General features: G+C 43.1%; 1 protein-coding gene and 1 pseudogene across 1 annotated transcript; both read right to left on the reverse strand.

Moving 5' to 3' along the window:
- Window positions 1–226: 226 nt before the first annotated feature.
- LOC106572643 (natural resistance-associated macrophage protein 2-like) lies at window positions 227–15,260 on the reverse strand (annotated as a pseudogene).
- A 6,182-nt stretch (window positions 15,261–21,442) lies between these two features.
- Window positions 21,443–40,940, reverse strand: LOC106572593 (E3 ubiquitin-protein ligase MARCHF9). The gene is made up of 4 exons (XM_014146915.2): window positions 39,080–40,940; window positions 24,057–24,212; window positions 23,361–23,553; window positions 21,443–22,879 (listed from the first exon to the last, which is right to left on the reverse strand). Exons 1-4 carry the CDS (start codon window positions 39,401–39,403, stop codon window positions 22,551–22,553), a joined length of 1,002 nt encoding a protein of 333 aa, XP_014002390.1. The 5' UTR covers window positions 39,404–40,940; the 3' UTR covers window positions 21,443–22,550.
- Between the last annotated feature and the right edge of the window lie 31,149 nt (window positions 40,941–72,089).

A 72,089-nucleotide genomic window follows, 5' to 3' on the forward strand; every position in this document is an offset into this window, starting at 1 on the left:
TAGATTACAAATTAACCATTATGGTGTCACACTTATACTGAAACTAATGTACAAGTAGCCTACATGATATTGCAGTACAGCAGCAATTGATTTTCCAAATAATCACTGAAAGATAATTGAGTTGAGCATTTTATGTTATAAAATTGTGTTTTAAACATGATGAGAAGTTTCAAGCAAAGCTTTTTTTAAATAAATAATTAGGCAAAGTAATTTCAAATGTCCTATCTTATTCTTTAGTTCCAATCTTAGTTATCTGAAAAGAGCAAGGTCAGAGAATCCAGATCCATCAATCTTTGTACAAAACAATACAAATGTGCAGATAATTATCTATTCACCATCAAACTTCATCTTATTAAATTATGTTTTTTTTAATTTATTTATATAACACAATAATAACAAAATATTAATTTGAGAATACACTGTTTAAATTAAACATTAACCTAAAAATGTAATTAACCATATTACATTCAGTTGAAGTCGGAAGTTTACATACACTTAAGTTGGAGTCATTAAAACACGTTTTTCAACCACCACAAATTTCTTGTTAACAAACTATAGTTTTGGCAAGTCAGTTAGGACATCTACGTTGCACATGACACAAGTAATATTTCCAACAATTGTTTACAGACAGATGGTTTAACTTATAATTCACTGTATCACAATTCCAGTGGGTCAGAAGTGTACATACACTAAGTTGACTGTGCTTTTAAACTGCTTGGAAAATTCCAGAAAATGATGTTATGGCTTTAGAAGCTTCTGATAGGCTAATTGACATCATTTGAGTCAATTGGAGGTGTACCTGTGGATGTATTTCAAGGCCTACCCTCAAACTCAGTGCTTCTTTGCTTGACATCATGGGAAAATCAAAAGAAATCAGCCAAGACCTCAGAAAAAAAATTGTAGACCTCCACAAGTCTGGTTCATCCTTGGGAGCAATTTCCAAATGCCTGAAGGCACCACGATCATCTGTACAAACAATAGTACGCAAGTATAAACACCATGGGACCACGCAGCCGTTTTACCGTTCAGGAAGGAGACACGTTCTGTCTCCTAGAGATTAACGTATTTTGGTGCAAAAGGTGCAAATCAATCCCAGAACAACAGCAAAGGACCTTGTGAAGACGCTGGAGGAAACAGGTACAAAAGTATCTATATCCACAGTAAAACGAGTCCTATATCAACATAACCTGAAAGGCCGCTCAGCAAGGAAGAAGCCACTGCTTCAAAACCGCCATAAAAAAGCCAGACTACGGTTTGCAACTGCACATGGGGACAAAGATCGTACTTTTTGGAGAAATGTGCTCTGGTTTGATGAAACAAAAATAGAACTGTTTGGCCATAATAACCATTGTTATGTTTGGAGGAGAAAGGGGGAGGCTTGCAAGCCGAAGAACACCATCCCAACCGTGAAGCACAGGGGTGGCAGCATCATGTTGTGGGGGTGGTTTGCTGCAGGAGGGACTGGTGCAATTCACAAAATAGATGGCATCATGAGGGAGGAAAATTATGTGGATATATTGAAGCAACATCTCAAGACATCAGTCAGAAAGTTAAAGCTTGGTCGCAAATGTGTCTTCCAAATGGACAATGACCCCAAGCATACTTCCAAAGTTGTGGCAAAATGGCTTAAGGACAACAAAGTCAAGGTATTGGAGTGGCCATCACAAAGCCCTGACCTCAATCCTATGGAAAATCTGTGGGCAGAACTGAAAAAGCGTGTGCTAGCAAGGAGGCATACAAACCTGACTCAGTTACACCAGATCTGTCAGGAGGAATGGGCCAAGATTCACCCAACTTATTGTGGGAAGCTTGTAGAAGGCTACCCGAAACGTTTGACCCAAGTTAAACAATTTAAAGGCAATGCTACCAAATATTAATTGAGTGTATGTAAACTTCTGACCCAGCGGGAATGTGATGATAGAAATAAAAGCTTTAATAAATCATACTCTCTACTATTATTCTGACATTTTACATTCTTAAAATAAAGTGGTGATCCTAACTGTCCTAAGACAGATAATTTTTACTAGGATTAAATGTCAGAAATTGTGAAAAACTGAGTTTAAATGTATTTGGCTAAGGTGTATGTAAACTTCTGACTTCAACTGTATCTCCAATCAGACTCTGTAAATCTAGCATACATGTTCAATGTCTGCCCCCTCCATTCTTGGCTATGGCGACTATGGAGATCACATCTGAGCTTTATGTAGGACTTGGACTTTAGGTCTAGGATCATGTGATTTGCTGGAAGCTCACCTCCCCTCCCCTCCCTCCTCCCTCCCCTGCCCCTTAGTGGCCTCTGCTGGGCTATGTTTCCAGGAAAGGGGCCTGCTGGACAGGCTGTGAGAGAGGCCTATGCAGGGAAAGATTGGCTCATACAGAAAAACAAAAACTCCCTCCTCCTTACATAAGGCTGCTGCCTCAATGACAGGAAAACGTTCCCAGCCACCACAATGCAAAGAAAACCTGTTTGGCGCTCTATTTCACAGTCACAGCACGGCACTTGAGGACTGAAATATGCTAAACTCTTATAACAATGTAGTCTTCTACAGGAAATGTAATGGCATAATTGTGCATACCAGCATAAGAATTCCAATCAACAACATTAGCTATACATGGTAGCAATTGCACCCAGAAGCAATCAAGACTTATATTTGAGGTGAAATAAGATGAACATGGTGGATCTACAAATAAAAAATAAAGTGATACACTTTCACAATATGTCAAAACTCATGGCATTGAATGTTTGTTGTTCAGACTACAGTACTGGTAGTCTGGTACTTTTAAACATTACAATGAGTTGTAGTCAACAGTGCCTCCCTCTGGCAGAGTGGAGTAGGCTTCTGTCAAGCACCTGCGTTATGAAACCTGTGCTGTGAGGCTATGCAGTGAGCCTTGAAGGTGATATTTGGAAAGGGAGATATCTTGTCACTTGTACAACTGAATGCATTCAACTGAAATATGTCTTCTGCATTTAACGCAACACCTCTGAATTAGAGAGGTGCGGGGGGCTGCCTTAATCGACAACCACGTCATCGGTGCCCGGGGAACAGTGGGTTAACTGCCTTGCTCAGGGGCAGAACAACAGATTGTCAGCTCTGGGATTCGTTCCAGCAACCTTTCGGTTACTGGCCCAACGCTCCTACCAGGCTAACTGAAGGTGCTCCTGTACAGACTGTACGATACAAAAATGTAATCAAGGTTTTTCATTTGATATTTTTAAGATTTTTAGATCTCATTGACCACCACAGACAAAAAAATAAGAGAATCTATTTGAGTTAACCATTTCAAGATGTAATTCAGTCACTAAGTGAATAAATAATATATTGACATTTACATTAACGTTTCACAATCATTTTCTAGATTCATCACAAAGCAAGTCCTATTACCATTAATATGTCAGTTAACTTAAAAATATCCCAAGGATCCACGCATAGCCACGCATAGCCACACACACACACACACACACACACACACACATGGTGTCGTTCCTGACCCTGCCGGTGACATCCAGACAGGACACCCCTAATGCTATCAGACTAAACGACACCTAGAGAGATGGAGAGAGGGACGGAGAGACAGAGGGGAGAAAGGGGTGTGAGAGATTCAGTACAATGTATAATCATTCTACTGCCAGGTGGGCATTCCTACACCAGGAGGGCCTTCCTACACATATAACTGTCCTCATGCAAAGTTTGTCAAATGGTTAATAACTGACTCAGTGGTTGAAGATTAAAGTGGTCCTCTATATTACCATTTTAGTTTGGTATGCTTCGCACGACATAGAAATCAAAGAGTGAAAAACCTTTAAAAATGACCACACAAAGCTATCAGTAATAAATAAAACAGCCTAAACTAAAATAAATACTTACCAGGTAACCTACAAATCCCAAATATCCTATGCAAAGAAAAGCAGCCAGCATGTATAGCCACACGCTGTCCAAAACGGTCACATAGATGACCACAAATTACATGTTGATGCAACACACCAGCAGGACCACAACTCCTCCCCCAATCTTCCAAAATCTGAAAAAATGGCGACAGCAACAGAAATCATCAGTATCAAACAAATTGTACGTTAAATCTTCTCATATTATCATATGATGTTCTTTAAAATATACCATTTAATGTAGCTAACATTTTATCGTTTTCAGCATATTCACAGTATACTTACAATCCATTGGCAAATTCAGTCATGAGGGATGACAAACTGGTGAAAGTGAGGATGGGAATCAAAGTAAATGGCAGCTGAGTGACAGAAACAGAAAGCATTAACCAACTACTCTGTTGGAATGGCAGCTGAGTGACAGAAACAGAAAGCATTAACCAACTACTCTGTTGGAATGGCAGCTGAGTGACAGAAACAGAAAGCATTAACCAACTACTCTGTTGGAATGGCAGCTGAGTGACAGAAACAGAAAGCATTAACCAACTACTCTGTTGGAATGGCAGCTGAGTGACAGAAACAGAAAGCATTAACCAACTACTCTGTTGGAATGGCAGCTGAGTGACAGAAACAGAAAGCATTAACCAACTACTCTGTTGGAATGGCAGCTGAGTGAGAGAAACAGAAAGCATTAACCAACTACTCTGTTGGAATGGCAGCTGAGTGAGAGAAACAGAAAGCATTAACCAACTACTCTGTTGGAATGGCAGCTGAGTGACAGAAACAGAAAGCATTAACCAACTACTCTGTTGGAATGGCAGCTGAGTGAGAGAAACAGAAAGCAGCCATGAGAAATGGTTCTACTTACCAATCATCAACCAACTACTCTGTTGGAATGCAACAGCTTGCCTGGGGTTAGGGTTAGGGTTGAGCCGGGGTGTGGAGCTGAAGCTAGAGCTAGGTTTGTGGTTGAGACAGGGGTTAGGGTTGGACCGGGTTGTGGACATGAAGCTAGGGTTAGGGTTAGGGTAAAGGCTAGGGTTGAACCAGGTTGTGGAGATAAAACTAGGGTTAGGGTTATGGTTAGGGTTGAGGCTAGAGTTATAGGGTGGAACCGGGTTGTGGACATGAAGGTAGGGTTAGGGTTGAGGCTAGGGTTAGGATTGAGCTTGGGTGTGGTCTAGGGTGACCACGCTTAAAATACCCAAAATGCGGGACAATAGGAGGATTTTGCAAGATATTGTAGCCTACACGGGCTCTCGAGTGGCGCAGAGGTCTAAGGCACTGCATCTCAGTGCTAGTAGGCGTCACTACAGACTCCCTTGTCGAATCCAGGCTGTATCACAACCGGCTGTGATTGGGAGTTCCATAGGGTGGCGCACATCGTCCAGGTTTGGCCGCTGTGGGCCGTCATTGTAAATAAGAATTTGTTCTTAACTGACTTGGCTAATTAAATAAAGGTTACATTTAAAAATGTAAAACATGAACAAAAATAGTCAGCACCAATGTTCCTGAGCGCAAACTTCAAAGTTGAGAAAATTCTGTAAACACTGAGGATGAACCCACTTTAAAGTACAGTTTCAACCATGGCCAAGTGGGCTACTGTGGCTATTTGATCATAATGTAGGTGTCCCATAAAGAAATTATGGAGAAAATGCATCCCATAACATTTTAACATGGAAATAGCTGTTACATTAGCAGCCAATGTGTGGTGTTCAATGTAGGCCTACAGTCGTGGCCAGAATTTTTGAGAATGACACAAATATTAATTTCCACAAAGTTTGCTGTTTCAGTGTCTTTAGATATTTTTGTCAGATGTTACTATGGAATACTGAAGTATAATTACAAGCATTTCATAAGTGTTAAAGGCTTTTATTGACAATTACATGAAGTTGATACAAAGAGTCAATATTTGCCGTGTTGACCCTTCTTTTTCAAGGCATCTGCAATCCGCCCTGGCATGCTGTCAATTAACTTCTGGGCCACATCCTGACTGATGGCAGCCCATTCTTGCATAATCAATGCTTGGAGTTTGTCAGAATTTGTGGGTTTTTGTTTGTCCACCCGCCTCTTGAGGATTGACCACAAGTTCTCAATGGGATTAAGGTCTGGGGAGTTTCCTGGCCATGGACCCAGAATATCGATGTTTTGTTCCCCAAGCCACTTAGTTATCACTTTTGCCTTATGGCAAGGTGCTCCAACATGCTGGAAAAGGTATTGCTCGTCACCAAACTGTTCCTGGATGGTTGGGAGAGGTTGCTCTCGGAGGATGTGTTGGTACCATTCTTTATTCATGGTTGTGTTCTTTGGCAAAATTGTGAGTGAGCCCACTCCCTTGGCTGAGAAGCAACCCCACACATGAATGGTCTCAGGATGCTTTACTGTTGGCATGACACAGGACTGATGGTAGCGCTCACCTTGTCTTCTCCGGACAAGCTTTTTTCCGGATGCCCCAAACAATCGGAAAGGGGATTCATCAGAGAAAATGACTTTACCCCAGTCCTCAGCAGTCCAATCCCTGTACCTTTTGCAGAATATCAGTCTGTCCCTGTTGTTTTTCCTGGAGAGAAGTGGGTTCTTTGCTGCCCTTCTTGACACCAGGCCATCCTCCAAAAGTCTTCGCCTCACTGTACGTGCAGATGCACTCACACCTGCCTGCTGCCATTCCTGAGCAAGCTCTGTACTGGTGGTGCCCCGATCCCACAGCTGAATCAACTTTAGGAGACGGTCCTGGCGCTTGCTGGACTTTCTTGGGCGCCCTGAAGCCTTCTTCACAACAATTGAACCCCTCTCCTTGAAGTTATTAATGATCCGATAAACGGTTGATTTAGGTGCAATCTTACTGGCAGCAATATCCTTGCCTGTGAAGCCCTTTTTGTTCAAAGCAATGATGACTGCACGTATTTCCTTGCAGGTAACCATGATTGACAGAGGAAGAACAATGATTCCAAGCACCACCCTCCTTTTGAAGCTTCCAGTCTGTTATTCGAACTCAATCAGCATGACAGAGTGATCTCCAGCCTTGTCCTCGTCAACACTCAAACCTGTGTTAACGAGAGAATTACTGACATGATGTCAGCTGGTCCTTTTGTGGCAGGGCTGAAATGCAGTGGAAATAATTTTGGGGGATTCAGTTCATTTGTATGGCAAAGAGGGACTTTGCAATTAATTGCAATTCATCTGATCACTCTTCATAACATTCTGGAGTATATGCAAATTGCCATCATACAAACTGAGGCAGCAGACTTTGTGAAAATTAATATTTGTGTCATTCTCAAAACTTTTGGCCACGACTGTACATTCCATGAGACTTTTGAAAAAAACCTACATGGCTTGACATTAACTTGTTTATCCTACAGACAAGGTGGTGACTGAAAATGTTTTTGTGTTGTGTAATGCAAGAAATCACTTTACAAAATAAAATGCATTATTATTTCCATATCATTATTACATAGAATCCGACAAATGATGCTACCCTCTTCCTATTGGCTACTTAGCTTATTCAAGTCTGTCTCAAAATACAACACTGCCCCTTTAAGACAAAAAAAGCTCTCTCTACTTGACTCACTTTTCAAAGATGTCTAGAAATGTACGTACACGTTTTGTGCTCTTGTAGGAAGCAATCATTGCCCTATTACTGACTACAAATGATCTATAACTGGGCTAATAACTCACTAACTAGCAAAGGATATGAAGAAAATGTGGACGTGGCTACATGCAGCTCTTGCTTTGATTTCAAAACAAGCACATCTACTCAGGACCACAGCTGTAAACATAGTCCAGTTCAAAGTAAATGGCAAAGCTCTATACAGTGGGGGGAAAAAGTATTTGATCCCCTGCTGGTTTTGTACGTTTGCCCACTTACAAAGAAATTATCAGTCTATAATTTTAATGGTAGGTTTATATGAACAGTGAGAGACAGAATAACAACAAAAAAATCCAGAAAAACGCATGTCAAAAATGTTATACAATTATTTCCATTTTAATGAGGGAAATAAGTATTTGACCTCTCTGCAAAACATGACTTAGTACTTGGTGGCAAAACCCTTGTTGGCAATCACAGAGGTCAGACGTTTCTTGTAGTTGGCCACCAGGTTTGCACACATCTCAGGAGGGATTTTGTCTCACTCCTCTTTGCAGATCTTCTCCAAGTCATTAAGGTTTCAAAGCTGACGTTTGGCAACTCGAACCTTCAGCTCCCTCCACAGATTTTCTATGGGATTAAGGTCTGGAGACTGGCTAGGCCACTCCAGGACCTTAATGTGCTTCTTCTTGAGCTAATCCTTTGTTGCTTTGGCCGTGTGTTTTGGGTCATTGTCATGCTGGAATACCCATCCACGACCCATTTTCAATGCCCTGGCTGAGTGAAGGAGGTTCTCATCCAAGATTTGACAGTACATGGCCCCGTCAAATGATGTGGTGAAGTTGTCCTGTCCCCTTAGCAGAAAAACACCCCCAAAGCATAATGTTTCCACCTCCATGTTTGACGGTGGAGATGTTTTTTCTTGGGGTCATAGGCAGCATTCCTCCTCCTCCAAACACAGCGAGTTGAGTTGATGCCAAAGAGCTCCATTTTGGTCTCATCTAACCACAACACTTTCACCAGTTGTCCTCTGAATCATTTAGATGTTCATTGGCAAACTTCAGACGGGCATGTATATGTATTCTTGAGCAGGGGGACCTTGCGGGCGCTGCAGGATTTCAGTCCTTCACGGCGGAGTGTGTTACCAATTGTTTTCTTGGTGACAATGGTCCCAGCTGCCTTGAGATCATTGACAAGATCCTCCCGTGTAGTTCTGGGCTGATTCCTCACCGTTCTCATGATCATTGCAACCCCACGAGGTGAGATCTTGCATGGAGCCCCAGGCCGAGGGATATTGACAGTTCTTTTGTGTTTCTTCCATTTGCGATTAATCACACCAATTGTTGTCACCTTCTCACCAAGCTGCTTGGCGATGGTCTTGTAGCCCATTCCAGCCTTGTGTAGGTCTACAATCTTGTCCCTGACATCCTTGGAGAGCTCTTTGGTCTTGGCCATGGTGGAAAGTTTGGAATCTGATTGATTGATTGCTTCTGTGGACATGTCTTTTTTACAGGTAACAAGCTGCAGTTAGAAGCACTCCCTTAAAGAGTGTGCTCCTAATCTCAGCTCGTTACCTGTATAAAAGACACCTGGGAGCCAGAAATCTTTCTGATTGAGAGGGGGTCAAATACTTATTTCCCTCATTAAAATGCAAATCAAATTATAACATTTTTGACATGCGTTTTTCTGGATATTTTTGTTGTTATTCTGTCTTTCACTGTTCAAATAAACCAACCATTAAAATTATAGACTGATCCTTTCTTTATCAGTGGGCAAACGTACAAAATCAGCAGGGGATCAAATACTTTTTTCCCCCACTGTATATGGCAATGACCTATTTGCATATAGGCCTAGTGCAGCTCTGATTGGTTATGCTGCACAGGTCTATGTAGAGTATGGGCGCAATAGAATCCTACTCAGACACGTTCTGCCTACAGTAAAATCTCTTGCATATTTCATTTTGGTATGAAAGTGGCCAGTATTAGTTGATTCGATCACAACTGTCACAGTAAAGGAAAACATTGATAGTGTTAATGAACAGGGAAAACTCAGCAGTCAAGGAGGAGCTGCGTGGCATAGAGGCAACATTGCTCAGAACCCCCCCCCCCACACACACACACACACACACACACACACACACACACACACACACACACACACACACACACACACACACACACACACACACACACACACACACACACACACACACACACACGATAAAATGTAAATTATGTCATCATTTCTCAAAGTTTGTACTGACAGATGTAGCCTATTGACATTTTAGTCATTTAGCAGACGCTCTTATCCAGAGCAACTTACAGTAGTGAATGCATACATTTCATGCATTTTTGTACTGGCCCCCCATGGGAATCAAACCCACAACCCTGGCGTTGCACACACCATGCTCTACCAACTGAGCCACAGGAACATTATAAAATGCATCCTTCAATAGCAATGTCTGCCTATGCCCATACATATCGTCTCAAGAAAATGTTCGATTTTTAACACCCTCAAACACCAAGTTAGGCATATCTAATTTCAAAATAGGCCATCACTGTAAATTGTCACAATTATTCACATTTACCGGTGAAGCGTCCAAACTGCAACTGCATGCCAATCATTTGATCTCAATCAGTTTCATGGGAATATGCATTTAGCTCTTCTTGAATTACTGTTTCGTGAGGAAATTAGAGCAGATGGTGTTAACTAACTGTAGTCTTCCTGTATTTTGTTTCAATCAAAGCACATTCTGCGTAGTGGCGCGCGCTTCTGCATTTTTGCTACATGAGATTTTTTTCTGACTATTCAGCTAACCATCCTAAAGTGTCAAAAGAAATGAGGTGGTGTTTCTTGTGTAACAGTAACGTTATACTATGCTATTATACTTGGATATGTTATGTCGAACACTAATGAATCATTATGTGATCTTCCAAGACATTGATTCAGCTTTGATCTAACTTCACTAAAAGAGCACCATTGTGAGAAGTGGCGGAGCTCTGGTGTGAGAAGTGGCTGAGCTCTGGTGTGAGAAGTAGCTGAGCTCCGGTCTGAGAAGTGGCTGAGCTCCGGTGTGTGAAGTGGTGGAACTCCAGTGTGAGAAGTAGCTGAGCTCCGGTCTGAGAAGTGGCGGAGCTCTGGTGTGAGAAGTGGCTGAGCTCCAGTGTGAGAAGTAGCTGAGCTCCGGTCTGAGAAGTGGCGGAGCTCCAGTGTGAGAAGTAGCTGAGCTCCGGTCTGAGAAGTGGTTGAGCTCCGGTGTGAATGGTGGTGGAACTCCAGTGTGCTCCAGCAGCACCTACACCTCTGATCCTGCACTTAGTCTACTCTTTTGCCTTGCACAAAATTTGTTGATGCAGAAACGAGAGGCCACATGTGTGGCTGTTTTATGAAAATCTGGGAAGATTTGGCAAAGGAAACATTTCTGGTTGGTCTCAGAGAATGTTAAACAGCAGGAAGGGTACGGGATACTTTTAAAAGGGGATTGAGTGTAGCAGCAGCCAATATGTTGAATGAGTAACTAATGAGCATGGAGACTGGAGAGCCTCACAAATTTGACTAAATCACCTATCTTTCAGTCTAATCCTACTATTTACTTACTTTTCTAGCTCCTCGTCAGAAGCATGTTTTTTTAGTAGTTATGCATAACTGTCCTCTCCAAGTTTAGCTGGAATTTATCCCGAAAGGATTTGAGAAACGTGATTGGTTGATGATAGGTCTATGACATTGGCCGCCTATAACTCGTCTTGCGCTGCGAAGAATGTCAGATCTCAACAATGATTGGAGAAGTGTTTAACATCACCAGTACCACATCCTTATGATATATATCCTTTCATAAAGCCAAACATGACTGCAAGAGACTGGTTGGAATGTCTGACTGAAATACGGGACAAATCAACCTTTTTTTCTAAATTAGTGGTGTTTGAATTTGTTGATCACGCAGCTCCTCCTTGACTGCTGATATGATTGTTTGGTTGCAGGACACAAGACAAAGGGACAAAATGCAGGACTTCCCCACACAATCCGGGACATGTGGTCACCCTAGTGTGGGCATGAAGCTAGGGTTAGGATTAGGGTTAGGGTTGAGGGTTAGGGTTGAGGATAGAGTAAGGGTTGAGCTGGGGTGTGGACATGAAACTAGATAAAGGGGATGTGCTGTCAGACCTGACTCATCTGGTTAAAGATGTGTATTTATTTTTACACAAAAAAAACAGCATGCTCTGCAACACGTTGAGGAAGTCGTTCATGGGTGTCGTCCTTGAAGATGGCTACCAGAAGGGTGGGTGTGATGGCGATGGAGCGGGTCAGCAACACCCGAGAGAAACAGGACAAGTGTAGGTTCAGAAAGCTCTGTAGGGACGAGACTGGGTTCAAGATCTGTAACTCTGATTTTAATTTAGCTACTGTAAGGTTTTATATGATGTTAGTGGTGAGAGAGCTGAGCCACTGTCATTTTATCTTCTTACCATCACAAACGCACCACCGCCTGATACCTGGTATCATTTAGTCATCGACAGACAGTTAAAGCAATTAACAGATCAATACATCTAATTGATCCAGGGTTTGACTTGTAAATAGGGCAGAGTTATAGGTGAGTCTAAGAGGATCTCATCTCTCAATTCAATTGACCTTGAATTAATAAATGAATGAGTTATTGCACAAACCTTCCTGACAAACTGTCCTGAGTAGGTCCCGGTCATGGTTGAACTCTGACCTGCTTCCAGGATTCCCACGGCCCAGACGTAGAGTGCTGCAGGGCCGAAAAAACAGACCAGAACCACTCCCTGTAATGATAGGGCTAACATTCACTGTCGGGTCAGGAAAACACCTAGCTTGGTCCCAAAACTGTGTGTGCTGTCCTGTCAACTCTTGCCTCAATCCCAGGCTTTCTGCATGTTCGTTCTCAACAGCCAAGTGATTAACGAGACTTGGGAGTATGGTAATGCATGACTATGCCAACTCCAATGGCCATTGTCATGCTAAACATGTTAAAGCACTAACAGATCTGGGCCCAGGCAAGAACACACCTAGCCTACACCCATTGTCTTACATCAGATCGTGTCACTCCTACGCGACGCTCATCCCTCAAACGATCAGTGCAGGTGGAATCAACACACACTCTGACTTAAGACAATGTGCCTACACCAGAAAAAACTTGAATGTTGGCATTCAGCCTGAGGGTGAAAGGGCAGCCTTAACCCTTTGTAGATGTTCACCTGCAGTGTCTAATTGTTCAACAGGAACAGATCTAGATGAGGACTGTGTGTTGCATTACAGACGTCATGCTGAAATAAAGAACCACAAGACATGTTAGTAACGACAACAACAACGTCTAGAGGCAACACATCATTGAAATAAAATAAACTCAGCAAAAAAAGAAACGTCCTCTCACTGTCAAATGCGTTTATTTTCAGCAAACTTAACATGTGTAAATATTTATATGAACATAACAAGATTCAACAACTGAGACGTAAACTGAACAAGTTCCACAGACATGTGACTAAACAGAAATGGAATAATGTGTCCCTGAACAAAGGGGGGGCACTACAATTTGTCCCTGAACAAACAGAGGGCACTACAATGTTTATCCATGTCACGCCCTGACCTGAGAGAGATGGTTTATTTCTCTATGTGGTTAGGTCAGGGTGTGGGGTGGGCATTCTATGGTGTCTATTTCTTTGTGTTGAGCCGAGTATGGTTCCTAATCAGAGGCAGCTGTCTATCGTTGTCTCTGATTAGGAATCATACTTAGGCAGCCTTTCCCCACCTGTAGTTGTGGGATGTTATTTTTGTACTGCTTGTTAAGCCTGCAAGACGTGACGGTCGTTATCATTGTTTCTTATTTTGTGTTTAGTGTTCTGATTTAAAATAAATACAAGGATGAACACTTACCACGCTGCACCTTGGTCTACTCCTTTTGACGATTGTGACAATCCACTCAGAGAGCACATATAGACTCAGCAAAAAAAGAAACATCCCTTTTTCAGGACCCTGTCTTTCAAAAATAATTCATAAAAATCAAAATAACTTCACAGATCTTCATTGTAAAGGGTTTAAAGACTGTTTCCCATGCTTGTTCAATTAACCATAAACAATTAATGAACATGCACCTTTGGAACGGTTGTTAAGACACAAATAGCTTACAGACGGTAGGCAATTAAAGTCACAGTTATGAAAACTTGGACACTAAAGAGGCCTATCTACTTACTCTAAAAAACACCAAAAGAAAGATGCCCAGGGTCCCTGTGTGAACGTGCCTTAGGCATGCTGCAAGGAGGCATGAGGACTGCAGATGTGGCCAGGGCAATAAATTGCAATGTCCGTACTGTGAGACGCCTAAGACAGCGCTGCAGGGAGACAGGACGGACAGGTGACCATCCTTGCAGTGGCAGACCACGTGTAACAACACCTGCACAGGATCGGTACATCCGAACATCACACCTGCGGGACAGGTACAGGATGGCAACAACAACTGCCCGAGTAATACCAGGAATGCACAATCCCTCCATCAGTGCTCAGACTGTCCACAATAGGCTGAGAGAGGCTGGACTGAGGGCTTGATGGCCTGTTGTAAGGCAGGTCCTCACCAGACATCACCGGCAACAATGTTGCCTATGGGCACAAACCCACCGTCGCTGGACCAGACAGGACTAGCAAAAAGTGCTCTTCACTGACAAGTCACGGTTTTGTCTCACCAAGGGTGATGGTCCGAGGCCTGTACTCTGGAACGGGATCGATTTGGAGGTGGAGGGTCCGTCATGGTCTGGGGCAGTGTGTCACAGCATCATCGGACTGAGCATGTTGTCATTGTAGGCAATCTCAACGCTGTGCGTTACAGGGAATACATCCTCCTATCTCATGTGGTGCCCTTCCTGCAGGCTCATCCTGACATGACCCTCCAGCATGACAATGCCACCAGCCATACTGCTCATTCTGTGCGTGATTTCCTGCAAGACAGGAATGTCAGTGTTCTACCATGGCCAGCGAAGACCCGGGATCTCAATCCCATTGAGCACGTCTGGGACCTGTTGGATCGGAGGGTGAGGGCTGGTGTGGGAGCAACAATCCGCCGTCTGCATCAGTCTGGAGGTATTTGTGGCGGAGGTGAGAAGTTTGAGGCTCTGGGGTCCGGGAGAGAGGCTGCCCAGAAGTTACTCCAGCTTCGGCAGGGCTTCCTCAATGTGGCAGACTATGCGGTGGAGCTGGCAGCGGAGGGTACCTGGAACCCAGAAGCGCTGTTCGACACGTTCCTGCACGGATTATCAGCAGGGGTAAAGGACGAGCTTGCAGCCCGGGAACTACAGATGGATCTCAACTCACTCATCCCCTTAACCTTCCGGATCGATGGAGGTTACGGGAATGTAGGAGGGAGAAGAGGTCTGATCACGGTCCCCAATCGCTCACTCAAGGATCCCACCTTGCATCTGATAAACACCTGAATTCCCCGAGAGGATTCGAGCTCCGACTCCGAAGACCGCCGAGTTGCCTCTTCCTGATGCAGCTCGGCAGGGCTAGGCTGCCTCTAGCCGAATGCGTATGCAGACTGAACACCCAGAGTTGTCTGCATTGCGGTACTGTCAGTCATTATGTGTCTACCTGTCCCTTCAAGAGACCCAGCTCATTCATTGGAGTGAGTGCTCTGGTGGGTCTTAAAGATAATTATTCTTCTCCCCTTAATCGCCCAGCTCTCCATGCCACCCTGCTGTGGGGCGACCATTCCAAGTCTCTCCAGGTACTCATCGACTCGGGGGCCGATGTGAGTCTCATGGACGTTACCCTGGTGTCCGAGCTGGGCATCCCTACTCAACCCCTCTCCATTCCCATGGGTGTTAGAGCGCTGGATGGGCGCTCTATAGGCCGGGTCACCCACCAGACCACCCCCGTAAACCTACGAGTGTCAGGGAACCACAGCGAGATGATCCAATTCCTGCTGGTTGAGTCTCCGCAGGTTCCCATGGTATTGGGATTCTCTTGGCTCCAGCGACACAATCCCTCCATTGACTGGGCTACTGGTGCCCACATGGGCTGAAGCCTGTCCTGCCACTCTCATTGCCTGAAGTCAGCTCTTCCTGCCCCAGGACATCTTCCTGGGGGATGGAAATGGCCCCGGGAGGGGTTCAGTAAGGCCCGGGCCACTTCTCTTCCGCAGCGCCGACCGGTATCCAAGAAAGTCAAGCCTGAGGCGCTGGCACGCTGCTATAGTCCCGCGGCTACTACCCCAGAAGCCGAGACCTTTTCCCCCTGCTCCAAGATCACTAGCCCCTCTGCTGTTCGTCCTCTGTTGCCCCGTAGCCTCCGTATTCTTCCTACCTTTTCTGTGTCTAGAGTTAAAACCATATCTGACTGCCCCTTGTCTCCTGTTTCCACGCCCACCCCTCTCCCTCATCTCATCAACGGCTGACCGGCGTACATGGTGAGACGCCTCCTGAAGGTTTGACCTCTGGGCAGGGGATTCCAGTACCTGGTTGACTGGGAGGGTTATGGCCCGGAGGACAGGTGTTGGGTCTGCACTAGGGACATCCTGAACCCAGGCTTCATCTATGAGTCCCAGCGCTGGCACCCCGCTCAACCTGGTATGCGCCCAGGTAGGACACCAGGTGGCGTCCCTGGGGGGGGGGGGATACTGTCACACCCTGATCTGTTTCATCTGTCCTTGTGCTAGTCACCACCCCTCTCCAGGTGTTGCCCATCTTCCCCATTATCCCCTGTGTATTTATACCTGTGTTTTCTGTCTGTTGCCAGTTCATCTTGTCTGTTCATGCCTACCAGCATTTTGTGGGCAGTCTCTCTTTTTCTCATCCTCCTGTTGTTTTTACCTGTCCTGACCCTGTACCCGCCCGCCTGACCACTGCCTGTCTCTGAGCCTGCCTGCCGTCCTGTACCTTTGCTCCATCTCTAGATTACCGACCTCTGCCTTACCCTGACCCTGCCTGCCGTCCTGTACCTTGGCCTCTGTTCTGGATTATCGACACCTGCCTGCCTTGACCTGTCATTTGCCTGCCCCTGTGGTTACAATAAACATTGTTACTTCACACAGTCTGCACTTGGGTCTTACCTTGATTCCTGATAACTGGTTTGGTTTCTGAGATGTGTTTGTCATGCAAACCCTGACTTCTGTGTTGTCTTTTGGACTACTGTTGAAACAACCAGCCAACGTAACTGAACCTGCACCTACCATAGTACACTTTAATGTTCTATTTCTAGTGCTCCATTACCTTCTCCATGCGTTGGCCCCTGGCCTGTGGGAAGACTGGGAGATAGAGAGGAGATGTGGATGTTCTCAGGCTGGGGGTTTCTCTCTGTCACATCCTGACCAGCAGAGGGAGCAATTGGATTAGTTTTGGTCAGGATGTGGCAGGGTTTTTGTGTGTGTGAATGGTTGTGTTGGTGATTAGGACTCCCAATTGAAGGCAGGTGTGTTGAGTTGCCTTTGATTGGGAGTCCTATATAGGAGTGTGTGTTTTTCTTTGGGGTTGTGGGTAATTGTTTCTTGTTTAGTGTGGTTGCACCTGACAGGACTGTTGGCTGTCAGTTTCCTTGTTTTTGTTCTTGTATAGTGTTCGTTCTAATTAAATTGAAGGATGAATACTAACTCTGCTGCATTTTGGTCCATTTCTGAAGACAGCTGTGACACTCTCTGCAAACACAAAGTGTTATAATTTAGGGTAGGTTGTGGTGTGGTAGGCTACACAAAAGATACCATAGCTTACTGTATACACAAAACTAATCCAACCCATGTAAAGAGAACTGGGACTTTCCACAAACTGTACATTACAGGGTCTTGCTGAAAAAGGCCACACACAAGCAATTGGACTGACTGAGTCAAATAATAAGCATACACATTTTAGCTGTCAACAATTCCTTGAATTATGGTGCCAGTTTATACATATTGCCCTCAAACATGGTGACAATGGAAATATGTTTTATACTTCATGCACGTAATATGGAAATAGCATGATAATGCATTGAACACAACCTGTACAGTACACATGTTTTAATTGTCAATGTAACAAATCAAATGGTGTCGCTACAGAGGTCTGATTGGTAGTGTCACCCTCGCAGGTGTGAGTGCATTTTCCTGTAAAGCACTCAATACTACAGCCCTACTGGCACATTACCTGTCAGAAAAGAGAACATGTTTTAACTGAAGCGCTTCATCCTTGTCTTCAAAGCGAAAGGCAACCTGTCCATTTATAAGTCCTCATCGACGATCAGGTATTCAGGAAAACAGTTTGCCTTACTGTATTGAAATAGCCAACTTTGTGAATTTACACCTCGTTAATAATTCAAATCAAAGTTGCACCTTGTTGCAACTTATCTAGTCCACTCATATCTGAGCCATTGAGGGTGAGAGAGGGGGCCAGTAAGGGTGCGTTTACAAAGGCATGCACATTTTGATATTTTTTCCACTAATTGGTCTTTTGACCAATCACATCACATCTTTTTACATCAGCTCTTTTTCAGAGCTGATCTGATTGGTCATAATATCAATTAGTGAAAAAAGATCAAAAGAGAGAGGTCAAAGTCACATTTGGCAATGTTTGATATGAATGTGCAGTATTTATATCACGTGGCCGGCCTACCTGGCTGGCTTTGTCCGAGCCTTAGGACTAAGTCATGTCTAGTATGATTACAGCTTTTGTCAAATTTGAAGTCAAAAGTTTATTTATTTTAGCGTTTTAGCTAACCTTAACCCTAAGTCTTTCCTAACCTAAACCTAATTCTCCTAACTTGCTATGTTCATTCTCCTAACCTGCTGCTTAAGTTATCCTAAACCTGCTACGAAAAGTCAATTTTGACAAAAGCTGTATCCCTTCTAGACCAAACCCTAGGATGAGAGCTGTTGAGGTAGTCAACAATGAATGTATGGCATTGGGGTGCCATCTATCAGAATGATTAGGCCATACACCTGAATTAGACTACATTATGAAGAGAGAATTAGGTGGTTAGGTCTCTAGGTGGCGACAAATAGCTAAAACATAACGTCCTTTCCACAGTATGCAGAGATCATACTACAGTTTATTACATTGTAATAATGGGCCTATGACAGAGATTCTAACGTAATAATAGGCCTATGACAGAACTTCAATGTAATAATGGACTTTTGACAGACCTTCTAATGTAATAATGGGCCTTTGTCAGAACTTCTAATGTGATAATGGGCTTTTGACAGAACTTCTAATGTAATAATGGCCCTATGACAGAACTTCTAATGTCCTTAAATTACCTACCTACACTACCGTTCAAAGGTTTGGGGTCACTTCGAAATGTCTTTGTTTTTGAAAGAAAAGCATTTTTTTTTGTCGATTAAAATAACATCAAATTGATCAGAAATACAGTGTAGACATTGTTCATTTTGTAAATTAATTTTGGAGCTGGAAACGGCTGATTTTTTTAATGGAATATCTACATAGGCGTACAGAGGCCCATTATCAGCAACCATCACTCCTGTGTTCCAATGGCATGTTGTGTTAGCTAATCCAAGTTTATCATTTTTAAAGGTTAATTGATCATTTGAAAACCCTTTTGTAATTATGTTAGTACAGCTGAAAACTGTTGTTCTGATTAAAGAAGCAATAAAACTGGCCTTCTTTAGACTAGTTGAGTATCTGGAGCATCAGCATTTGTGGGTTCGATTACAGGCTCAAAATGGCCAGAAACAAAGTACTTTCTTCTGAAACTCGTCAGTCTATTCTTGTTCTGAGAAAGGAAGGCTATTCCATGCGAGAAATTGCCAAGAAACTGAAGCTCTTTTACAACGCTGTGTACTACTCCCTTCACAGAACAGCGCAAACTGGATCTAACCAGAATAGAAAGAGGAGTGTGAGGCCTCAGTGCACAACTGAGCAAGAGGACAAGTACCTTAGAGTGTCTAGTTTAGAAACAGATGCCTCACAAGTCCTCATCTGGCACCTTCATTAAATAGTACCCGCAAAACACCAGTCTCAACGTCAACAGTGAAGAGGCGACTCCGGGATGCTGGCCTTCTTGGCAGAGTTCCTCTGTCCAGTGTCTGTGTTCTTTTGCCCATCTTAATCTTTTCTTTTTATTGGCCAGTCTGAGATAGCATCCCGGAATCGCCTCTTCACAGTTGACAATGAGATTGGTGTTTTGCGGGTACTATTTAATGAAGCTGCCAGATGAGGACTTGTGATGCATCTGTTTCTCAAACTAGACAGTCTAATGTACTTGTCCTCTTGCTCAGTTGTACACCGGGGCCTCCCTCCCCTCTTTTTATTCTGGTTAGAGCCAGTTTGCGCTGTTCTGTGAAAGGAGTAGTACACAACGTTGTACGAGATCTTCAGTTTCTTGGCAATTTCTTGTTCCTTTCTCAGAACAAGAATAGACTGACGAGTTTCAGAAGAAAGATCTCTGTTTCTGGCCAATTTGAGCCTGTAATCGAACCCACAAATGCTGACGCTCGAGATACTCAACAAGTCTAAAGAAGGCCAGTTTTATTGCTTCTTTAATCAGAACAACAGTTTTCAGCTGTGCTAACATAATTGCAAAAGCGTTTTCTAATGATCAATTAGCCTTTTAAAATTATAAACTTGGATTAGCTAACACAACGTGCCATTGGAACACAGGAGTGATGGTTGCTGATAATGGGCCTCTGTACGCCTATGTACATATTCCATAAAAACAATCTGCCATTTCCAACTACAATCGTCATTTACAACATTAACAATGTCTACACTGTATTTCTGATCCATTTCATGTTATTTTAACTTAGGGCTAGGCCCCTTTTTTCTCCACTTCCTGTCTGAATGATGTGCCCAAAGTAAACTGCCTGTAGCTCAGGCCCTGAAGCCAGGATATGCATTTAATTGATACCATTGGAAAGAAAACACTTTGAAGTTTGTAGAAATGTTAAAATAATGTAGGATAATATAACACAATAGATATGGTAGGAGAAAATCCAAAGGGAAACCAACCGGACATTTTTTTGTTTGAGAGACCATCCTTTTAGAAATGCAAGAGTAAGGTCATATTGAAAATTTGCTCCCTGGATGCAATTCCTATGACGTCCACAGGGTGTCAGCAGTCTATGTTCAAGGTTTCAGGCTTGTAACTTCAAAAACAAACAAGAAATATCAGTTTTAGTAGTGGGACACAGTCTTGTTTGGCGCGCCATAAAGAAATTACTCACCTGCTAAAATCAGTTTCCTATTGAACATACTTCTTTCCAAAATAAATATTATAGTTTGATTACATTTTAGGGTATCTGAGGAGTAAATAGAAACTTTTTTTGACTTGTTGAAACAAAGTTTAGGGGTAGATTTTCGGATTCCTTTCTCTGCATGTTGAATGAGTGGATTACTCAAATCAATGGCGCCAACTAAACTGACTTTTTGGGATATAAAGAAGGATTTTATCTAACAAAACGACACTACATGTTATAGCTGGGACCCTTTGGATGACAAATCAGAGGAAGATTTTCAAAAAGTAAGTGAATATTTAATCGTTATTTGTGAATGTATGAAACCTGTGCCCGTGGAAAAATATTTGGATGTGGGGCTCCGTCCTCAAACAATCGCATGGCACGTTTTCGCTGTAATAGCTACTGTAAATCGGACAGTGCTGTTAGATTAACAAGAATTTAAACTTTCAGCCAATATAAGACACTTATATGTAAATACATTTTTAAAATCCATAATATTTCTGATTATTTATTTGAATTGAGCGCCCTCCAGTTTCACCGGAGGTCCAGCTACAACAGTCATTTACAACATTAACAATGTCTACACTGTATTTCTGATCCATGTCATGTTATTTTAATGGACAAAAAATGTGTTTTTCTTTCAAAAACAAAGACATTTCTAAGTGACCCCAAATTTTTGAACGGTAGTGTATATGTAATTGTATTTACCCCATGAAGTAAGATACAACTTGCAAGAGGGCAGTTTTAATAAGAAGAAGAATGAGCCACTCATTTGTAACTGTGTAAGTAGATATAAAGAAAAACAATGACACAGGAGTGAGATAGTGAATAGCAAGAGATTTCATAGATCTCCATCTTTAATCCAAATCTGAATCATCAGCACACAGCAGCGAGTCAGTCATCTTTGTTTTAGCTGAAATAACACACTGCTATTTGACACATTCAAAAAACAGTTTGGTGCAATGAAACCAGATGAATAAAAAGCTTTTCTGAAAAGCACCATTCCGAATGAGCAAATTTGTAGAAGTGCTTAAATGTTATGTGATGATGATGCTGCATAAAAAAATGGTATACCCATGCAAAATTCACCGTGAAATGTACAGATATTTTATTGCAGAGAAGATAGGACTAGGAGTCATTTTAATGTTAATAAATGTATTATCTTCATTTTGTAGTTTATCCATTGATCCCTGTATTTATTGTTTGCAGTAAAAACTGCTGTTTTCATATGATGTCTTAGATATGATGTATTTGTTGTTCTCTGGTCTGTAGCCTAATCATCATTAGCTACAGCAATATTTCAGAACTGCAAAACTCTTAAAATAATTATTATTCAGAGTTGTTTGATAATGTTTGGTGTGGCATAAGGAGTTTCAGGTATCTCTTTAAATCATACTGCCACAAAAAAATACATAGAAATGAGTAAAATAGAAATCATACCAAAAAAATGCCGGAGAAAATACATTAAAGATAAAATAATCTTTGTGCATCCTGAAATCGGACCGAAAAATATCTGTTGTCACCTTGGATTACATTGTTATAAAGCCTTGCATGTTTTATGTAGTTCATAATATCAGTTCTTCAATTATTACAAATGTGCATCTCTAAACAAACTCCCGGAAAGATCTTCATAGTTCAGCATGTTCTGTCTGTTGTTGTTTCAGGGCGAACCACTGCTCCAGTAGGATGAACCCACTTGGGAGGAATCATGATGAGCCTAGCAGGGCAATGGTCGTCACAATATCACAGTAGCTTGACTGCAGTGACAGACATGGTCTTGTCTGTACATGTCCTTCCCTGGGCTGGGTATCGAAATCCAGTTCCTCAATGGTGTTGACAGAATCACTTGAAAGAACTGGCCAGATTAAAAAAGAAAACACGATACCCAGCTTTAGTCTTTTCTTCCATCCCTTCCACGTTTAGTCTCATACCGTTGTCACCCTCATCACCACCTCCCGGTTGGCCGTGGAGCCAAAGCGTGGGTTGTGGGGCCGTAGCTGGCTGAGGATGTGCAGGATTGTGTAGCCACAGTGATGGTCCAGAATAGTCCTGAACCTCCGGTTCCGTCTCCCACTGCCGCCACTACCCAGGCCATGGGAGTTACTCCGTGAGCCCCGACCCCCACCCTTACTACTACTCAGCGGGTCCCCCAAGTCATTGGCTTTTATATAGTTCAATACTTTCCACTGCTGATTGACAGCCTGCCAGCGTTTGAATATTCGGTACACTGATGAGCCCTCGTGGATTATAAGGCCTGGGAAGAGAGAGAGGTATTTTTTACAGATATGGGAAAAGGCAAGATATCCAAAGATTTTAAAGGCTTTTGCATGAAATACTTCCAGCAACTAATACGTAAGAATCAGCCAAATACTATAGCACTAGTATATATAACTGGCATTTGGCATAACCACACAGTGCAGATACAAAGCTAGTACCATCTGTTTTCAGGTTGGCAATGCACCATTTCACACAAAACAAATCTATCTACAAAGATTTATGTGTGTGTGCGTGTGTGTGCGTGTGTGTGCATGCATGCCTGCCTGCCTGCCTGCCTGCGTGCATGTGTGTGCATGCCTGCCTGCCTGCCTGCATGCCTGCCTGCCTGCCTGTCTGCGTGCATGTTTGTGCATGCCTACCTGCCTGCCTGCGATCATGTGTGTGTGTTCATGGGCCTGTGTATGAGAATTTGTGTGACTGTGCCAACGGTCCAGTTTCACATGATTCATCCCCCTCACCAATGCACACGATGTCCATGAAGCCGTACATGCCGTAGCAGATCTGGAAGAGCAGGTCCTGGCGCTGCCACTTGGCCGAGGGGCTGAGGGACGACCAGATGAGCCAGGAGATGCTGGCGATGAGGAACAGGGAGCCCAGGATGATGGCAGCGATCTGGACCTTCTCGATCACCGTCAGGGAGATGGCCTGCCACTGAACAGAACAGCCACAAGGGCCAAGACAGGGACAGTAAGAAAGGGACAATATGGTGAAGTCCAGTCCTCACAACTTCATCATTGTGAGTGCCCAAGATTTGTTCTAGCAAAGTGAGTAACTGTAATGCCTAGATTGGTGCACCTGAGCAGAGCACTGCATACTCCTGATTGCGGTATTGTGCATTGTTTACAATCGATGCATTAGCAGAAAACTGTGAGATAAGATCTGTGGCTACTATAAAAATATTCATTCATTTGAGATGAGAGTAGACCTAGCGCACAATGAAAATACGACTGGAGTGGATGAGACAGACCTCTAGCCCCTAGACACTTGTGTAGATCTGAAAGGATAGGTGTGAGCAATATGGCGAATATCATGCAGTTGGCAAGGTGTAGCTACTACCGTATTGTACCGCATGAAGTACCTAGGAGCTAGGGTCTGATTCTGATCAGAGCTTAAGTCCCAGAGAATGAGGGGTTGGACAGACTGAGGAGAGGTACCTGCAATGGGTTCTTGGTGCTGATGGCCAGAACATGGTACTTGAAGTAGCACAGCTCACAGCTCCAGGAGCCTCTCTCGCTGATCCAGCGGATGAGGCAGGGCTGGTGGGTGCAGCGCACAGAGCCCTTACAGCGACACGGGCTCAGCAGCTCTCCCTGCAGGAGACAGAGGGGTAGAAACACAATTACTAGAACAGATATTCCTATTCAAGTCAATGTTCTGACGTGGCAGAACATACCATAAGTTATTTCGGAATTGAAAATATTTTGAAAAGACAAACAATATTGGATTATGGATAGCCCTCAATGTCTCTCCGAAGCTGCTGGTTTGGTGCATGTCTGTCTGGCACACTCAGGAAGAGGACGATGGGTGGGTCCACACAGGTTGTGGGACCTTAACTCATCACAATCCTCCCACTTAATGTAGACATTGAAACTGTCGGAAAGCAACTATGAATGACATATTCATTATTAAATAGAGTATCTTCCTCCTCTTCCACGATTTCCACCTTAGTAAATGTTGGCTAACTTCCTTCTTAAAGTAAGTGCTGAAAACGTCAGTACTGTAGCTAAATGCCGAGGTTGGTTCGTTTGTCACGCCCTGACCTGAGAGAGACGTTTTGTTTCTCTATTTTGGTGAGGTCAGGGTGTGATTTGGGTGGGCATTCGAGATTTGTAGTTCTTTGTTGTATTCTGTTTTCTATTTCTATGTTAGGTTCTAGTTTTGTATTTCTATGTTGGAGTTTGTTTGGGATGATCTCCAATTAGAGGCAGCTGGTCCTCGTTGTCTCTAATTGGAGATCATACTTAAGTAAGGGTTTTTCCACCTGAGTTTGTGGGAGATTGTTTTTGAGTAGTGTATATTTCACCTCTGCGTCACGGTTTGTTGTTTTTTGTTAGTTCAGTTTATTGTTTATGTATTGCATAGTTTCACAGTGTTAATAAAATGTGGAACGACACACACGCTGCACTTTGGTCCGCTTCTCCTTACAACAGCTGTGACAGAATCTCCCACCACCAAAGGACCAAGCAGCGTGGTATGGGCCAGTGGACTATTGAGGAGATAAGGAGGAGTATATCCAGGGCTTTGGAGGATTTAGGGGCAGGAGAAAAGCGCCTCCCATGTGAACAGGTGGAGGCAGCGAGAGCACGGCAACAAGGGAAGCACGAGAGGCAGCCTCCCAATTTTTTTTTTTTGGGGGGGGCAAACGTGGAGATTGGCAGAGTCAGGTTGGAGACCTGAGCCAACTCCTCGTGCTTACTGTCACCAGTCTGGCACCACATGTGCCAGCCCCACGCATCAGGTTTCTAGTGCGCCTGCCCAGTCCGGTGTGTCTTGTTCCTGCTTCTCGCACTCACTCTGAGGTGCGTGTTACCAGTCTGGTGCCACCTGTGCCAGCCCCACGCATCAGGCCTCCAGTGTGTCTTCCCAGTCCAGAGCTTCCGGCGACAGTTCCCAGTCCAGAGCTTCCGGCGACGTCCCCCAGTCCGGAGCCTCCAGCGACGTTCCCCAGTCCGGTGAGACCTGTTCCGGCTCCACGTAAGCAGCCTCCAGTGATGATCCATGGTCCGAAGCCTCCAGTGATGATCCATGGCATGAAGCCTGTGGGGATGATCCATGGCCCGGAGCCTGTAGGGATAATCCATGGCAAGAAGCCTGTGGGGATGATCCATGGCCCGGAGCCTGTAGGGATAATCCATGGCAAGAAGCCTGTAGGGATGATCCATGGCCCGGAGCCTGTAGGGATGATCCATGGCACAAAGCCTCCAGTGGTGCTCCATGGCATGGAGCCTGCAGTGATGATCCATGGCATGGAGCCTGCAGCGACGGTCCCCAGTCCGGAACCTCCTGAGACGGTCCCCAGTCCGGAACCTCCTGAGACGGTCCCCAGTCCGGAACCTCCTGAGACGGTCCCCAGTCCGGAACCTCCTGAGACGGTCTCCAGTCCGACCCTCCGGCGACGGTCCCCAGACCGGACCCTCTGGCGGTGGCCCGCAGCCCGGAGCCTCTGGCAATGATCTACGGCCCGGTTCATCCAGCAACGATCCATTGTTCAGAGCTTCCGGCGATGATCCACGGTCTGGTTCCTCCGGCGATACAAAAGCAGAGGGATTAGCGGGTGGAGCGGGGGCTATGCCCCGAAACAGAGCCGCCACCATAGGTAGATGCCCACCCGGACCCTCCCCTATAGGTTCAGAATTGCGGCCGGGAGTCCGCACCTTTGAGGGGGGGTACTATCACGCCCTGACCTGAGAGAGACGTTTTGTTTCTCTATTTTGGTTAGGTCAGGGTGTGATTTGGGTGGGCATTCAAGATTTGTAGTTCTTTGTTGTATTCTATGTTTTCTATTTCTGTGTAACGCCCTGGCCATAGAGAGGGGTTTTTGTTCTTTATTTTGGTTAGGCCAGGGTGTTACATTGGGTGGGCGTTCTATGTTCCTTTCTCTATGTTTTTGTATTTCTTTGTTTTGGGCCGTGTGTGGGAGTCACACATAAGGAGCATGTTTTTCCTTTGGGTTTTGTGGGTAATTGTTTCTGTTAGTGTTTTGCACCTGACAGGACTGTTTGGCTGTCGGTTTTCTTGTTTTGTTTGTATAGTGTTCTTTCTTTATTAAATATTTAATGATGAACACTAACTCCGCTGCACCTTGGTCTACTCTCTCTCACGACAGCCCTTACAGAATTACCCACCAAAAATGGACCAAGCAGCGGAGGAAGGAGAGGCACCAGGAGAAGGACTCATGGACTTTGGAGAAAATGGAGAGGATCGTTCAGGATTCCTGGAGATGGGAGGAATTACTGGACGAAGGTGGACCATGGGCTCAAGCTGGGGATTATCGCCGCCCGCAGTGGGAGATCGAGGCGGCGAGAGCTGAGAGGCGCTGGTATGAGGAAAGGGAGCGCAACAGACATGAGAGGCAGCCCCCCCAAACATTTTGGGGGGGCACATGGGGAGATTGGCGGAGTCAGGCGGTATACCTGAGCCAACTCCCCGTGCTTACCGGAAGCAGCGTGGTACTGGTAAGACACCGTGTTATGCTGTGGAGCGCACGGTGTCCCCAGTGCGCGTTCAAAGCCCGGTGCGCTACATACCAGCCCCCCGCAAGTGCCATGCAAGTGCAGGCATCGAGCCAGGGCAGATGGTGCCAGCTCAGCGCGTCTGGTCTCCAGTGCGCCTCCTCGGTCCAGGTTATCCTGCGCCGGAGTTGCGCACTATGTCTACAGAGCGCTGGGAGGGTCCAGTTCGCTCAATGCCTGCTCTCCGCCCGTGCCGGGCCAAAGTGGGCATTCAGCCTGGTGTGTGGGTAAAGAGCGTCCGTACCAGAACTCCAGTGCTCCCCCACAGCCCGGTTTATCCTGTGCCTCCTCCTCGGACCAGGCCTCCAGTGGGTCTCCCCATCCTGGTCAGTCCTGTGCCTGCTCCACGGACCAGGTCTCCAGTGGGTCTCCCCATCCTGGTCCGTCCTGTGCCACCTCCCAGGACTAGGCCTCCAGTGGGTCTCGCCAGTCCGGAGCCGCCAGAGCTGCCCGCCAGTCCAGAGCCGCCAGAGCTGCCCGCCAGTCCGGAGCTGCCAGAGCTGCCCGCCAGTCAGGAGCCGCCAGAGCCGCCTGCCTGTCCAGAGCAGTCAGAGCCGCCCGCCAGCCCGGTGAGTCCTGTGCCACGCCTAGGGCCAGGCCTCCTTCATGTCTCCCCAGCCTGGTGAATCCTGGGCCAGAGCCGCGGATTCGCCGCGGACACCCGCCAGCCGGGCGCAGCCAGGGACGCCCGCCAGCCGGGCGCAGCCATCGCCGCCCGCCAGCTGGGCGCAGCCATCACCACCCGCCAGCCGGGCGCAACCATCGCCGCCCGCCAGCCGGGCGCAGTCAGGGTCGCCCACCAGACCTTCGGCGTGGCCAGGTGCACCACCTAAGAGGGCGACGCCAAGGGTGGAACAGAGGCCACGTCCCGCACCTGAGCCGCCGCCGTAAGAAGGCCCACCCGGACCCTCCCCTTCAGTGTCAGGTTTTGCGGCCGGAGTCCGCACCTTGGGGGGGGTACTGTAACGCCCTGGCCATAGAGAGGGGTTTTTGTTCTTTATTTTGGTTAGGCCAGGGTGTTACATTGGGTGGGCGTTCTATGTTCCTTTCTCTATGTTTTTGTATTTCTTTGTTTTGGGCCGTGTGGCTCCCAATCAGGCACAGCTGAAGCTCGTTTTTGCTGATTGGGAGTCACACATAAGGAGCATGTTTTTCCTTTGGGTTTTGTGGGTAATTGTTTCTGTTAGTGTTTTGCACCTGACAGGACTGTTTGGCTGTCGGTTTTCTTGTTTTGTTTGTATAGTGTTCTTTCTTTATTAAATATTTAATGATGAACACTAACTCCGCTGCACCTTGGTCTACTCTCTCTCACGACAGCCCTTACATTCTGTTAGGTTCTAGTTTTGTATTTCTATGTTGGGGTTTGTTTGGGATGATCTCCAATTAGAGGCAGCTGGTTCTCGTTGACTCTAATTGGAGATCATACTTAAGTAGGGTTTTTTTCCACCTGGGTTTGTGGGAGATTGGGGGTTTGTTGTTTTTGTTAGTTCAGTTTATTGTTTATGTATTGCATAGTTTCAGTGTTAATAAAATGTGGAATGACACACACGCTGAACTTTGGACCACTTCTCCTTACGACAGCCGTGACATCGTTACTCCTCATCAATGCTAAAATGATTAATGTCTAGGAATCATGAGTGCTAAAATGATTGATGTCTAGGAATCCTTAGTGCTAAAATTATGCATGTCTAGGAATCATTAGTGCTGAAATTAGAAATGTCTAGGAATCATTAGTGCTAAAATTATTAGAGGTAAAATGATTAATGTCTAGGAATCATTCGTGCTAAAATTATTAATATCTAGGAATCATTAGTGCACAAATGATTCATGTCTAGGAATCATGAGTGCTAAAATGATTAATGTCTAGGAATCGTTAGTGCTAAAATTATGAATGTCTAGGAATCATTAGAGGTCAAATGATTCATGTCTAGGAATCATTAGTGCTAAAATGAGTCATGTCTTGGAATCGTTTGTGCTCAAATGATTCATGTCTAGGAATCATTATTGATAAATGATTAATGTCTAGGAATCATTAGTGCTAAAATGATTAATATCTAGGAATCATTACTAGATCAATGCATGCACCCATCCTGATCGTGGCCTGTTGGCCAGAACGAGCCTATTAGGACCCAGCAACATTGGCAGGGGTGCACAGAGATATGAAGTGCAGGCAGGTGAATGGGAGGTGAGCCATTCAAACCCTACTGTTCACATAGAACGTGTCTCAAATTGGCGGTCTATTCCCTTTATAGTGCACAACTTTTGACTAGGACAGATAGGACTCAAAAGTATTGCACTTGGTAGGGAATAGTTTGCTGTTTGGGATGCAGAGACAGACTCTCAGTGAACTCAATCAATACAGGCCCTACTGCAGCACCTACGGCAAACATTGCCCTTTCAACAGACTGACTCTTGAGGAATAGGGAGAATGTTGAGCATTGTAGAAATATTTAAACAGTTATGTATGTGCCTATTTACACACATCTGAAAGGGCTGAAGGCAAAGGCCCAGTGCAGCCAAAATTCTGTTTTCCTTGTTTTTCCTGTTTTATATTATATTGTACAACAGCTGCTAAAACTAACACTGTAAAAGTGTGAACAAATTTGATCAGTGTTGTTTCATGATAGTTGAAAATACAATCTACACAGGACCTTGTAATCAGCAGGTTTACAGGACCAATAACAAAAAGAGTTCAAACCTAGCCAATAACAGCTAGTTTTCAGTTTCACCCTCCACACTCAAGACCACTCAGTCCTAGCCAATTTTTAGCTTGAGAAATATTTTTGAGTTGCTAAAATGTTTTGCTCATTTTAATGGAAATCTATTACAGTAAGATAGTTCATTGTTACCCAGAAATGATTTGATATTGATATCAAATGCCTGGATTGGGCCTTAAAAGAGTAGCCTAGTCACTCCTCTGAATGCAGTTTCCTATTAATTGCTAGCAGCATCTACAGCAAACATCCCATCTGGTGAGATGGGAAGGAAGTCAGGCTGCACCCCGAAGCTTCTCCCACTTTGCACACTCCCCATCATGGATTTATCATGGATTTATCATGGATTTATCATGGATTTATCATGGATTTATCATGGATTTATCATGGATTTATCATGGATTAATCATGGATTTATCATGGCTTAATCATGGATTTATCATGGCTTTATCATGGCTTTATCATGGATTTATCATGGATTAATCATGGATTTATCATGGCTTTATCATGGATTAATCATGGATTTAAAATCATTACAATAGTGCAATATTAGAAACTACCCTCACTAATTAAGTTGGTTGTCTTGCATTTTTACATTTTAGTCATATAGCAGACACTCTTATCCAGAGCGACGTAAGTGCATAAATGTTCATTTGTACTGGTCCCCCGTGGGAATCAAACCCACAACCCTGGCATTTCAAATGGCATGCTCTACCAACTAAGCCACACTGGACCCACAACTTGCACAACAAACTTTAATTTGTTTTTATTACTTTACACATTTATTTTGGGATCCACCCCTGTAAACGTAATTTGCCTGATGATGTGTGAGTGCTTACTAGTTTATTTAGATCCCCATTAGCTTTTGCAGAGGCAGCAGCTATTCTTCTTGGATAAGGCGTGGAAAATGTCTAATTTCATACGAGCACATTTTTGTCCACTTTCCCTCTCCTCAACACCTACCTTTGACATATTTCAAAAGGAGACGAGAGAGGACGGTAGGAGTTTATCAAATCCAATTGAGAAAAGGCCATAGTCCCTGATGACTCATGAAAAGTATATTTAATAGTGCAATATTACAAACTACACTCACTGCAGAAATAATTAGATCCCAAATCCTTTTCTTTATTTCCAATCACAAATGGAGCACAGTGGCTCATTTAACCCATGTTTATTCCTCCCTAAGTAACCAGGAACCCTGTTTCTTGACAGGGGGACTACAATTAGACAAAACAATATTTTCCAGTTTTTAAATGCCCAGTGCAGTCAAAAATGTGATTTCCCTGTGTGATGTATATATGTCCACACTAGGAGGTTGGAATAATACTGTAAAATTGTGAAAATGATGATAATGTCATTTTAGTGTAAGAGCTGTTTGAAAAGACCGCCTGAAATTTCAGTACATGTGGAATGGTATCAATTACATCAAACACATGGTTTCTATGTGTTTGATGCCATTCCATTTGCACCGTTCCAGCCATTATTATGTGCCATCCTCTCCTCAGTAGCCCCCACTGTCCCAGACAGTCCTAGCTACATTTTTGACAATTTTAATGGAAAGAAATACAGTAAGGTACTTCATTGTTACCCAGAAATAATTTGATATTGAGATAAAAACAGCTGTATTGTACCTTTAACATTGATTTCCCCATCTCGCTTGTTAAAAACGTGTTATTATAAGATACTTTCATTGACTAACCACATACCGATTTGAGTGGGGGAGAGGAGCTACTTGCCCATTAGTCATAAACGTTATATTAACTGAGCTGAAATGATAAAGACGTTATAACTGGGCTGACATTATAAAGACGTTATAACTGGGCTGACATAATAAAGATGTTATAATAACTGGGCTGACATTATAAAGACGTTATAATAACTGGGCTGACATTATAAAGACGTTATAATAACTGGGCTGACATTATAAAGACGTTATAATAACTGGGCTGACATTATACAGACGTTATAATAACTGGGCTGACATTATAAAGACGTTATAATAACTGGGCTGACATTATGAAGACGTTATAATAACTGGGCGGACATTATAAAGACGTTATAATAACTGGGCTGACATTATAAAGACGTTATAATAACTGGGCGGACATTATAAAGACGTTATAATAACTGGGCTGACATTATAAAGACGTTATAATAACTGGGCTGACATTATAAAGACGTTATAATAACTGGGCTGACATTATAAAGACGTTATAATAACTGGGCTGACATTTTAAAGAAGTTATAATAACTGGGCTGACATTATAAAGATGTTATAATAACTGGGCTGACATTATAAAGAAGTTATAATAACTGAGCTGACATTGTAAAGACGTTATAATAACAGGGCTGACATTTTAAAGAAGTTATGATAACTGGGCTGACATTATAAAGATGTTATAATACCTGGGCAGACATTATAAAGACATTATAATAACAGGGCTGACATTTTAAAGAAGTTATAATAACTGGGCTGACATTTTAAAGAAGTTATAATAACTGGGCTGACATTTTAAAGAAGTTATAATAACTGGGCTGACATTTTAAAGAAGTTATAATAAGTGGGCTGACATTGTAAAGAAGTTATAATAACTGAGCTGACATTGTAAAGATGTTATAATAACTGGGCGGACATTATAAAGACATTATAATAACAGGGCTGACATTTTAAAGAAGTTATAATAACTGGGCTGACATTGTAAAGACGTTATAATAACTGTGCTGAACTTATAAAGACGTTATAATAACTGGGCTGAACTTATAAAGAAGTTATAATAACTGGGCTGAACTTATAAAGACATTATAAGAACTGGGCTGACATTATAAAGACGTTATAGAGAAGGTCAGCAGAATATGAGGAACTGAATAAAACTTAAACAAACATTTGCTGTACAGTAAAATGTCAAGCCAGGTAAAAGTAATCCAGTATGTCGAACCACCCATCCATCCATCCATCCATCGGCCCACCCACACACCCAACCCATCCATCCAGGCACCGATCCAGTCTGAAGCAAATGCTGCCAGGCATTGCCCAGAGCCTTACATTTGGCTTGTATTCAAAATATAAGGCTCTGACACAGCCAATACTGAAGCTAGCTGTGTACACCAGTGAGTCAAGTGGAATGGTTGGTGATGGTGCACACATAAAAAATAGAATTACTAGAACGGGCATAGCCCCTCAGACCACAGAACTAGATTATATTTCTATGCCTCATACCCCTTCACCCATCACCCATATTGACTTGAATGGGAATTTCTATGTGAGAATGCTATTCATTGACTACAGCTCAGCGTTCAACACCATAATGCCCTCAAAGTTCATTACTAAGCTAAGGACCCTGGGACTAAACACCTCCCTTTGCAACTGGATCCATTGGCGGGGCTGTAGCGGAGCAGGTTGAGAGCTTCAAGTTCCTTGGTGTCCACATCACCAACAAACTAACATGATCCAAACACACCAAGAGAGTCGTGAAGAGGGCACGACAAAACCTATTCCCCCTCAGGAGACTGAAAAGATTTGGCATGGGTCCTCAGATCCTCAAAAGGTTCTACAGCTGCACCATCGAGAGCATCCTGACTGGTTGCATCACTGCCTGGTATGGCAACTGCTTGGCCTCCAACCACAAGGCACTACAGAGGGTAGTGCGTACGGCCCAGTATATCACTGGGGCCAAGCTTCCTGCTATCCAGGACCTCTATACCAGGCGGTTTCAGAGGAAGGCCCTAAAAAATTGTCAAAGACTCCAGCCTCCCAATCATAGACTGTTCTCTCTGCTACCATACAGCAAGCGGTACCGGAGCGCCATGTCTAGTTCTAAACAGCTTCTAACCCCAAGCCATAAGACTCCTGAACACCTAATCAAACGGCTACCCAGACTATCTGACAGGGACATGACTCTGTTGTCATAAAAATAGTTGTACTCATCCTTAAAAATGTCGTACTGGAGAGAAGAGGACCAAAACGCAGCAGGTATGTGCAGGCTCATCTTGACTTTTATTAACTATCAAAATGAATGCCAAAATAACAAACCATGAGAATGAACGAACAACTACAAACAGTCTGGCTAGCATAGGCTCAACACAGAACAATTCCCCACAAACCCCAGTGACAAACAACTCCTACATATGTGACTCCCAATCAGGAACAACGATTCCCAGCTGTTCCTGATCAGGAGTCACAAGACACACACCAGACTGCCACGTCCTGACCCCCAAACTACTACACCAGCTCCATCTGCTGGTCAGGACGTGACATCTGTCCCCTGTTGTGACGCACTTAAATAATGAAATAACAATTAAATGACGAAGTGGCTGGATCTAAGATAATAGGTCATCACTGTAAAAAATGATCTAGTTGTTTCAACTAATTATTATTAAGTAACTGGTTCCACAGCCTTTTTTTTGTTTACTCAACTTTTCGGTTACCTGAACAACCAAAAAAATTGTTGGCCCAATCTCCAACTTGAGAAAACGTAGGCAAATATTCAGTTAACTTAAAATTAGGTGTTTGCTCAACTTGTCTCATTCACCTAGAAATTATTATTTGGGCATCTTACCTAAAAAACGCAGTGGAACACACAGTGCTTACACACAGTGCTTTGAACATACTTCTTCCTAATATGGAGTTTGCTCTCAGAAAAGCCTCAATTCGTCTGGGCATGGACTTTCCAGTGATCCTCCAAGTAATCATTAAATCTAAGTGGTGGAAAGCGGTTCTGAAAGAGAGGTTCATATCATGTCAATCTAAAGAATGATGCTACTTTTAAATCACTTTTAAATGTTTTCTGAATATGTTTGTTTGCCTGTGCTTCACAGTCTATTCACTGAAGGCCCGATCGACTAGCCTGAGAACCAGACAATGTCATACAACTGGCCAGAGCCAGGTAACAGATAAATGTGTCTTAAAGATGTTTTTTCTCAATATCAAATCATTTTTGGGTAACAATATAGTACTTACTGTGATTGTTTTCAATTAAAATGGTGAAAAATAAACAAAAATAGCTTCTTAGCAAAGAGCAATTTCTCAAGCAAGAATTTTGCTATGGGGCTCTTTGGGAGGGGTCTGAGTGGGGAGGGAAAAACAGAAAATGTGCTGTTATTGGCAGAGAGGTTTGGAACTTTGTTTCTTATTGGTCCATTAAGTAATTCATTGACTGGTAATGTCAACAGGCAGGCCCAAATTTCATCCCACCAAAACAGACTGAAATTCCAAGCGGTCTTTTCAAACAGCTCTTACACTAAAAGAGCATGATCATAAGTGTGGAAATAAACTGAGTGTATAAAACATTAGGAACATCTTCCTAATATTGAATTGCACCCCCACCCCGGTCCCCCCAGGGTATGGACTCTACAAGGTGTTGAAAGCGTTCCACAGGGATGCTGGCCCATGTTGACTCCAATGCTTCCCATGTCATAAACTTCGTCGTCTGAAGAGGAGAAATCATCGGACCAATATGCAGCGGTTAGAATGCTCATCTTCTTTTTATTAGAAGGGAAAAAATACTCATACAAAACAAACGACAGTTCTGTAAGGTGCTCAGACTATACAAGGAAACAACCACCCACAAACACAAGTGAAAATTAACCCACTTAAATATGGCCTCCAATTAGAGGCAACGACAACCAACTTCCTCTAATTGGAGGTCGTTCCAAAACCCCAACATAGAAATAGAAAAACTAGATAAACACATAGAAATAGAACAACATAGAACAAAACCCAAAAACCCGAAACACACAAAACAAACACCCCCTGCCACGCCCTGACCAAACTACCATAACAAATAACCCCTTTTACTGGTCAGGACGTGACAGTACCCCCCCCCCAAAGGTGCAGACCCTGGATGCACCGAAACACAAAAACCCAACAAAAATAAACCCAAACTTAAAGGGAGGGAAGGGAGGGTGGCCACCGTGCTACACCCCCCCCCCTCCCTAATCCTCCAACTACGGAGGTGGCTCAGGCTCCGGCCTTAGTCCCCCTTCTAACCTGCCCACCCCCGTTGAAGGCTCATGGCTGTAGATCACTGCTGAAGGCTTTGGGCTAAGGTGCGTCGCTGGAGACCTCGGGCTGAGGTGCATCTCTGGAGACCTCGGGCTGAGGAGCGCCTCTGGAGACTCAGGGCTGAGGAACGTCTCTGGAGACTCAGAGCTGAGGAACGTCTCTGGAGACTCAGGGCTGAGGAACGTCTCTGGAGACTCAGGGCTGAGGAACGTCTCTGGAGACTCAGGGCTGAGGAACGTCTCTGGAGACTCAGGGCTGAGGAACGTCTCTGGAGACTCAGGGCTGAGGAACGTCTCTGGAGACTCAGGGCTGAGGAACGTCTCTGGAGGCTCAGGGCTGTGGGCCGTCTCTGGCGGCTCAGGGCTGTGGGCCGTCTCTGGAGGCTCAGGGCTGTGGGCCGTCTCTGGAGGCTCAGGGCTGTGGGCCGTCTTTGGAGGCTCAGGACTGTGGGCCATCGCTGCAGGTTCCAGACTGTGGGCCATCTCTGCCGGTTCCGGACTGTGGGCCATCTCTGCCGGTTCCGGACTGTGGGCCGTCTCTGCCGGTTCCGGACTGTGGGCCGTTTCTGTCGGTTCCGGACTGTGAGACGTTGCCGGAAGTTCTGGATGGGGCACTGTCGCCGGAGGCTCAGACGGGGCACTGTCGCCGGAAGCTCTGGACGGGAAACTGTCGCCGGAAGCTCTGGACTGGGAACTGTCGCCGGAAGCTCTGGACGGGGAACTGTCGTCGGAAGCTCTGGACGGGGAACTGTCGCCGGAAGCTCTGGACGGGGAACTGTCGCCGGAAGCTCTGGACGGGGACTGCGCACTGAAGGCCTGATGCGTGGGGCTGGCTTTGGAGGCACCAGATTAGTGACACGCACCACAGGGCTAGTGCGAGGAGCAGGAACAGGACATACTGGACTGGGCAGGCGCACTAAAGGCCTGGTGCGTGGGGCTGGCTTTGGAGGTGCCCGACTATTAACACGCACCTCAGGGCTAGTGCGAGGAGCAGGAACAGGACGTACTGGACTGGGCAGGCGCACTAAAGACCTGATGCGTGGGGCTGGTTTAGGAGGCGCCAGCCTGGTAACACGCACACTCAGGGCCAGTGCGAGGAGCAGGAACAGGACGTACTGGACTGGGCAGGCGCACTAGAGGCCTGATGCGTGGGGCTGGTTTTGGAGGCGTCAGCCTAGTAACACGCACCTCAAGGCTAGTGCGAGGAGCAGGAACAGGATACACTGGGCCATGAATCCTCACCGGCGGTCTGATGCTTGCTACTTGCATCACCGGTCCTGGCTCGAGGCTGGCTCTAACATGACCCCTGTGAGGAGCTTTCACCAAGCGCACCGGACTGTAGCTGCACACTTGCAATACCGTGCGTATCTCCGCATAACATGGTGCTTGCTTGATCCGTCGCTCCTCATAATAAGCACGGGGAGTTGGCTCAGGGCTAACCCTTGGCCCAGCCAAACTACCCGTGTGCCCCCCCCCCCAATTTTTTTTTGGGGGGGGGTTGCCTTTCAGGCTTCCTTGCCAGCTGTGTTCCCTCATACCTTCGTCTTTGGTCCTTTTCTCCTGCTGCCTCCGCTCTTCTGAGTGCCTCCACCTGTTCCCATGGGAGGCGATCCCTTCCAGCCAGGATCTCTTCCCACGTGTAGGATCCCTTGCCATCCAGGATGTCCTCCCATGTCCAGTCCTCTTTACCATGCTGCTCCTTCTTCCGCTGCTTGGTCCTTTGTTGGTGGGTGGTTCTGTAACGTTCGTCGTATGGAGTGGACCAAACTGCAGCGGGTATATTTATCATCTTCTTTTTATTAGAAGGGAAAAAATACTCATACAAAACAAACAAAGAAAAACAGTCCTGTAAGGTGCTCAGACTATACAAGGAAACAACCACCCACAAACACAAGAGAAAATTAACCCACTTAAATATGGCCTCCAATTAGAGGCAACGACAACCATCTTCCTCTAATTGGAGGTCGTTCCAAAACCCCAACATAGAAATAGAAAAACTAGATAAACACATAGAAATAGAACAAAATAGAACAAAACCCCAAAACACACAAAACAAACACCCCCTGCCATGCCCTGACCAAACTACAATAACAAATAACCCCTTTTACTGGTCAGGACGTGACATCCCACAGTTGTGTCAAATTGGCTGGATGACCTTTGGGTGGTGGACATTCTTGATGCACGCGGGAAACTGTTTAGCATGAAAAACCAAGCAACGTTGCAGTTCTTGACACAAACCGGTGTGCCTGGCACCTACTACAGTACATTCTGTTCAAAGGCACTTAAATATTTTTTCTTGCCCATTCTTCCTCAGAATGGCACACAATCCATGTCTCAATTGTCTCAAGACTTAAAAATTATGATTTAACCTGTGTACCCCCCTTCATCTACACTGATTGAAGTGGATTTAACAAGTGCCATCAATAGGGTATCATGGCTTTCACCTGGATTCACCTGGTCAGTCTATGTCATGTAAAGAGCAGGTGTTCTTACTGTTTTGTACCCTCAGTGTATATATAAATCACTGGGCCTTTAAGGTTCAATTACAGGTGTAAAAAAAAACGCCTGTTCTTTTCTATAATTTCTCATTTCTGCAACTTCCCATTGAGTTTACAAATGCTATGAATTAGCACCTACTGTATATTGTATTAACACTATGACAAACATCAAATCTTATAAAGTGATTAAGTGGTGATTTCCATCTGTGCTCCAGTGGCACGTACACCATATATAATTATCTCAAGACCATGATTATCTAGCTCAGCCAGGCTGTACTGGTTCTGCACATCTGTTGTGTCAAGTTTTGGCTGAGGACCAAAGATTCGTTCATTGTTCTGCATGCCTATACTTCCTTGGCTTATAGGCCCACAAACAAGCCTGCGTGCCAGTCTTTTTATGCTCTTCTGCCATTCGTTACAAGTTCATTGCCAGGCCAATTATTATTCACGTTTACACGTGGACCGTGACATCAGTCCTGCGATAATCCACAATGTTGTATAGAGTACTACAATACAAATAATAGTTGTCAGTATTTTCTCAACCAAATCACCAACTCGTAAGTGGTCAAAATATGGCCAGGGCATATAGGTTTAACTATAGGCCTATAGGTGCACTAACATTCAGCACCATGGACAGCACAGGGCTATTGCCCATGGTCCAATTGAGCAGTGTTGTGTTGTGGCGCGAAAAGCAGGAAAACGTGAAGGCGTATGTATCTATCTCGGACAGTACCTGTTCTGGGCCCTGGAAGCAGATACGACAGCGCAGGCTGCTTGCGGTGCTGGTGAGCGACACGGTGTCCATGCCCACTTGCAGTTTGGGGTCCTTCTCCTCAAAGCCCAGGCTCCGAGGTCGAGGTTCCGTCCCGTAATACTCCTCCTCGTCATCCCGAGAGGAGCAGTCCACAAAGGGAGGCCAGCCGCAGCCGCCCATCCCTAGACCCCGCATGTTGGACCGTCTATCTGCGTCGGATCTGTCGGGCTGTCTCGAATCGTCTCGCATAAAAACCAACACTTTCAGTTCGTTGAAAAACATTCGGATCCGATATTTAAACATTTTTGGTTACATGAATTCTTCAGAAGGGAATGAAACCTATTAGACAATAATGTGGTCTCAATCAAATACAAAATATGCCGTTGATTTAGAAATGTTATTATTAATATTATTGTTGTTATTGGTATTGTTATTATTATTATTGGTATTATTATTTTTAGCCAATTATTGTACTACATAGGCTATGGCTAATTTTCACCAATACATCTTCTGAATAACATTACCGATGAGCTTAACAAACTTGTAGGTTAGGCCTACCCTACTGTAAATGTGCTGTCAAATGGTACGAAATAAAGCTCCACGTCTTGGTTGTTGTCTCTCTGGTGGCATGTGTGTCTAAAACAATGCGGATGGGAGATTTTTCTCTTGAGAAGCTCGAGACACTCTCAATATTCATTACCGAACAACTCTGCGAATGCAGTCTAGTTAGATGTTTCCTCCACCCCTACCACCACAAATGCGTGACAGGCCTATAACGTACAATGTCAGAGTCCATTGCTTGCACTATCGATCTAAATTCTACACATCGTCAAATGCATTGCACTGGGGTTTGCAGCAAAAATCCATGTTTTGCTACCCAAAGCAGAAGACAGCCAGAGTATGACTAGCGGAAGAGAGAGCAACGTAGAGCCATAATAAAATGTAGAACGGGGTGACGTAGAGCCATAATAGAATGTAGAACGAGGTGTGAAAAACAACAACATTCCATTTCCAGCCACACAGTCATATCTGAGACTGTTGTCAAGAATCATAATCCAAAAGGGTGCCGACAGACGATGTAATGGAAGTTAGGTGAAGACGTGTGATTATATCGTCTTTTTATTGTTCTTAAGTAGCATCCCAGCGGTCAGACCATGATTATGTTTTTATATTCTATTCCTCGGTAATGTTTCGGATTGATCCATCAAGAATGATCCACCCCATTGCACCCGACGTCCACACAGAGTGGATCCAATTTACAATCCAGTGAATTTGCATGTTAAGTAGCTGTAAATACAGCCACCCAAAACAGCGATACATCTCATCTTCATTCGATACCCATCAGCATTTCTCTTCTGTGTCTTTTATCTTTGCGTTGAAAATATGGTGCACCGAAATTTCTGAATAACAGACCAGAATTCAAAACAACAGTTGATGCAATCTTTTAATTACAGACGCATAGATAGAGATGTCTACACATCCGAGAGGGCAATTACAGCAGTAATGCCGTTGATATGGTGGGCTAGCCTCTCAGATGGTGACGAGGATGATAGCCTACTGCTCGATTTCGCTGCCTGATTTCTCCTCGAAATGGTCGACTTTGATAGTGAATCAACGCAGCACCAATACTTCCGGAATTAATTCTAGCCTTCTAGAATGAAAAACTGTATGACACTGCTATAATTTTCCCATTTTCTACTCTACAGTTATTAGTCTTTTTCCTCTGTATGATGTGGATGCACCCTCTCTGTATCCCTGTAGTTAGGGATGGGGAGGGCAGATTCCGTTCGGCTGTTGTAGTGACAGGAGACGCTGTCGCTGTCCAAGGTGCTGATCTCGCCTAGTGACGTACACAGTCACAGTGCCACATGGACTACTACACACTCGGGAAATATAAAGGATGATGCCTGTGTGAGCGTTTCTTTCTTTCTTTCTTTCTTTCTTTCTTTCTTTCTTTCTTTCTTTCTTTCTTTCTTTCTTTCTTTCTTTCTTTCTTTCTTTCTTTCTTTGTAATATTACTGCAGTGTCGGAAACTAGAAGCACAAGCATTTTGCTACACTCGCATTAACATCTGCTAACCATGTGTATGTGACAAATACAATTTTATTTGATTTGATTTGAGATTTGATTTGATTCACACACACACACACACACACACACACACACACACACACACACACACACACACACACACACACACACACACACACACACACACACACACACACACACACACACACACACACACACACACACACACATTACACACACACACACACTCAATTATTGGTGGTTGTTTGACCACTGGCCGGCCCCCAGATTCAACATTCTGAACCCATAGCAATGCCATGCCGCCCTGCACAGAATTGATCGGAATGGATTTTTCACACATACTCTTCGCTCTTCGCTTGGCTTGAGATGCAGTGCCATGGGTAGGCTACTATGTGAAGTCTCCATAAATGGTGGAGGAAGCTGATACTGTATTGGAACTGTGTTAGGTATTTATGATATGTGGATGTCTATTTTACATACCATGATTACCATAATTCTCATTGCCTCTCACAGATCATATTAGCTCTGGTCCAGGTAGTTCCTCCATGCTCACTAATGCCCTGGACCAGAGATAAGATCATATTTGCTTTCCGTATTCCTACACAAAAACCCCTTACAGTAATTTGAGGTAGTTTCAGTGACTCACAAATATCCTGCCCCACCCCGACTCTCATCACCTGCCCCCATATGACTTAATGTACCATTCCTACCAATGACTCTATGGGATGTGATTCATACTGTAATATAATGATGGGATCACAAGATATCCTTCCTCTCTCCCATACTGCCAAGCATAGCAGGCCTGTCTTTAATGAGCCCTGTAACAATCACCCACCACCATCGTCATGGAGGAATTATGATCACTACAGGATATCATCTCCCATACTGCCAGTACCAGGCATAGCAGGGCAGAGCCCTCTTTAGGACGGAGGAATTATGATCACTACAGGATATCGTCTCCCATACTGCCAGTACCAGGCATAGCAGGGCAGAGCCCTCTTTAGGACGGAGGAATTATGATCACTACAGGATATCATCTCCCATACTGCCAGTACCAGGCATAGCAGGGTTTAGGAGCATCCTGTCTCTTACATTAACACAGTGCTAGGCTGGATGATTATTTCAAGCTATCCTCTCTCCCATAGTGCCAGATGTAGCAAAGCAGCACTATTCTCTTTATGAGCACTAACAACATCCACCCACCCACCAACGTACCCAGTTGGTCTGTTACATTATTGATAGGCTTGTTGAGTTGTTTGTCTCCTGCTACTGAACCGATGACAATGATTTCCTCTCCTGTTGGTCCTGGCTGCATCGTGACTGAGAGGAGTCTACATCTAAATCCAGACACATCGTTGTTTTCTCTTGTCTCATGGTCGCATGGTTTCATCTATAGAAATAGTGTGAATAACATTCTTATCATTCTATTTCTATGGTTTTAACATCATCATTCTTCCTTCTGTTATGTGAAGTGCTCAGTATAATAGAGAAATATCAGTTACTTTTATGTGGGTATTGATGCCCTGTTGCAATATATATTATAATAATTGGCAATTAAACAGCCATGTAATCAGATCTATAATATAATCCATAATTTTAACATAGGATGCATATGATATTCCTTACTTCAAGCTTTGCAAAGGCATTGTACAGCATACAACACAGCCACATAAAATGGTTGACTACAGCATATTCAGTCATTTCCACATAATGCAAAATGTGTGTTTTATCTCTGGTCTTCCTTTGTGTGCTGCCTTGCAGAGCTCTATGCTATATCTGTATGGGCCCAGATGGTCGTCCCTGTTGGTGTGAATCTCCACAGCTCCTCCACTCCTCCAAGTTAATACTCCCGGCATATGGACATTCATCACAGGGTAGGGACAGGGCTGCTTCCCAAATGGCACCCTATTCACTATATAGTGCACTCTATGGGCTGGCCCTATGAACCCTGGTCAACAGTAGGGCACTAAATAGGGAATAGAGTGCCATTTGTAGCATGGACTGGCAGAGGGCCCGCAGGAGAGCACGCTGACAGGATGGGGATGATGGGGACCAGCTAGGTGTCCGAACCCCCCACACACACACACACACACACACACACACACACACACACACACACACACACACACACACACACACACACACACACACACACACACACACACAGCAAGGTGTCTAAACCACACTGCCGTACGCACACAGGAAACTTAGAGGACCCAAAGCCCTTACTAGGCACATTTCACTTACAATGTTCCTACTATGCCCCAGGGGATAGGCCCGGCCTGCAGGTAGACCACCCAGCCAAGTTGTATACATAGCCTATTTAAAAAATTCCATGTGATTTGGTTACACTTAAAACAGCCCATCTAAGGGCAGATGTTGAAAATTAGCATGAGCTATGGTGCAACTAATCACAAGATTGTTCAATATGTCAATATCATTCCCCTATCCAGATAGCCATAAAATCAATGTATAACTATGGTGGTGGCAATCTGTCAGGCAGGGATAGAATAGGGAATTAGGGAAACTCAAGTTATGTTCCCATTGTTAATAAACTTGTTCATGCTTACTCAACAGGATTTGCCATTAATTTGAATTGGTAAAGTAATGCATGCAACTACATGGTCTCTTGTGTATTATTACCCAGAGTCTTCTGTCATGGGAACCAACAAGAGGATCAATAGACTTACATTATAGGTTTGAACACATGCAGCTCAATTCTGATATTTTCCCCACTAATTGGTATTTCGACCAGTCACATCTGATCTTTTCACATCAGATATTTTTCAAAGCTAATCTGATTGATCAAAATAAAAATTATTGGAAAAAAAGATCAGAATTGTGCTGCCTGTTTAAACGCAGGCTTATACTCAGAGATTCATATTTCCAGACACAGGTTAACCCTAGTCCTGCATTCAAAAGCACTAGGCTTAATCTGTGTCGGGAAACTGTCCCATACCCTTGTGTCTGAGAAAATGTCCTCAATATTTGTTCCAGTCCCGATGCTTTTTAACCTGACATCACACTTACAGTATGTGGTATTTATATTCAATAGACAAAGTAGGACTAATTAAAACCTGTTTGGGATAGGGGGCAGTATTTTCACGGCCGGATAAAAAACGTACCCGATTTAATCTGGTTACTACTCCTGCCCAGAAACTAGAATATGCATATAATTAGTAGATTTGGATAGAACACACTCTAAAGTTTCTAAAACTGTTTGAATGGTGTCTGTGAGTATAACAGAACTCATATGGCAGGCCAAAACCTGAGAAGATTCCATACAGGAAGTGCCCTGTCTGACAATTTGTTGTCCTTCTGTTGCATCTCTATCGAAAATACAGCATCTGTGCTGTAACGTGAAATTTTCTAAGGCTTCCATTGGCTCTCAGAAGGCGCCAGAAAGTAGAATGGGGTGTCTGCTGTCTCTGGGCGAAGAACAGCAGGAGAATTTGTGAGTGGTCAGCCTGGGGACAGTGACACTGGAGATGCGCGGTCACGAGACTACTCCATTTTTTTCTTTCAGCCTTTGAATGAATACAACGTCGCCCGGTTGGAATAGTATCGCTATTTTACGAAAAAAATAGCATAAAAATGTATTTTAAACAGCGTTTGACATGCTTCGAAGTACGGTAATGGAATATTTTGAATTCTTTTGTCACGAAATGTGCTCGCGCGTCACCCTTCGGATAGTGACCTGACCGCACGAACAAAACGGAGCTATTTGAATATAACTATGGATTGTTTGGAACCAAAACAGCATTTGTTGTTGAAGTAGAAGTCCTGGGAGTGCATTCTGACGAAGAACAGCAAAGGTAATCCAATTTTTGTAATAGTAATTCTGAGTTTAGGTTGTCCCAAACTTGGTGGGTGTCAAAATAGCTAGCCGTGATGGCCAGGCTATGTACTCAGAATATTGGAAAATGTGCTTTCGCCGAAAAGCTATTTTAAAATCTGACACCGCGATTGCATAAAGGAGTTCTGTATCTATAATTCTTAAAATAATTGTTCTGTATTTTGTGAACGTTTATCATGAGTAATTTAGTAAATTCACCGGAAGTTTGCGGTGGGTATGCTAGTTCTGAACATCACATGCTAATGTAAAAAGCTGTTTTTTGATATAAATATGAACTTGATTGAACAAAACATGCATGTATTGTATAACATAATGTCCTAGGAGTGTCATCTGATGAAGATCATCAAAGGTTAGTGCTGCATTTAACTGTGGTTTTGGTTTTTGTGACATATATGCTTGCTTTGAAAATGGCTGTGTGATTATTTTTGGCAGGGTACTCTCCTGACATAATCTAATGTTTTGCTTTCGCTGTAAAGCCTTTTTGAAATCGGACAATGTGGTTAGATTAACGAGAGTCTTGTCTTTAAAATTGTGTAAAATAGTCATATGTTTGAGAAATTGAAGTTATAGCATTTTTGAGGTATTTGTATTTTGCGCCACGCTCTACCATTGGATATTGGTGAGGCGTTCCGCTTGCGGAAGACACAGGGTTTCACAACTGGCGGCCTGCAGGATCTGAGTTATTTTTCTCGAAAAAGACTGTAAAATCACCAGGAATTTTGCTAAAAATGTGTTTAATTTAGGAAATCTGTTCCCAAGTATTCCCATGAATAAAGAGAAATATGTGAAAGTGTCTCATTGTAATCAACGCACAGAATTATTATTTTCAAATACAATCTCTTTTTGGGCTAAGTTGTGGTCAATTTGCAGTGTACAGATGATTATAATTAGGCCTATATTCTGGCCCCCCGACCATCCACTCTGACAGAAATAGGCTTGCGGCTGAATATAGTTGCCGAACCCTGCTTTATCATATTGTATTAAAATTGTCAGAGACTCCAGTCACCCAAGTTATAGACTGTTTTCTCTGCTACCACACGGAAAGCGGTACAGGTGTTGTGCTGAAAAGCTCCCCCCTGCCAGAATATCTGATCACGTTAGGCTGCGTTTCATTATATTTTTTATGGCTGTTTGATCGCGGGGAGGCGATCAAACAGGACGGTAAGTTGTCTTAGGACGGTAAGTTGGTGGTTGGAGACATCCCTCTAGTGGTGTGGGGGCTGTGCTTTGGCAAAGTGGGTGGGGTTATATCCTGCCTGTTTGGCCCTGTCCGGGGGGTATCATCGGATGGGGCCACAGTGTCTTCTGATCCCTCCTGTCTCAGCCTCCAGTATTTATGCTGCAGTAGTTTATGTGTCGGGGGGCTAGGGTCAGTCTGTTACATCTGGAGTATTTCTCTTGTCTTATCCGGTGTCCTGTGTGAATTTAAATATGCTCTCTCTAATTCTCTCTTTCTCTCTTTCTTTCTTTCTCTCGGAGGACCTGAGCCCTAGGACCATGCCTCAGGACTACCTGGCATGATGACTCCTTGCTGTTCCCAGTCCACCTGGCCGTGCTGCTGCTCCAGTTTCAACTGTTCTGCCTGCGGCTATCGAACCCTGACCTGTTCACCGGACGTGCTTGTTGCACCCTCGACAACTACTATGATTATTATTATTTGACCATGCTGGTCATTTATGAACATTTTAACATCTTGACCATGTTCTGTTATAATATCCACCCGGCACAGCCAGAAGAGGACTGGCCACCCCTCATAGCCTGGTTCCTCTCTAGGTTTCTTCCTAGGTTTTTGGCCTTTCTAGGGAGTTTTTCGTAGGGAGTTTTTCCTAGCCACCGTGCTTCTTTCACATGCATTGCTTGCTGTTTGCGGTTTTAGGCTGGGTTTCTGTACAGCACTTTGAGATATCAGCTGATGTACGAAGGGCTATATAAATAAATTTGATTTGATTTGATTAATAATGTCTGCAGTTTTTAGTTTGGCTATTTGTTACAAGTGTATTAGTCCATAAATAAATCTCTTTGCCAAAATTCGGCATCTCTCCCATGTCTTATTCGACTAGTAGTTGTTTTGAAATGTTTATTGCTTGCCTACATTTTACTCCCTCCTCTATGTTTAATATAACACATATATTTATTATTCATTTTGGTTGCCTATCCTGATGTGAAGTTTGTTCTATAGAAAGTATTTGACTTTGATGTGTGCCACAGAAAGTATTTGACTCTAGCCACAAAGTTAAGGAAATTAGAAGAGGTGCTAGGATTTCGGCAAGGTTATTTTCTTGCCTGACAAAATTTCCCCTCCCCCCTTCTTTCTTAGGACTGCAAGGCCTGGCACACTTCATAATAATTTTTGGTAGCTTGTGTTGACCAGTAGTGTGTGCCACAGAAAGCAAAATTTGAGTATAAAGAAACATAAACATTTATTTTAGAAATATTTTGTAATGTTTAAGAAAATAATGATAATACACAAATATTATCACACAATAACACAAAAACATCACAGAAATGTACGTTTGTTAACAAACATTAAATAGGAAATACAAATTGAAATCTTTGCACAATAAGATAAAAATTACAATAAATCAAATATAAACTATCTGTCACGTCCTGGCCAGTATAAGGTTAATTGGTATTGTAGTTTGGTCAGGACGTGGCAGAGGGTATTCGTTTTATGTGGTTCGGGGTGGTGTGTTTGTTGAAGGGGCATTTGATTTAAGTATTCCGGGGTTTTTGGGCACTGTTTGGTTTTCATGTATTCTATGTTTAGTCTAGTATGTCTGTTTCTATGTTTGGTTAATTGGGGTTGGGACTCTCAGTTGAAGGCAGGTGTTGTCTATTTGCCTTTGATTGAGAGTCCCATATATTAGGGTGTGTTTGTGTTTGTTATCTGTGGGAGATTGTTCTGCGTTTAGCCTTATGCTTTGCCAGACTGTTTTTGTCGATCGTATTTCTGTTTGTTATTTTGGTGTTCATTTTGTACTTATTAAAACGTCGAGATGAGCATTCACATACCTGCTGCGTTTTGGTCCTCTTTAACCGACGACAAGCGTGACACTATCAAAATAAAGAAAGTCGCACACTCCATATATAAACTCCCAGCAATTGAATGGGTATTTACCAACGTTTCAGCATCACTGTGCCTTCCTCAGGGTGATGTCATGAATACTTGAAGCACATGAACAGGTGATGAGATAGATTACTCCCTTGGCCTTACATGATGATACCCCCAACAGGGATTTTTTTACCTGTATGTGGGTGTCTGAAGAAAGACATTTTTTTTGTGCTATTGCACTGTGAGCATGAGCCACATTTGTAGTTCCCATTTGGGAAAGGTGTCAAGAGTGTCTGAGTGGGCTCAGGGGGCATGTCAGATCTCACCAAGCTATCTCCTATATTGCGACCATGCTTATAGACCACCAGTGGGGGTTCCTTGAAGAGGTGTGCAATTTTTTGGTCTGATTGCAGAATATGCCAGTGCTTTTTCTGGGTTGCTTTCATGTTCTCCGAACCCTTGGTGTACTTAGTGCAAAAGTCGGTTGCGTTGTTTTTATTCTTTGGTTGAGTTTTTAGTAATTCCTCTCTTGGTTTTTGAGATATTTTCATAATTTCAGCATCAAGAGTTTTGTCCTTGTAGCCTCTCATTTTGAATGTGTCTGTCTTTTTTTAGTATTGCTGTCAAAATCTGTCTGATGGCCACAAATTGGTTTAACCCTGCATAACTGGCTATATGGTAGACCATTCTGAAGGGGAAGGGGATGCATACTATCCGCACATAGCAAGGTATTGCAATCTGTGGGCTTTGTGTATAAGTCTGTGTGTAATGCATCATTCTCTTTGATAATCCATAAATCCAGGTAGTTTATTTTTCTCTCATCAGTCTGCGTGGTGAATTTGAGGTATTCAGAGCTCTCGTTTAGTAGAGTTTGGAATTCATTTAGTTCCTGCTGACTTCCTTCCCAGAGCACAAAGACATCATCTATGTATCTCTTCCATAGGAGTATTTTAGAAAGTAAGGGGTGTGTTTGTGTTTTATGAAGGAGTGCTTCTTCAAATTGTCCCACATACAGGTTTGCATAGTTAGGGGAAAAGAGGGATGGCTACACCCCAAATTTGAAGGAAAAAGTCTGACTCAAAGACAAAGTAGTTATTGGATAATACCAGTTCAGTAAGTTGTAAGATGCAATCATTGGATGGAGCAAGGGTAGAGTCTCTCTGCTGAAGGAAGTGTTGCAGCACCTGCAAGCCTACAATGTGTAGGATGTTAGTGTACAAGCTCTCCACATCAAAAGTGGCCAGCAGGGTACCCTCTGCTATCCTTTCTAAACCCTCTATCAATGAGATCATGTGACTAGTGTCTTTGACATAAGATGGGAGATTCTCAACCATCGGTTTAATGTGGTAATCCACAAATGTAGAAATGTTGGATGTCACAGAGTCGATTGCTGCTACAATGGGTCTACCTGGAGGAGGAGACACTTGTTTGTGTAATTTAGCGACTGTATAGAAAGTTGGTATCTTGGGAAATTTCACACATAGAAATTCAACCTCTTTTTTGGTGATTTGTCCTGATTCCAAACAGCTTTCCACTGTGGATGAGAGATTATGCTGGAATTTTAATTAATTGAATCATTTTGACACACCCCTCACTATTGTCATTGGTTGCACTAATTGCACTTCGTCTACATAACCTGGTTCAAGTATTCATGACATTACCCTGAAGAAGGCACAGTGATGCCGAAACGTTGGTAAATACCCATTAAATTGCTGGGAGTTTATACATGGAGTGTGCGACTTTCTTTATTTTGATAGTTTATAGTTTATTCGCGGTTAGTCAGCACCTCCACACAAACAAATTTTTCTGGGTGTGCGCCAGCTCATGTTTTTTAATAAATCAAATATAAAAAGACAATAAATAACATAAACAAATTGGAAAGCTGCAACAGCTCAACTGAACATTTAGTCCACCTTTTATGGAAAGTTTTCCAGGTGATACCATCGCCTGGAACTCAAGCCTAACCTAGTCCTGACAGGCAGCGCAGACATAATCCTCCAATGATGGGATGGGTTTCATACAGGACTGGTGGAACCATTGTGGGCAGCGGTCACAACCAATATTAAATTCATGATGAAAAATGTTAATATATTTAAAACATTAAATACATTTTCTTGAATTAAAATTATTTAATTATCAGACAAAGCGGATAATACTACCTCTAGAAATATTACTGCTTATAGAAATTCGTACTCGTAAAAATGTGCCTTTAGAAGTGAACAAGCAATTACGCAGTTAGTGTCTTCCTCATTATTGTCCACCTCCCCACAGAAGTGGCACAGTTGGCTCAGGTCATCTAGCAAAACATAATGTCAAGTAGTCTATACATCTTTACATGTATTTTTCTGAGCAAACAGGGAACAAGGGAATAGTATAGGTTTCTTGTAACAAAATTATTTAAATACATGTGTTTTAGTGGCCATCTAGTCAGAAGTTGGATCAAAGATAACCTTGAAAGATCCATATAAATGTTTTTTTTTTTTATCTACAATTATATTAAATTAGAAATTGAACATACCAGTGTTTTGGAGGAGAGTGACTGCTATTTCTTCTCTCATGATGTTAACATCTTCGTCCGTATTTGAAAAGACAATCGACTCCTCCTTCAGAACACATTCAGCAAACTGGGAAAAAAATGTGATGGGCATTTCAGTTTTCCCCAACAAAATGACGTTACACTTAAGATTCTAATCACAAGTATACAATGACACAGCTATAATATAATTTGACAGTTCTGTTCTGCCTTTTAGTCAGTATACCTTCAGTAGGTTAATTGTACATTACTTATACTCTCATACTTACTTTCAAGGCAAAGACCCCACAAGAAGTAACATCTTGTTGACATGGAAGGGTACCACACACCCATCTGGAGATATTACACCTCTTCTCTCTCAGGAATGATCTGAACATATATGCTAACAAAAGTATTGATTACAATATAGAGATTAATAACAGTATAGCTTTATTGATTCCATTGTAAACAAAAAATATTAAAAGCAGTTTTTACATTGTCACCCCATGGCATCTTTTTATCTTTCTGGCATTTTCCCCCATTGGGTCGAGGAACAGAGCCCTCTTCTGGGATGGCAGCATAACCTTTCACGTTTAGACAGACAGACAGACATACACACATATTACACACACATACAGTACATACACATAAATACACACATATGGCATACACACATTTTACACACATGTATGTGTTCACATGTATATTCTGTATTATGTATATATTTCTTAGTTCTTAGTACTGCCTTAGCGGTTCTTACCGTCACAGTCCAGTGGTTGTGTTCATTGATGATGCCAATAATGTACTTGTTCATCATTGGATCAATCTGAAATTTAAAAGAGCAAGGTAACATTTGCTTGAGTTCAAAATCTGTCAAATATAACATATAATATATAATATTATGATATTATGAGAATAATCCAACCAAGTTTTGATTTCTTGCTCCCTTACATGCCAGTCATTTTAAAGGTGTCAGTGTAGAGAGCTTGCTCGGTTGCCTGCCTGTTAAAATTCCACACCAGATGGAACATGTAGGCATTGATGGTCTGACAGAAAAAAATGAAAGACAATGAAAAAACATGGAAAACATGGAAAAACAACAATTTAGGTTTTCCTTATAAATACACAGATTAATCACACACAAACAGTGTTTACATATCCTGTATGTGCAACACAGTCTTACCTCACTTTCCAGCTCCATATTTGGATCAGTTCTGTGGAGATCCTGATAAAAGATTTTATGGGCCGATTCTAGACAACAGCACATCTTTTCCTCCCCAAGCCTCTGCAACACCTGGAAAAATGTACCTGTAGTGTACTGAGATATATAAATGGATCAACCTGACAAGATTACATACATACATTTGTTTATATCAGTAGCTGGTGTGGTGGTTGTGGAGGTGGAGTCCGCTGGTGTGGTGGCTGTGGAGGCTGCACCTGCTGGTGTGGTAGTTGTGGAGTCCGCTGGTGTGGTGGCTGTGGAGGTGAAGGCTGCTGGTGTGGTGGCTGTGGAGGCTGCACCTGCAGGTGTGGTGGCTGTGGAGGTGGAGGCTGCTGGTGTGGTGGCTGTGGAGGCTGCACCTGCTGGTGTGGTAGTTGTGGAGTCCGCTGGTGTGGTGGCTGTGGAGGCTGCACCTGCTGGTGTGGTGGCTGTGGAGGTGGAGGCCGCTGGTGTGGTGGCTGTGGAGGCTGCACCTGCTGGTGTGGTGGCTGTGGAGGTGGAGGCCGCTGGTGTGGTGGCTGTGGAGGCTGCAGCTGCTGGTGTGGTGGCTGTGGAGGCTGCAGCTGCTGGTGTGGTGGCTGTGGAGGCTGCAGCTGCTGGTGTGGTGGCTGTGGAGGCTGCACCTGCTGGTGTGGGGGTTGTGGTAGCTGCTGATTTTATTTTATGAGGGATCCGACGAGTCTCCTCGATATGAGGCCTCAGGTGATCCACGCTTATTTTAGGGAAGATAACCCTCTTGTCATCTTCCAAGTTCGCGCATTTCCCTTCGAGACCTCGAATCGTATATGGGCCGAGATAGTTGGGATCTAGTTTACCCTTTTTCCTCTGCACTCATGTTGACTGAATTCAATTTTTCACCCAGAGTACACATTTTTGATTTATTATTGTTATTATTATTTTATTATTACTACTGTTTATTTTTTGTATTTTTATTTAACCTTTATTTAACCAGGTAGGCTAGTTGAGAACAAGTTCTCATTTACAACTGCGACCTGGCCAAGATAAAGCAAAGCAGTTCGACACATACAGCAACACAGTTACACATGGAATAAACAAACATACAGTCAATAATACAGTAGAAAAAGTCTATATACAGTGTGTGCAAATGAGGTAGGAAAAGGGAGGTTAGGCAATAAATAGGCCATGGTGGCGAAGTAATTACAATATAGCAATTAAACACTGGAATGGTAGATGTGCAGAATATGAATGTGCAAGTAGAGATACTGGGGTGCAAAGGAGCAAGAAAAATAAATAAATAGAGTATGGGGATGAGGTAGTTGGATGGGCTATGTACAGGTGCAGTGATCTGTGAGCTGCTCTGACAACTGGTGCTTAAAGCTAGTGACGGAGATATGAGTCTCCAGCTTCAGTGATTTTTGCAGTTCGTTCCAGTCAATGGCAGCGAAGAACTGGAAGGAGAGGCGGCCAAAGGAAGAATTGGCTTTGGGGGTGACCAGTGAGATATACCTGCTGGAGTGCATGCTACGGGTGGGTGCTGCTATGGTGACCAGTGAGCTGAGATAAGGCGAGGCTTTACCTAGCAGAGACTTGTAGATGACCTGGAGCCAGTGGGTTTGGCGACGAGTATGAAGCGAGGGCCAGCCAACGAGAACGTACAGGTCGCAGTGGTGGGTAGTATATGGGGATTTGCTGACAAAACGGATGCCACTGTGATAGACTGCATCCAATTTGTTGAGTAGAGTGTTGGAGGCTATTTTGTAAATTGACATTGCCGAAGTCGAGGATCGGTAGGATGATCAGTTTTACAAGGGTATGTTTGGCAGCATGAGTGAAAGATGATTTGTTGCGAAAAAGGAAGCCAATTCTAGATTTAACTTTGGATTTGAGATGTTTGATGTGAGTCTGCAAGGAGAGTTTACAGTCTAACCAGACACCTAGGTATTTGTAGTTGTCCACATATTCTAAGTCAGAACCGTCCAGAGTAGTGATGCTGGACGGGCGGGCAGGTGCAGGCAGCGATCGGTTGAAGAGCATGCATTTAGTTTTACTTGTATTTAAGAGCAGTTGGAGGCCACGGAAGGAGAGTTGTATGGCATTGAAGCTCGTCTGGAGGTTAGTTAACATAGTGTCCAAAGAAGGGCCAGATGTATACAGAATGGTGTCGTCTGCGTAGAGGTGGATGAGAGACTCAGCAGCAAGAGCAACATCATTGATGTATACAGCGAAGACAGTCGGCCCGAGAATTGAACCGTGTGGCACCCCCATAGAGACTGCCAGAGGTCCGGACAACAGGTCCTCCGATTTGACACACTGAACTTTATCAGAGAATTACTTGGTGAACCAGGCGAGGCAATCATTTGAGAAACCAAGGCTGTTGAGTCTGCCGATAAGAATGTGGTGATTGACAGTGTCGAAAGCCTTGGCCAGGTCAATGAATACGGCTGCACAGTATTGTCTCTTATCGATGGAGGTTATGATATTGTTTAGGACCTTGAGCATCGCTGAGGTGCACCCATGTCCAGCTCTGAAACCAGATTGTATAGCGGAGAAGGTACGGTGGGATTCGAAATGGTCGGTGATCTGTTTGTTAACTTGGCTTTCGAAGACCTTAGAGAGGCAGGGCAGGATAGATATAGGTCTGTAGCAGTTTGGGTCTAGAGTGTCTCCCCCTTTGAAGAGGAGGATGACTGCGGCAAATCTTTGGGAATCTCAGACGATACGAAATAGAGGTTGAACAGGCTAGTAATAGGGGTTGCAACAATTTCGGCAGATAATTTTAGAAAGAGAGGGTCCAGCACGGCTGATTTGTAGGGGTCCAGATTTTACAGCTCTTTCAGAACATCAGCTATCTGGATTTGGGTGAAAGAGAAATGGGGGAGGCTTGGACGAGTTGCTGTGGGGGGTGGAGGGCTGTTGATCGGGGTAGGGGTAGCCAGATGGAAAGCATGGCCAGCCGTAGAAAAACGCTTATTGAAATTCTCAATTATAGTGGATTTATCGGTGGTGACAGTGTTTCCTAGCCTCAATGCAGTGGGCAGCTGGGAGGAGGTGCTCTTATTCTCCATGGAGTTTACAGTGTCCCAGAACTTTTTTGAGTTTGTGCTACAGGATGCAAATTTCTGCTTGAAAAAGCTAGCCTTAGCTTTCCTAACTGCCTGTGTATATTGGTTCCTAACTTCCCTGAAAAGTTACATATCACGGGGAATATTCGTTGCTAATGCAGAACGCCACAGGATATTTTTGTGCTGGTCAAGGGCAGTCAGGTCTGGATAGAACCAAGGGCTATATCTGTTCCTGGTTCAAAATGTTTTGAATGGGGCATGCTTATTTAAGATGGTGAGGAAGGCACTTTTAAAGAATAACCAGGCATCCTCTACTGACGGGATGAGGTCAATATCCTTCCTGGATACCCGGGCCAGGTCAATTCGATAGGCCTGCTCGCTGAAGTGTTTTAGGGAGTGTTTGACAGTGATGAGGGGTGGTCGTTTGACCGCAGACTCATTACGGATGCAGGCAATGAGGCAGTGATCGCTGAGATCTTGGTTGAAAACAGCAGAGGTGTCTTTGGAGGGCAGGTTGGTTAGGATGATATCTATGAGGTTGCCCATATTTACAGATTTTGGGTTGTACCTGGTGGGTTCATTGATCATTTGTGTGAGATTGAAGGCATGTACCTACATTCTTAAAAACTAAAACAGAAAAAGTAAAAACAAATGTAGGAAAAGGCATAAGAGGGAAAAGCAGATGGGATGGGGGATTGAGGGATGGGTAGAGAGAAGAGTGGAGGGCTCTGAAAACTATTATTGTTGAAATAACCACTTCCTTTTGTGACTTAGAGTCTAATACTTCATGATAGGTCACCAAAAATGATCCTGAAGTGTGCCAGGCCTTGCAGACCGAAATAGAAGGGGGGGTGGGGGGGGTCGGCAGGCAGGCAAGGAAATAGCCTTGCCGAAATCCTACCCCCTTCTAATTTCCTTAATTTTGTGGCTAGAGTCAAATACTTTCTGTGGCACACATCAAAGTCAAATACTTTCTATAGAACAAACTGGCAACCAAAATGAATAATTAACGTATGTGTGTTATATTAAACATAGAGGAGGGAGTAAAATGTAGGCAAGCAATAAACATTTCAGAACGACTACTAGTCGAATAAGACATGGGAGAGATGCCGAACTTTGGCAAAGAGATTTATTTATAGACTAATACACTTGTAACAAATAGCCAAACAAAAAACTGCAGACATTATGAGTGCCTCCCCGCGATCAAACAGCCATAAAAAATATAATGAAACGCAGCCTAACGTGATCAGAAATCTCAACTAGCAAGCAAGTCGCAGCAATGAAGAATTGAGTGCGTGCATATTCACGCGAAGTGGGAGAATTCTGGCAGGGGGGAGCTTTTCGGCACAACATTGGAGCGCCAAGTCTAGGACCAAAAGGCACCTGAACAGCTTCTACCCCCAAACATTAACACTGCTGAAAAATTAATAAAATCGCCACCGGACAATTTACATTGACCCCCCTGCCTTTTTGTACACTGCTGCTACTCGCTGTTAATTATCTGTGCATAGTCACTTTACCCCCACCTACATGTACAAATGACCTCAACACTGACTCGGTACCGGTTCCCCCTTTATATAGCCTCGTTATTGTTATTCTTATTCTGTTACTTTTTATTATTTTTATTTTAGTCTACTTGGTAAATATTTTCTTAACTCTTCTTGAACTGCGCTGTTGGTTAAGGGTTTGTAAGTAAGCATTTCACGGTAAAGTCTACACTTGTTGTATTCGGCGCATGTGACAAATAAAATTTGATTTGATTGATTTGATTTGATTGCTGTGTGAATGTGAGTTAGTCAGCTGATCTCCCAGGAATATATTGCTATCAAGTCTATTCTATATTGAACAAAAATACAGTGCCTTGCGAAAGTATTCGGCCCCCTTGAATTTTTCGACCTTTTGCCACATTTCAGGCTTCAAACATAAAGATATAAAACTGTAATTTTTTGTGAAGAATCCACAACAAGTGGGACACAATTATGAAGTGGAACGAAATTTATTGGATATTTCAAACTTTTTTAACAAATAAAAAACTGAAAAATTGGCCGTGAAAAATTATTCAGCCCCCTTAAGTTAATACTTTGTAGCGCCACCTTTTGCTGCGATTACAGCTGTAAGTCGCTTGGGGTATGTCTCTATCAGTTTTGCACATCGAGAGACTGACATTTTTGCCCATTCCTCCTTGCAAAACAGCTCGAGCTCAGTGAGGTTGGATGGAGAGCGTTTGTGAACAGCAGTTTTCAGTTCTTTCCACAGATTCTCGATTGGATTCAGGTCTGGACTTTGACTTGGCCATTCTAACACCTGGATATGTTTATTTGTGAACCATTCCATTGTAGATTTTGCTTTATGTTTTGGATCATTGTCTTGTTGGAAGACAAATCTCCGTCCCAGTCTCAGGTCTTTTGCAGACTCCATCAGGTTTTCTTCCAGAATGGGCCTGTATTTGGCTCCATCCATCTTCCCATCAATTTTAACCATCTTCCCTGCCCCTGCTGAAGAAAATCAGGCCCAAACCATGATGCTGCCACCACCATGTTTGACAGTGGGGATGGTGTATTCAGGGTGATGAGCTGTGTTGCTTTTACGCCAAACATAACGTTTTGCATTGTTGCCAAAAAGTTTGATTTTGGTTTCATCTGACCAGAGCACCTTCTTCCACATGTTTGGTGTGTCTCCCAGGTGGCTAGTGGCAAACTTTAAACGACACTTTTTATGGATATCTTTAAGAAATGGCTTTCTTCTTGCCACTCTTCCATAAAGGCCAGATTTGTGCAGTATACGACTGATTGTTGTCCTATGGACAGAGTCTCCCACCTCAGCTGTAGATCTCTGCAGTTCATCCAGAGTGATCATGGGCCTCTTGGCTGCATCTCTGATCAGTCTTCTCCTTGTATGAGCTGAAAGTTTAGGGGGACGGCCGGGTCTTCGTAGATTTGCAGTGGTCTGATACTCCTTCCATTTCAATATTATCGCTTGCACAGTGCTCCTTGGGATGTTTAAAGCTTGGGAAATCTTTTTGTATCCAAATCCGGCTTTAAACTTCTCCACAACAGTATCTCGGACCTGCCTGGTGTGTTCCTTGTTCTTCATGATGCTCTCTGCGCTTTAAACGGACCTCTGAGACTGTCACAGAGCAGGTGCATTTATATGGAGACTTGATTACACACAGGTGGATTCTATTTATCATCATTAGTCATTTAGGTCAACATTGGATCATTCAGAGATCCTCACTGAACTTCTGGAGAGAGTTTGCTGCACTGAAAGTAAAGGGGCTGAATAATTTTGCACGGCCAATTTTTCCGTTTTTTATTTGTTAAAAAAGTTTGAAATATCCAATAAATTTCGTTCCACTTCATGATTGTGTCCTACTTGTTGTTGATTCTTCACAAAACAATACAGTTTTATATCTTTATGTTTGAAGCCTGAAATGTGGCAAAAGGTCGAAAAGTTCAAGGGGGCTGAATACTTTCGCAAGGCACTGTATAAATGCAACATGCAACAATTTCAACAATTTTACTGAGTTACAGTTCAAATAAGGAAATCAATCAATTTAAATAAATTCATTAGGCCCTAATCTATGGATTTCACATGACTGGGCAGGGGTGCAGCCATGGGTGGGCCTGAGAGGGCATAGCCCCACACACTTGGGAGCCAGGCCCACCCACTGGGGAGCCAGGAGCAGCCAATCAGAATTAGTTTTTCCCCACAAAAGGTATTTATTACAGGCAGAAATACTCCTCAGTTTCATTTGATGTCCGGGTGGCTGGTTCCAGACAATCCCGCAGGTGAAGAAGCCAGATGTGGAGGTCCTGGGCTGGCGTAGTTACACGTGGTCTGTGGTTGTGAGGCCGGTTGGATGTACTGCCAAATTCACTAAAACGACATTGGAGGCGGCTTATGGTAGAGACATTAACATTAAATTCTCTGGTAACAGCTCTGGTGGAGGTTCATGTAGTTAGCATGCTTGTTGCACTCTCCCTCAAAACTTGAAACATCTGTGGCATTGTGTTGTGTGACAAAACTGCATATTATAGACTGTGATTTTATTGTCCCCAGCACAAGGTTCACCTGTGCAATGATCATGTTGTTTAATTAGCTTCTTGATATGCCACACCTGTGTGGGCAAGTAACCGAAAGGTTGTTGAATCGAATCCCCGAGCTGACAAGGTAAAAATCTGTCGTTCTGCCCCTGAACTAGAAGCACAAGCATTTCGCTACACTCGCATTAACATCTGCTAACCATGTGTATGTGACCAATAAAATTTGATTTGATTTGAGCAAGGCAGTTAACCCACTGTTCCCCGGGCGCCGAAGACGTGGATGTCGATTATGGCAGCGCCCCGCACCTCTCTGATTCAGAGGGGTTGGGTTAAATGTGGAAGACACATTTCAGTTGAATGCATTCATTTGTACAACTGACTAGGTATCCCCCTTTATCTTTCCCTTTCCCTGTCAGGTGGATGTATTATCTTGGCAAAGGAGAAATGCTCAAATTTGTGGACAGAATTTGAGAGAAATAAGCTTTTTGTGTGTATGGAACATTTCTGGGATCTTTTAGTTCATCTCATGAAACATGGGACCAACACTTTACGATTGCGTTTATATTTTTGTTCAGTATAGTTCCTCTCGGCTCCTTTTAGGCAAGTGAATATGGATGTTATGCAGCTGAATTGGTATAAGTGCTGTGCTGCCACCGTGTGATACATAGATAGAGCTGCACATTGTAAAAACAAGCTAATTCTTAGCTGGCCAGGGATAAAATATGTTTATTACACAATAATGAGTAAAATGTGAATTGAGATCATTTCCTTCACAGAAGTGATTCTCAGATGAGTCAACGTAAAACATTTTTCTCATCTTGTGATTTTATTTGGAAATGTAAGTCTCATAAACTCCAGATAGGGTACAATTGGGATGACAAGTGCACAGAGGGTTTACAGTACGGTACATGGTCTATAAGGTACATAGTTAATATAATGCATGCACGCACGCACGCACGCACACACGCACGCACACACACACACACAGTACCAGTCAAGTTTGGACACACCTACTCATTCCAGGGTTTTTCTTTATTTTTACTATTTTCTACATTGTAGAATAATAGTGAAGACATCAAAATTATAAAATAACATATATGGAATCATGTATTAACCAAAAAAGTGTTAAACAAATAAAAATATATTTTATATTTGAGATTCTTCAAAGTATCCACCCTTTGCCTTGACGACAGCATTCTCTCAACCAGCTTCATGAGGTAGTCACTGGAATGCATTTCAATTAACAGGTGTGCCTTGTTAAAAGTTAATTTGTGGAATTTGTTTCCTTCTTAATGTGTTTGAGCCAATCAGTTGTAATGTGACAAGGTAGGGGTGGTATATTTGGTAAAATACCAAGTCCATATTATGGCAAGAACAGTTCAAATAAGCAAAGAGAAACGACAGTCCATAAATCCTTTAAGACATGAAGGTCAGTCAATCCAGAAAATTTCAAGAACTTTAAAAGTTTCTTCAAGTGCAGTCGCAAAAACCATCAAGCGCTATGATGAAACTGGCTCTCATGAGGACCGCCACAGGAAAGGAAGACCCAGAGTTACCTCTGCTGCAGAGGATAGTTCATTAGAGTTAACTGCACCTCAGATTGCAGCTGGTGGAAACATGTATTTGTCTTTTCAGCTGTTTGACCAGTGGGTGAATAAACTTGGTTTGAGTTTTGACTATTTGTCCATTAGTTTTTCACTCTGCTTGTCAGAACCTAACAACTGTCCCCAAAAATGTAATTGGCTACTCCACCCCAAGAAATCCCGACCCTATGACTTCTTTTGCAATGTACAATGCTTGTCAGCATTGCATATCCTAGACCAAACAATTGCAGTGACCCACCCATCCCTATAGTAGTATCCCTGGTAGCCCCCTGGTGTATTAGAGGAAATGGGAGTAACCATTTGGGTGAAAATGTTTGTAACTGTACTATGTTGGTTAATGGTAGCAATAACTGCTCTCTTGTAATACATGATTCTGTTACAGACGCACCAGGAAATGTGAGTTATACCATTTCTATCTACAATAAGTCTATATCACTGAAAGGAGCCCCAAATGGTACCTATTGGTTGTGTGGCCGATTTGCTTATTATAGTTTACCACCTAATTGGGGAGGGGCGTGTACTGTTGGGTTTGTGGTGTCCTGGCCATGAGAGTTCTTGGAAACACTGAAACATAATTTAGTGTTCTGTTCAGGGACTATCATCAGCCGATACCTCGTTTTAATAAGCGATCCCTTGAAGATGTCACAGGTGCAGACCTTCATCCCCCAAATTTGCTGGTGTTTTGCTGACCCAATATGGAGTTGCATGTGCCTTAGATCAAATTTGAGATTTGGCTATTAAAGTTGAGAAAATGGGAAATGCTACTAGAGACGCCCTGGTTGCTCTGAATGAGGAAGTGAATGCACTCCGCAAGATAGCCCTGCAAAACATGGAGGTACTTGACTGCTTGTTCAATCAATCAAATGTATTTATAAAGCCTTTTTTTACATCAGCAGATGTCATAAAGTGCTATACAGAAACCCAGCCTAAATACCAAACAGCAAGCAATGCAGATGTAGAAGCACAGTGGCTAGGAAAAAGGCAGAAACCTGGGAAGAAACCTAGAGAGGATCCAGGCTCTGAGGGATGGCCAGTCCTCTTCTGGCTGTGCCAGGTGGAGATTATAAGAGTACATGGCCATTAAGGCCAGATTGTTCTTCAATATGTTCATAGATGACCAGCAGGGTCAAATAATAATCACAGTGGTTGTAGAGGGTGCAATAGTTCAGTACCTCAGGAATAAATGTCAGTTGGCTTTTCATAGCCGAGCATTCAGAGGTCGATACAGCAGGTGTGAGAGAGAGAGTCGAAAACAGCAGGTCTGGGAAAAGGTAGCATGTCCGGTGAACAGGTCAGGGTTCCATAGCCGCAGGCAGAACCGTTGAAACTAGGGCAGCAGTACGACCAGGTGGACTGGGGACAGCCAGGAGACATCAGGCCAGGTAGTCCTGAGGCACAAGGCATGATCCTAGGGCTCAGGTCCTCCGGGAGGGAGAGAGAGGGAGAGAGAGAGAGAATTAGAGGGAGCATACTTAAATTCACACAGGACACCAGACAAGACAGAAGAAATACACCAGATATAACAGACTGACCCTAGCCCCCTATTGCAGCATAGATACTGGAGACTGAGACAGGGGTGGGTCGGGGGACACTGTGGCCCCATCTGCCAATACCCCCGGACAGGGCCAACCAGGCAGGATATAACCCCACCCACTTTGGCAAAGCATAGCCGCCACACCACTAGAGGGATATCAACAGACCACCAACTTACTACCCTGAGACAAGACTGAGTATAGCCCACAAAGATCTCCCCCACCGCACAAGCACGAGGGGGTGCAAAACCAGTCAGGAAGATCATGTCTGTGACTCAACCCACTAAAGTGACGCACCCCTCCTAGGGACGGCATGGAAGAGCACTAGTAAGCCAGTTATTCAGCTACCATATTAGGGTCAGAGGCAGAGAATCCCAGTGGAAAGAGGGTAACCGGTCAGGCAGAGACAGCAAGGGCGGTTCGTCACTCCAGTACCTTGCCGTTCATCTTCGCACCCCTGGGCCAGACCATACTCAATCATAGGACGTACTGAAGAGATGAGTCTTCAGTAAAGACTTAAAGGTTGAGACCGAGTCTGCGTCTCTCACATGGATAGGTAGACCATTCCATAAAAATGGAGCTCTATAGGAGAAAGCCCTGCCTCCAGATGTTTGCTTAGAAATTCTAGGGACAATAAGGAGGCCTGCGTCTTGTGACCGTAGCGTACTTGTAGGTATGTACGGCAGGACCAAATCGGAGAGATAGGTAGGAGCAAGCCCATGTAATGCTTTGTAAGTTAGCAGTAAAACCTTGAAATCAACCCTTAACAGGAAGCCAGTGTAGAGAGGCTAGCAATGGAGTAATATGATCAAAATATTTGGTTCTAATCAAGATTCTAGCAGCCGTATTTAGCACAAATTGAAGTTTATTTAGTGCTTTATCTGGGTAGCCGGAGAGTAGAGCATTGCAGTAGTCTAATCTGGAAGTGACAAAAGCATGGATTTGCTTTTTTGCATCATTTTTGGTCAAAAGGTTTCTGATTTTTGCAATGTTACGAAGATGGAAAAAAGCGTTCCTTGAATCATTCCTGATATATTCATCAAAATAGAGATCAGGGTCCAGAGTAACGCCGAGATTCTTCACAGTTTTATTTGAGATGACTGTACAACCATCAAGATTGTCAGTTCCAACAGCAGATCTCTTTGTTTCTTGGGACCTAAAACTAGCCTCTCTGTTTTGTCCCACTTTAAAAGTAAAACATTTGCCACCATCCACTTCTTTATGTCTGAAACAGTCTTCCAGGGTAGGCAATTTTGGGGCTTCACCATGTTTCATCGAAATTTACAGCTGTGTGTCGTCCACATAGCAGCGAAAGTTGACATTGTGTTCCTAATGACATCACCAAGAGGTAGAATATATAGTGAAAACAATAGTGGTCCTAAAACGGAACCTTAAGGAACGCCGAAACTTACAATTGATTTGTCAGAGGGCAAACCATCCACAGAGGCAAACTGATATCTTTCTGACAGATAAGATCTAAACCAGGCAAGAACTTGTCCGTGTAAAACAATTAGGATTTCTAATCTCTCCAAAAGAATGTGGTGATCAATGGTGTCAAAAGCAGCACTAAGGTCTATGAGCACGAGGACAGATGCAGAGCCTTGATTTGACGCCATTAAAAGGTAATTTACCACATTCCCGAGTGCAGTCTCAGCGCTATGATGGGGTCTAAAACCAGAATGAATAATTTTGTGTATATTATTTGTCTTCAGGAAGGCATTGAGTTGCTACGCAACAGCTTTTTTTTAATTCAGAGGAATGAGAGATTCAATATAGGCCGATCGTTTTTTAAACATTTTCCAGGTCAAGGTTTGGCTTTTTCAAGAGAGGCTTTATTACTGTCACTTTTAGTGAGTTTGGTACACAGCCGGTGGATAGGGAGCCATTTATTATGTTCAACATATGAGGGCCAAGCACAGGAAGTAGCTCTTTCAGTAGCTTAGTTGGAATAGTGTCCAGTATGCAGGTTGAGGGTTTAGAGGCCATGACAATTTTCATGATTGTGTCAAGAGATACAGGATTAAAAACTTGAGGGACCCTTGGTCCTGGCAGTTCTGTGCAGACTCAGGACAACTGAGCTTTCGAGAAATATGCAGATTCAAAGAGGAGTCCGTAATTTGCTTTCTAATGATCATGATCTTTTCATCTAAGAAGTTCATGAATTCATCACTGCTGAAGTAAAAGCCATCCTCTCTTGTTGAATGCTGCTTTTTAGTTAGCTTTGTGACAGTATTAAAAATAAATGTTGGATTGTTCTTATTCTCCTCAATTAGGTTGGAAAAATAGGATGATCGAGCAGCAGTGAGGGCTCTTTGATATTGCACGGTACTCTCTTTCCAAGCTAGCCGGAAGACTTCCAGTTTGTTGGAGCACCATTTCCGTTCCAATTTTCTGGAAGCTTGCTTCAGGGCTCGGGTATTTTCTGTATACCAGGGAGCAAATTTCTAGTGACAAATGTTTTTTGTTTTTAGGGGTACAACTGCATCTAGAGTATTACGCAAGGTTAAATTTAGATCCTCAGTTAGGTGGTTAACTGGTTTTTGTACTCCGACATCCTCGGGTAGCCTGGAAGGGCATATACAGTAGGAATCTTTGGGTTGTCCGAGAATTTATAGCACGGCTTTAGATTATCCTTGGTTGGGGTCTGAGCAGATTATTTGTTGCGATTGCAAATGTAATAAGATGGTGGTCCGATAGTCCAAGATTATGAGGAAAAACATTTAGATCCACAATATTTATTCCATGGGACAAAACTAGATCCAGGGTACGACTGTGGCAATGAGTAGGTCTGGAGACATGTTGGATAAAACCCACTGAGTCCATGATGGCTCCGAAAACCTTTTGGAGTGGGTCTGTGGACCGTTCCATGTGAATATTAAAGTCACCAAAAATGTGAATACAAGGTCCAATTGGAATTCAGGGATCTCAGTGAGGAATGCTGGATATGGCCCAGGAAGCCGGTAAACAGTAGATTTCATGAATAGAAGATCAAAAGATGAAGACGCAGTCTTTTTTTGTCAATTGAAATTTGCTGTCGTAAATGTTAGCAACACCTCCGGCTTTGCGGGATGGGCGGGGGGGATATGGTCACTAGCCTAACCAGGAGGAGAGGTCTCATTTAACACGGTAAATTCATCAGGCTTGAGCCATGTTTCAGTCAGGCAAATCACATCAACATTATGATCAGTGTTTAGTTCATTGACTTGGAAGTGAGGGATCTAACATTAAGTTGCCCTATTTTGAGATGTGAGATATTACAATCTCTTTCAATAATGACAGGCCTGCACCCTATCTCATTGTGGATCTAGAAAAGTTAGAGCCCTGTCTATGTTGATAGATAAGATGAGAGCACCCCTCCAGTTAGGATAGAGTCCATCACTCCTCAGCAGGCCAGGCTTGGTCCTGTTTGTGGGTGAGTCCCAGAAAGAGGGTCAAATATCTACAAATTCTATATTTTGGGAGAGGCAGAAAACAGTTTTCAACTAGCAATTGAGTTGTGAGACTCTGCTGTAGAGCTCATCACTCCCCCTAAGTCGGAGGGGACCAGAGACAATGACTCGATTCCGACACATCTTTCTAGCTAATTTACACGCTGAAGCTATGTTGCGCTTAGTGACCTCTGACTGTTTCATCCTAACATCGTTGGTGCCGACATTAATACAAATTATTGGCTGGTCCTTAATGGCTAGTCAAGGGGGTACTTGTGCACTCATTGGCGACGAATGCTGCACTTTTGTCCCAGATGTGTCATCAAATGTGACTGATCTTTCTAACTACATTGCCACTGTTGCAAAGTCTCATTCCGGGGAATTAGAGTGGGTGTTTACTGGTTGGCTGAAAGGCCTCTTTGGAGCTTTGGGTGCCCAGATAGCTCAGTAGGTGATAGCTGGAATCTTTTGTTTAATGTGTTTGATTATTTTGCATTCTTGTTGTAAGGCCATTTGTACTTCCCTGGCAACTCGAGTATCAGCAACTATCATGTTCAATGCTACTAAAGGTGATATTGATAACTTGCTGTCTCTCCAGGAACTCCCCTTTCCCCCTACAATGGATGATAATATACAAGAATGAGTTAGTATCCATGTTTGATTAAGTACCTGAAGGTTTTAAGTTAGGTTGTTAAACGACAGCAACTTTATAATGTACAGGGTAATGGAAAAATGATCAAATATGAAGATGGATTTTTGCCTATTGTTATGCCTCTTGTATGTAATAGTCAGTATTTACTAAATGCACACCTGTTGATAGACTGAATGTACGTTAAGAAGTCAAATACATTTTTGTTATCACATATAGTGATAAAAGGAGGGAATGTAGGGGACATTTTAGTGTTCTCTGTGTGTCTGCAAATGCGTGACTACATGTAGTTTATTGAGTGCTGATTATTGTGTTAGGATGTTCTGTGACTTTGCTCTCAGGAAGGGAACCGATAGAAGGCCTAGAAACTATGTGTGCAAGGTCATGATCAGCTTATTGCACCCTGAGAGCAGAGACGCTTAGTTTGTGCATGAGTATAAATAGTGCTGAAGGGGAGCACCCATTCAGAGCTTCTGACATACGTGTACTTTGAGTATTAAGTTTGTTGTTACCTCTCCGGCCGATATCAATAAAGATCAGTTCCTTGAACTTTGACTTGGAGTCCTTAGTGGTAATTTCCACAACAGGGGCAAGTACAATAAAATACATGACTGAGTACCACTCTCCATATTTTCAAGCATAGTGGTGGCTGCATCACGTTATGGGTATGCTTGTAATCGTTAAGGACTGAGGAGTTTTTCAGGATAAAAAACCTGGTTCAGTCTGCTTTGCACCAGACACTGGGAGATGATTTCACCTTCCAGCAGGAGTTGCTTACCAAAAACACAGTCATTGTTCCTGAGTGGCTGAGTTACAATTTTGACTTAAATCTGCTTGAAAATCTATGGCAAGACCTCAAAACGGTTGCCTAACAATGATCAACAACCAATTTGACAGAGCTGGAATAATCTTTTAAAGGATAATGGGCAAATGTTGCACAATCCAGGTGTGGAAAGCTCTTAAGACTTACCCAGAAAGACTCGCAATTGTAATCGCTGCCACAGATGATTCTAACATGTATCACTCAGGAGGTTGAATATTTATTTAATCAAGATATATTTAAGTTTTATTTTTCATGATTTCTTAAAAACAAATGTGAGAATTTTTCTTCAACCTTCACATGCGAAAACTGTGTAGATTGTTGACAAAGAAATTACACTTAAATCCATTTTAATCCCACTTTGTAACAACAAAATGTGGATAAAAAGTATATGCATTAGACCTTGCAGTGGCTCCAATCAAGCACCATATGCACCATCACAACCCTATTCATCCACCTTAACTGGTTCAAGTTATACAAGCACAGACATTTCAATTTATGTTAGTCTTAATGGTTGACCCAGATCAATTGAGGCCAGATGAGATGACACTCCTCCACACATCTTTGTAAGACGTAGAACAAGCAGTGAGGTTTTAGCAGTGAGGTTTTAACTAAATAAAAAACCTCAGTGCATTATTGGCACTTAAATTTGAAAAATAAACGTTTTTAAATGAGTTTGACACAGTTGAACAAAAGCATTATGGCAAATGAGAAGAAAAACAACAAATGCACAAAAGAAACAAAAGGATTGAGGTTGATAGGGAAAATCAAAACAAATGCAGAATGTTTGCACTATAGCTTCCACTAAATTAGGTGCAACTTTTGATTTTCCGATACAACGTATGTTACGGGCGTCGTATAGAGGAGACCAAGGCGCAGCGTGTAGAGTGCTCATCATTTTAATGAAAAAACAAACACTAGACAAAATAACAAAATGACAGCCAACAGTTCCGTCAGGGTAACAAACTAAACAGAAAGCAACTACCCACGAAAACAAAGGGAAAAACAGGCTGCCTAAGTATGGCTTCCAATCAGAGACAACGAATGACAGCTGCCTCTGATTGGAAACCATACCCGGCCAAAAGATAGAATGCCCACCCACCTATCACACCCTGACCTAACTAAACACAGGTCTCCTAGGTCAGAGCGTGACAACGTACAATTATTGATAATAGATAATGTTCCAGTTAAAGGCATCATTTAACATTTTATTGATCATTTAAATGAATTAGAAATACCAAAATATCTTACTACCACTTTCTTACCTTACCATAAACCAATTAACTTTCTTTTTTTTTTTAAATGTGAACTATCGCTATTGTTTACGTTTTCAACTTCCTAGGGTCATACGCACCTGCTGCCCTAGGGTCATGGCCAAGCAGGAGCATGACACTCCAAATTGGACGAGGAATACCAGGAAAAGTATGAGTATGTACTACAAGGGCACGGTTAAGGACACAACAAACTGGTAATTTATCAACAGTTACCTATAAACTAGGCTATATTGAGAGAGAGTTTTCTACATTCTACATTGGAGATTCTACATTAGAGTTTGTACATTCTACATTGGATTTTCTACATTCTACATGGGCGTTCCTACATTCTACATGGGCGTTCCTACATTCTACATGGGCATATCTACATTCTACATGGGAGTTTCTACATTCGAAATTTGAGTTTCTAAATTGAATATTGGAGTTTCTAAACTCTACATTTTGTTGTTTCTACATTGTACTTCATTGGAGTTTCTACATTGGAGTTTAAACATTCTACATTGGGAGATACTTTAACCAAGAGACATGTATTTACAAATGAATACATATCTAAATAAATACATCTAAATATATGTCTCTGCTCCAAATTGTTGCCCAAAACAATGAAGTCAGAGAAACTGTCATTAAAGCCCAACAATTGAGTCAAGTTGAGCCATGTTAGGAGACTCCCCAATAGGACATAAAAAGGATACGAAGAAGAGCATGACTTGGTGGTGGCGGATGGCTCCAATGAGTTCCACGATGGCTATGAGAAGCAGGAAGAAGCCCACAGCTATGACCACGCCCATGATGCCCAACTCCTTACCCCATGCTGCCACGCCTATCAGTAGCAGTCCTTCCAGCTGAGGATATATCCAAACAAGCAAACACACACATTATCTAGAGGCTGAGCTGGCAGCTTGGTAACAATGCGCTACACTTGACTGCAGACCTTGTTGGGAGCTGTATGCATGTCAGTGATGATTCAGAGGTCAGGAGAGATAACAGTGAGCTAGTGTTATTGCTAACTAGTAGATGGGAATGTTAGCTTACTAGCTAGCTAAATCAAAACACTGCTAAGTCAGCAAGTTACCTAGTTAGCTAACTAATATATATACAGTATTGTTTGGAGTTGTGGACGTACAGTACAGTAGCTAGATGTAGTTAGCTTGCAGATGTAAGTATTATTCACAAGCAGCAATAAAGCTAGCTAGCTAACAAGGATGATAACGTTAACTCCTCGACTAACCTGTACCCCTGCACATTGACTCGGTACCGGTACCCCCTGTATATAGCCTCAATAGTGTTATTTCATTGTGTTTTTTTATAAAAAAAATTACTTTCATTTATTTAGTAAGTATTTTCTTAACTCTATTTTCTTAAAACTGCATTGTTGGTTAAGGGCTTGCAAGTAAGCATTTCATGGTAAGGTCTACACTGTTGTATTCGGCGCATATGACAAATAACATTTGATTTGATCTAGCTAGCTAAGTCTTTTACACAACGCAAAATGCCCAGCTATCTAACGTACGTCAGGAGTTACCCATATGTCCAGTTAATTTGATGTCATAAAGTAGCTACTTAAACAAAACTTTGTCCGAACCACCCAGGGTATTTGAACTGATTCCAGAGGCTGACCCAAAACAACGCTGCCGGAGAAGAAGAAGATGGAGCGGTCTTCTGGTCAGACTTCGGAGGCGCGCACACCACCCACCGCTTCCGAGTATATTACTCACTAATGTTCAGTCTCTAGGTACCAAGGCCGACGAAATCAGGGCAAGAGTTGCTTTCCAGAGAGACATCAAGGATTGTAACATACTCTGTTTCACAGAAACATGGCTCTCTCGGGATATGCTGTCGGAGTCGATACAGCCACCTGGATTCTTTGTGTGTCGTGCCGACAGGAATAAACACCTCTCCAGGAAGAAGAATGGCGGGGGTGTATGTTTCATGATTAACGACTCATGGTGTAATTGTAACAACACACAGGAACTCAAGTCCTTTTGTTCACCTGACCTAGAATTCCTCACAATCAAATGCCGACTGTATTATCTCCCAAGAGAATTCTCTTCGGTTATTGTCACAGCTGTGTATACTCCCCTCAAGCCGATACCACGACGGCCCTCAAGGAACTTCACTGGACTTTATGCAAACTGTAAACCATATATCCTGAGGCTGCATTTATTGTAGCTGGGGATTTGAACAAATCAAATTTGAGAACACGGCTACCTAAATTCTATCAGCATATCGACTGTAGCACTCGTGCTGGAAAAACACTGGATCACTGCTACTCTAATGTCCACGATGTATACAAGGCCATACCCCGCCATCCTTTTGTCAAATTTGACTGCAACTCCATTTTGCTCCTCCCTTCCATACATGAAGGGAACATTTTGGCATTTGTTGTATGATTGATGAGAAACTCCATATTGCAAATGTTCGGTCCCTTACTAGACGTCCGCGAATGTTTGTAAAATTCGCTGATGGCGGCGGACCGTGCACCAGGGCCAGGTCTTCCGGGAAGTCATCGAACGAAGTCTCTCGGACATTCGGTTTCCGTTTTATAAAATGTTCACATTTTGTCATTTTTCCACTGTCCCGGAAAATACCACCAGAGAGCGAATGTAATCATATTGCAAATGTACAAAACATCACCAATCATGACGTGGCCTTTTCTACTAAACGGAAAAGACTTCGAAGACGAAACTTGGTGAGCATAGGTTTGGCATAATGGGCAGTTGGCCCTGAACAAGATGGAGTCGAGGCCTCAACGCTTTTTGAGTTAAGGCCATTTTTCTGGGATTAAAGGTCAAAAACAAAAATAGAGCACTAATTTGACCACTTCACGTCAAACTACATGAACCTACGGTGTCAGGAAAAAAGAACCAGACATTTATCTATCGTAATTTAAGAGAAATCGTACAATACAAAATTGGTGATGTTCAAAAAAAAAAACTTTTCCCAAAAAAGTTACCGATCCAGTTGCAGCGTGTTCAGATGAATCCGTTAAGGTGGGTTTCGGAGCTCTGCGAGATTTCTGTGATTTTCTGTGATTTTCTGAAATAACACACACTCATTCAACCCTCTGTAAATAAGTCAGTTATTAACCTCTTACATCTAGATGTTCCGCTAGCAGAACGCCTCGCCAATATCCAATGATAGAGCGTGGCGCGAATTACAAACTCCTCAAAAATCCCAAAACTTCAATTTTTCAAACATATGACTATTTTACACCATTTTAAAGACAAGACTCTCCTTTATCTAACCACATTGTCCGATTTCAAAAAGGCTTTACAACGAAAACAAAACATTAGATTATGTCAGTAGAGTACCCAGCCAGAAATAATCACACACCCATTTTTCAAGCTAGCATATAATGTCACAAAAACCAAAACCACAGCTAAATGCAGCACTAACCTTTGATGATCTTCATCAGATGACACTCCTAGGACATTATGTTATACAATACATGCATGTTTTGTTCAATCAAGTTCATATTTATATCAAAAAACAGCTTTTTACATTAGCATGTGACGTTCAGAACTAGCATACCGGTGAATTTACTAAATTACTCACGATAAACGTTCACAAAAAACATAACAATAATTTTAAGAATTATAGATACAGAACTCCTTTATGCAATCGCGGTGTCCGATTTTAAAATAGCTTTTCGGTGAAAGCACATTTTGCAATATTCTGAGTAGATAGCCCGGCCATCACGGCTAGCTATTTTGACACCCACCAAGATTGGCACTCACCAAACTCAGATTTACTATAAGAAAAATTGGATTACCTTTGCTGTTCTTCGTCAGAATGCACTCCCAGGACTTCTACTTCAACACCCAATGTTGTTTTGGTTCCAAATAATCCATTGTTATATCCAAATAGCGGCGTTTTGTTCGTGCATTCAAGACACTATCCGAAGTGTAAATAAGGGTCACGA

Source organism: Salmo salar, chromosome ssa15 (genome assembly GCF_905237065.1).
Source record: "Salmo salar chromosome ssa15, Ssal_v3.1, whole genome shotgun sequence".
Classification (NCBI taxonomy): Eukaryota; Metazoa; Chordata; class Actinopteri; order Salmoniformes; family Salmonidae; genus Salmo; species Salmo salar.

Excerpts from the sequence above, each read along its gene's own strand:
- LOC106572593 (XM_014146915.2), bottom strand. The coding sequence starts at position 39,403 with ATGTTTAAATATCGGATCCGAATGTTTTTCAACGAACTGAAAGTGTTG. Across the intron at positions 24,213-39,079 it reads GCTTCCAGGGCCCAGAACAG|GGAGAGCTGCTGAGCCCGTG; the intron begins GTACTGTCCGAG and ends TGTCTCCTGCAG. Across the intron at positions 22,880-23,360 it reads CATGGACATCGTGTGCATTG|GCCTTATAATCCACGAGGGC; the intron begins GTGAGGGGGATG and ends CTCTCTTCCCAG.